A 72089-nucleotide genomic window follows, 5' to 3' on the forward strand; every position below is an offset into this window, starting at 1 on the left:
ACTATAATTTGGTAACTTTGATTTTTATTGAATTATATAGGCCAAAACTGATGTATCCATATTTTATGATATAGAACCATTGGATACTTTGTTCCCCATTGTTTCATGCTTTGAAATTAACTCCCGATTATTTCCTGAGATTGTTGAGGGGGATGAAGAGTAATGTACCTCTTAGGCTTCACATTGTTTTATAAGAGGAAGTTGACATGGTCTTCTTTTAAAGCCTAGAGATCTCCCTTTGACTGGCAGTGAAGTCCATCTATATTACTTTTTTTGTCACAGAGTAAAACTTTGGGACCTTTTCAGTCTAATGTTCATCAAAAGGTCCATCTAAAAAAATAGAAATTATATTTGTGGAGAATTACTTGAAGGGTGTGCCCTTCATCTGTTTTTCTTTTCTAACTTTTAGGTGGTTTAAATGTCTCTTTCTTGTGACTTTAAAAAATCATTTCATATAGCTGTCTTATTGGAACTTAGGATCTTCTGTTTGTCCTTCTGCACATTTCTTCTTAAAACTAAGTTAATTAATTATGAAATAATTTAGGTATATAGGACATGTCAGAGAATGAGAAAATCACTATTCCACCACACAGACATTTCTTAAATGCTAACATTTTGGGTCCTATTTTCTTCAAACCTTTTTTTTTTTTAATATTTTATTTATTTATTCTTGAGAGACACAAAGAGAGAGAGGCAGAGACATAGGCAGAGAGAGAAGCAGGCTCCATGCAGGGAGCCTGATGAGGGCCTTGATGCCAGGACTCCAGGATCATGCCTTGGGCTGATGGGAGGTGTTCAACTCCACAGCCACCCAGATGTCCCTGCTTCAAACCTTTATGCTTAGAGGGCTAAGCATCAGAAACGAAGTAGAAGCCCTCGTTTCTATTTCTTCTGAACCCATTCTTTGCCCTTTCTTTCCAGATGTAATGAACATCCTGAAGTTGGTTGTCTTCCTCCCAACCATGTTTTAAGTTTTTATATTTTTATCATAACAGTGTGTTTTATAAATATAGAGTGCATTTAGTGTGTTTTATTTTTTATGAAAAACTAATGTAGATATACTCTACTTTTTTGGGGAGTTTTTCACTCAACATTATATGCTCTAGATGAATTTATAGTTGACAAATTATCCAATTTTTAAGATTTTATTTATTTATTAGAGACAGAGAGAGAGAGAGAGAGAGAAAGAGAGAGGCAGAGACACAGAGGGAGAAGCAGGCTCCATGCAGGGAGCCCGAGGTGGGACTTGATCCCATGGCCCCAGAATCAGGCCCTGGGCTAAAGGCGGCGCTAAACCGCTAAACCACCAGGGCTGCCCTTATCCATTGTTTTTAATGTTATATAGGATTCCATGTATCACAAAACACATTTTTCATATTTTCTTGTGTTGATGGACTTTTAACTTTCAAAAGTTTTGATATCAAAAAAAATTTTTAATATCATGAGTGAAATCATAGAAATCGTTGTATACACCTACTTGTGTAAGAAATATCCTAAATTCTGTAAGGCTGTAAATCACTGGATCTGCAGTGTTCTTGTATGCCAGGTTATTTTAAAAGAGTTCCTTTGTTTTACTGTCATCAGCAGCCTATGAAAGTGTCTCTTCACATCCTTACAAATACTTACTTTTGCATACTTAAAAATGTTTACCAACCTAGTGGATGTACATGGGTATATATCCCCATAGCTTGAATTTGATGTCTCTGATTACTGTTATACCTGACTACCTTTATAGAAGTATTTTTCTTAATTTGTGAGAGTTCTTAGAGTTTTTTCAGTAGTAATAATTTGTAGGTGAGGAGTTGACATTTGTCTCTGAGTTTTTGGCTTATATTTAAATCAAGTTTGTGGTATGGTATACTGAAACTTTTCATTTTAACTGAATCAAGTAGGCAAAATAAAATGATTGTGAAAAACATGGATTTTGAATCAAGTCTTGGTTGCAGTTAAAGTCTAAGACCTTAGCCTACTTAACGTCTTTGGGCCTCATTTGTACAATGGAGATGACAATAATACCTACTTCATAGATAACTTAGTATAGCAGTACAGAGAAGGCACTTACTATATGTTAGATATTACAACTTCCAAAATATTTTTTTAATTTTTATTTAAATTCTAGTTAATTAACATACAGTGCAATATTGATTTCAGGAGTAGAATTCAATAATTCATCACTTACATACAACACCCATAGCTCATGATAGCAAATAACAGCCTTGATACCCATCACCCATCTAATGCATCTTCCACCCACCTCCCTCCATCAACCTTTAGTTTATTTTCTATTGTTTAGAGTTTCTTATTGTTTGTTACCCTTTCTTTCTTTTCCCCCCTCTCATATGTTCATTTGTTTTGTTTCTTAAATTCCACATGAGTGAAATAATACAGTATTTGTCTTTCTCTAGCTGACTTATTTCTCTTAGCAGAATACACTCTAGCTCCATCCACATCATTGCAAATGGTAAGATTTCATTCTTTTTGATGACTGAATAATATTCCACTGTCTGTGTTTGTGTGTGTGTGTGTGTGTGTACACACACCACATCTTCTTTTTTTATATAAATTTATTTTTTATTGGTGTTCAATTTCCCAACATATAGAATAACACCCAGTGCTCATCCCGTCAAGTGCCCACTTCAGTGCCCATCACCCAGTCACCCGCACCTCCTGCCCACCTCCCTTTCCACCACCCCTAGTTCGTTTCCCAGAGTTAGGAGTCTTTCATGTTCTGTTTCCCTTTCTGATATTTCCCACTCATTTTCTCTCCATTCCCCTTTATTCCCTCTCACTATTTTTTATATTCCCCAAATGAATGAAACCATATAATGTTTGTCCTTCTCTGATTGACTTATTTCACTCAGCATAATACCCTCCAGTTCCATCCACATCGAAGCAAATGGTGGGTATTTGTCGTTTCTAATGGCTGAGTAATATTCCGTTGTATACATAGACCACATCTTCTTTATCCATTCATCTTTCGATGGACTCCGAGGCTCCTTCCACAGTTTGGCTATTGCACGCCACATCTTCTTTATCCATTTCTCAGTTGATGGATCTTTGGGCTTTCTCCATAGTTTGACTATTGTTGATAATGCTGCTATAAACATCGAGGGACATGTACCCCTCCAAATCGGATTTTTTTGGTATTCTTTGGGTAAATAGTAGTGCAATTGCTGAGTCATAGGGTAGTTTTTTTTTTTTTAACTTTTTGAGGAATTTCCATACTGTTTTCCAGATTGAACTTACCAGTTTGCATTCCCACCAACAGTGCAAGAGGGTTCCCCTCTCTCTGCATCCTCGCCAACACCTGTTTCTTGTGTTGCTAATTTTAGCCTTTCTGACAAGTGTGAGGTGGTATCTCATTGTGGCTTTGATTTGTATTTCCCTTATGATGAGTGATGCTGAGCATCTTTTCATGTGCCTGTTAGTTATCCATCTCTATGTCCTGTTTGGCAAAATGTCTATTCATGTCTTCATGACAGTAAAAGAACTCAAGAATGCCTTAACTCTATTTTCCTCCTCTTATTTTTTCTATTATTTTTGTCGAGTGTATTAATATAATTTTCCCCTTACTTTTATTTATTATTTATTTTAAATTATGGCAAATATTTATATGTTCACTCATTCAGCAAATATTTATGTGTACATATAGACAAATCATAGACATCTGCTCTAAGTTTAAAAAGGGTGATCAGAATGAACAAACTACCTTAAATATATATATGTATATATATATGAATTTTAAATAGGTATATAGAAAGGGTTTTTTTACTTGCATTAGCAAAATAATGTGATAATCATACTGAAAACTTTTGTTTGTTCTGGGTCATTTTAATAACCTTGTAGAAAGTCACAGATTAATTTGACTTTAGTGTTCTTTTTGAGTCACACAAGACTCTTCTCTTACCTTTTAAATTAGTTAAGTGAATTCCGGAGCCTTTGCTACTAAGTGGCTTCAATATTTATCCAGATTGTGTTCCATTTCAATTATAATTGCTGTAATAAAGTATGGTCCTAGTTGCTGGGTTTTCTGGTGATTTTGTTATATATATGTTGAGAGTACAAGTAAGGAGCAAGCTCACCAGTAAGTTTTGGTTCTAGTTTTACTTAAAGTCAACCAAAGGAATTAAAAAGCTGTTTATTAATAAGTCTTTCTGTGCCTTATGCCTTGTATTTAAATTATCTAAATTAGTTACTATTATTCTTTATCTTACTATTATTATTCTTATGAGCAAATACTTAGATTTACTAACATTTTAAGAATTTATTTCTTTATCATTGCATACCACTTCTTCCTTCTGAGTTTAATTTTATTCTTACCAAATAGTTCTGTTGGGGAATATAGTGATAAAGTGGTTTATTTATACAATAGAATATTACTCAGCCAAGAGTAAAATTTTAAATAAAATATATAATTCTGTTAATCTTTAGTTATAATTTTAGAAAAAAAAGTAGTTTTAGCAATTTAAGGTAAAAAGGATTTGTACTTTCTTTCTTTCTTTCTTTCTTTTTAAAGATTTATTTATTTATTTGATTGAGCAAGGAAGCATTGATGGGGTAGGGGAGAGGGCAGAGAGAGAATCCTTAAGCTACTCCCCATTGAGTGGGGAGCCTGAAGTGAGGGTTGATCAGAGGACCCTGAGATCATGACCGGAGCTGAAATCAAGAGCCTGCCACCTAACCAGCTAGACCACCTTGGCACCCCAAGGATTTTTTTTTTCCTCAAGGATTTGTTCTTTAAAAAAAAAAAAAAAAGGATTTGTTCTTTAAAAAGAAAACTACACAAGAACAATAAAAACAAAACAAAAACAAAATAATATAAATTCAGATTGCATTCTCATGCTTGATCCTTTCCTGAAATTTTTATTTCTCTGCTTTTTATCATATTTTATTTTGGTTTATAGAACTGTCTCTAGATCTAAGTCAACAACTGACTGCGTTCTTTTTTAAAGAAAGAATTAGGGATCCCTGGGTGGCTCAGCGGTTTAGTGCCTGCTTTCAGCCCAGGGCGTGATCTTGGAGTCCTGGGATCAAGTCCCACGTTGGACTCCCTGCATGGAGCCTCCTTCTCCCTCTGCCTGTGTCTTTCCCTCTCTCTCTATGTCTCTCATGAATAAATAAATAAAATCTTTTTTTTTTTTAAAGAAGGAAGTAGATTTTCAGGCCATATTAAAGATGCTGTGCCCACCATGTTTCTCATCTCCTGTATCCATACCAGCAGTAGAATTCTAGTCAAGAGACTCTTGATCCTACAGATGGATTGAAACTCCCAGGAGCTCACACTTCTGCTCACCACTTGAAGTTTGATTTATCTCCATAATTCTAGGAACCAGGATTTCCTCCTTTTAAAGGTCTTTGTTTGTTTTAATATGATTATATTTTGTACAAAATTCTTATATAATGTGAGAAAATCTCATGTGTGTCAGTTTAGACATTCACATTGCCAGACAGCTATGACTAGTTTCTAATTAAGTAAGATGAATTTGATGGATGACTTTTTGTTTCAAGGTCTTCTAAAGGTATTTTTGCTTTCAATGTGGTGACAAAAGCAATGTTTTCTGCTTGGGCAAAACCACTGTGAGCTTTCTTAAGTACATAGTGTTAGTAGTAATTTTTTTTACAAAGATAAAACTGATGCACATGTAACTTTCAAATGGCTTTACAAAAACCTGTGAACTTGAGTCTTTGGTCATAATAAAATTGGTATGTTTCAGCTTTCATAAAGGCAACCTTAGAGAAGAACCTCTCAACAAAAGAAGCAGTTTGTCAAGGATGACAGCTGGCATTTTTCAGCCTCGAGTGCCAGGGTTGACTTAAATCAAGTCAACAGCCACGTCAGTGGTAGACTCTATGGTCTAAGTTTACTCACACAAGTTGTAAAGATATAAATGTTTTGAAAAAGCCACTCTTCTTTATCGTTTTGAGTAGTGATTCTCAAACTATTCTATTGAAGTATCTATATCATGCTTTACTTTAAAATGTAATGACCTCTGTCTTCTACTTCGTAGTTCTGTTTGTTTAAATGGTTTAATTATTTACTTGCTTTTCTATATCCCCTCAATTTTTTAATGTGATTATACTTATACATAGATGTGCTATAGCTATTTTGTGGCATCATATATTCCCTTGGCCCTTCCTTGTAGATACAAATTCTGTTTGAAAAGTACAAGTTTAAATAAGACTACTTTATGATTGGCTCAGCCATGCAATATTGAGTAAGATAAAAGTTTTAGAGATGACTGTGTTGTTCCTCATGTATTTTTAGAAGTTTAAAAGAATGTACATATTCTTTGAAGTTTAAGATCCTAGAAATCAGATCTACTCAAGTAAACATGTAGAGGGAGGGGGAAGCGGTCTATAATTGTTATGAAACACTTATCTTAAAATTTTTGAAAACCAAAGTACATTGGGTAGTCAAAGAAACATTGATAGTATTTATTACCCACTCTGTGCCAGGAATTGTTTTAAATATCTTGTATGAATGAACACACTTAACTATTCAAAACAAAGCTATTATATGTCATGCCCATATAACAAACGAATAATCTGAGGCAGAGGGAGGGTGAGTAATTTGCCTGAGATCACATGACTAGTAAGTGGCTCAGTTAGGATATGAACCTAGTTAGAGCCTAGGCTTCCAATGGTTAAGAATAAAACAAGAGTAGTTGAGTAGAGGTGAGACTTCTATGATATCTCCTAACTTCTGATTCAGTGCTCTTTAAAGGGTTTCCATTTCTTATGGATGTTAAATATATATGTTATTGATTGCTAAATTGAAGGATAAAATAATTTATATTCACAAATTTGGGATTTGAAAAGCATTCCTAGCAACTTAATCTTCAAGATGTTTGGTATGGCATTTTTAATAAGAATGGTGAGAATTTAACTGTCGTTCATTTCTTTAACTCTTAAACTGTTCGTTAATTGCTGTTAAGGCAAAGAAACTTAGGTTAAGTGATTATATTTTTCAGTTCTTTGTACTATTTCTTTTTAATATGACTGCTAAGTTTTCTAGATGCATTTGTTTTGTGGTATTTCATGGCCATTTTTCATCAGTTATAAACAGTTAATCAGTATTCTGTCAAATTCTGAAAGCGCTGCTTTTATAAATTTCTAATAGAAACTAATATAGAGCCATTCAGAGATGAGTATGCCGTGAGTTGGAATGAGAAATTTATGGTTTGCATTTCATTCAGTTGCAACATTGTGACTTAGTGTTTTGTGAGCTTTTTCTTCTGCATTAACAGTATTCTCAGAAACTATGATTTTTTTTTAGAAACTATAATTTTTTTGATAAAGTTCTAAGAGTAATCAATACAGTATTTCAGTCTACTTACCATTTTGTTCTTGGTGAACCTGTTAAATAAATTCATGGGTTATTTCTTAATGTTCAAGCTAATTTGCCACGTTTAATGTAAGAATGGTTGAAACTCACTGAGATTAAAATGGCATTGTCTAAGATAGTAAGTCTATGGAGATCTGCTTCCACAATTGTACGGTAATCACATACTAGCCTGCACACTAGTAAGAAATGTCATCGTTAATTGGGATCCTTGTACAATTGGTCAGGTTTTGGATATTCCTTCTCTTGAATAAGAGGGTATTTAGCTTTATTTATGATCCTGAAAATGCACCTTTCAATTCTCAATTGTAAACTGGCTACCACAAATGCTATGTTCATAAGTTCCTTAACCATTATGGTAACATTGATGTACCAAGAAAACTTATCATTGCCAAAACTGGACCACAGATCTAGAATCTATTTAAGTGAGAGCTCCAAACCATTTTATTTACTTTCAGAAAATAAAAACTTAGGATGTTGGCCTTGAGCTACATTGCTACAAATGCATTTTGGTTTAGATAATATGATTAATTTTTTGTACTTAAGAAGCAATTAAATTCTATCAATTTAACTATTAATTGTATAAGACATTATAATAAGATATTGATTAAGATTTAATATTGGCTAAACTATATATGATTATAGTGGTTGATTAAATTCTAGCATAGATATGACTGTATAAATAAGTATTTTAGATTTTTTTTGGAATAAGATTTTTTAGATTAAGACATTTTAAAAGTTAATCTTGATTTACTTCCACATCAACACGTTTATTTTAGAACTGGAGCATCTTCCATCACATCTTATTTTTTTTCCTATATATATATACATTTCAAAAGCTCTTAGGAAATTGAACAAATTGAAAGGAAATGCTATCCCATTTTATTTTCAAAATAGCAAAACATTTTGTAGAAGAGCTGATTTAAAGAGTTATGGGAGCAAACTATAAGTTTGAAAGTGCATTTGGTTTTTTATATTCATCAATCCACCAATACCACCTTCACCATATTTGATAATTCCTTTAGATAGAATAACATCAAGATGGCAGAACAAACTGATAATCTTGAGACATCATAGATGCTAGAATTCCCCATATATCCATAGTAAAAAAAATATCACTGTGGGAGCCTATTATTAAGAAGCAAGCACAAAAGTGAAAATTCATATGACCTGGTAGTTAGATTGACCACATAATTTATCATGTAAACCCAGAAACTTTTGAGAGTGAAATGGGGCATTATTGATACTATTGACCCTTGAACAAGACAGAGATTAAGGGTGCAGTTGATAATCCACATATAACTTTGACTCTCCCAAAACTTAACTATTAATAACCTACTGTTGACTGGAAGTCTTACCAATTATCTAAATAGTTAATACATATTTGGTATGTAAAATGTATTATATATTGTATTATTACAATAAACTAATCTAGAGAAAAGAAAACGTTATTAGGAAAATCATATGTAAAGAAAATATATTTATAGCCCTGTATTTACTGTATTTATATAAAAAAAATCCACATGTAAGTGGACCCATGCAGTTCAAGCCCATGTTGTTCAAGGGTCAGCTATAATTACACTAACACAGTAGGTATGAAGTAAGTCTGCCCTGGATATATATATATATATATTTAGCTTATCTTTTGCTTTCATGAATCACAACTCTTTGTCCTCTTATGTACTCTGTTTAGCACTCTGAATATAAGGTTTACTTAAGGCAGGTGCAAAATTCCAGAACAGCATTGTGTTATTCTTTTGGTCAACAGAGGCCAAAGTTATGATTGGACAGACCCCTTAGGATTGAGCCTAAGGCAGTATCCTAAGGGTATAAGTTACAGGCCTTGCTAGAGTTCATTTTTAGCTTGCCCATAAAGGGTGAAGGATGCTTTTAAACTAGTATATGTGAATCACCCAAGGATCTTGTCAAAATGCAGATTTTGATGTAGCAAGCTTAGAGCAGAGCCTGAGATTTTACATTTTTTTGATAAGCTCCCAGGTAATGTTTATGCTGTTGGACGCTGGACCCACTTTCAGTAGCAAAACTGTAAATTATTTCAGGCAATTCATACATCTAAATTACCTCTACTTTCACTAATGAATGCTAAAAAAATTAATTAAGAAATATTAAATGTTAATGGTACAAACAATGGAATATCACTCAAATGAACAAGCTATGTCACCAGTTTCACCAATAAAAACCCATTTTAGATATCCAATAATCAATAATCAAATTAATAAAACATTGGCTATCCATCAAAGACAGGAATTTTAGGAGGGCTGGGTAGCCATGTCAAGTTTGGCCCATTCTCATAGTATGCTGGATCTCTCTGCATTAAGACTGGATAATTTTGATTCACTTGTCAGTTGACCACTTTGCAAATATGCTTTCTTGGTGGGCACTAGGGTGTTGTCTTACCTTAAGTATTATGTATAAATTATATCACATCGCTTATGCTGAAGTTTTTCAAAGTATATTTTACATCATGACTCAATCTCTTTTGCATTTCATTTTTCCATAGTCAATGTATACTATTTGTGTAGTTTTCATAGTTGTGTGATCATCTGATGCTAGCATGAGGGAGAACACAAATACTAAGAGGTTGGCCTGAATGTTACATGGCACTGACTCACAAGATGAAGATAGGGGTGACCTCCCAAGACAGGTCTCCTAAATTAGTGACAAGAGTCTCTAAATGGTCATCTGAATTCCCCGTGATAGTAACGGGAGAAGCTTTTATGTCTTTTCAAAATGTACTCTGATCATATGGATCATATGGAGCCTAGCTCACATTTGTCTTTGACATGTTTGAGTTTTTAGGTCAGTCATTTAATGTTTTTGTTATTGCGTTTTCATTTGTTTGTTTTTAAAGATTTTATTTATTTATTCATAAGAGACACAGAGAGAGGCAGAGACATAGGCAGAGGGAGAAGCAGGCTCCCTGTAGGGAACCTGATGCGGTACTTGATCCCAGGACCCTGGGATCACTACCTGAACCAAAGGCAGACACTCAACCACTGAGCCACCCAGGTTTTCATTTGTAATATAACAAAGCCCTGTCACCACATTGCCAAGATGATCAAATGAGTTGATATGTGTTACATGTTTTGAAAAATTAAGGTGCAATAACAATGCATGAAGTTGCCAATTCACATTTAAAATAGTGTTGAACTCAAAAAATAGTATTCCACTGTTTATAAATCATCACATGTCACTTTTTATGGCCATAAACCCATGAAGATATTGACGGAAAACAAAACCAACTTCTCTCACCTCCTAATATCTTAAGAATTAGTCATATGTTATGGTTGGGAAGAGAAGCAAATATATCCGTGTAAATCATAAGGATATGTATAGATTTGTCTTGTTTAGTTCTTAAAACTGAGAATGCAGAGAATTTAGAATAATGAAGCTCAGATATTGCATTCCTAACATTAGAAAGTGTAACCATGAAATTGAGTTTCCTTTGTGTTCTAAAGAAGGAATCGTTATCTTCTTTCTTTTCTAAGGTTTGACCCTCCTGCCTGGACAAAGAGTACTTATGCCATATAAATGACCATTTGTTTTAGATTTAAGTAGATGGATATTTTCTTTTCTTTTTGCTTTATAACTAGGATCACAGACATTATGGAAAGTCTCTTTGAAGTTTTATGCTAAGTACTTTCTGCTAAAGCTCTCATTTTTCTCTCTTTATTCACTGCCTTTCCATTATGATAAATCACTGAAATCTCATAGGCTTATCCTTACAACAAAACTATCATTCCTTTCTTCCCTCTTTTTATTTTTCTTTTCCTTTTATGAAGTTTTGATGACTTAGATGACTTAGGCTATACATTCCACTTCTAAGAGTTATGTTATATAAATAGTAGTTTTTCATCTACTAAGCAAGGATTCCCCTTCCAAAGTATGTCACCTGTGAATCATATGGTAATCGTGAAATAACTGTTAAATACTAGTAAAATAAAAGTAAAAAGAATCAGGCCATATATCACTTACCTTAATCTCACCTTCCTACTTTGTCACTATATCCTTCACTTTCCTTACTTACCATAAAACAATGCTGCGCTGAATCTTTAACTCATTTATGCTATTCACTATACTAGACACAACTTAAAACATTTTCCCCCATGCAAATTACCCAGAGGTTAATATTACTCTGTATAAAATTGACAGTGGTTTTTATTTATACTTTTTCACATTTCTGGTCTTCAAAAGTGCATATATTTTATTCCACTGTTATTTGAATGAAGTTTTGCATCACTTTTTATTTCTTATGTATGATATCAACAATAAATAATGGATATGTACTGTGTACATCTCAAAAAGTTTTATAATTACTATAAAATTCCCCAAACAAGAAGTTGGTATTTGCAGTTTGATTCACAGTGTATTAAACAATGTTCGCAAAATCACTGTGAAATAGCCTGAAGTTGTTATTCCATTTTAAATAAAATTATATAAAACTCCCTTTATAAATTACTGAATAATAAGACATTAAAATATAAAGACTTGGGGATCCCTGGGTGGCGCAGTGGTTTAGCGCCTGCCTTTGGCCCAGGGCGGATCCTGGAGACACGGGATCGAATCCCACATCGGGCTCCCGGTGCATGGAGCCTGCTTCTCCCTCTGCCTATGTCTCTGCCTCTCTCTCTCTGTCTCTGTCTCTGTCTCTCTCTCTCTCTCTGTGACTATCATAAATAAAAATTAAAAAAATATATAAAGACTTAACTACTATTGCTGCAATTAATATTAATTTTCTAAGAAATCAACCTGTAATAATAGTTTACAAATGATCAAATTCTGAATTGGACCAAGGAGAAAATTATTTCTATGAATTGCATTCTGTCAAGTTGCTGATAAGCCAATTTTCCAAGATACAGATGTGACACAAGTGGAAACTTTGGCTTGTATATACTCTTTGTTGTCAGGAGTCCTGTTTTATTTATTTTTGTATCCCCAGCTGAAAGAAGACTTTCAGCTTCTTGAGCTGGATTACCAAATCACTGGTGGGACCATTAGCCCAGTCTAAGTATTTTGTGTAAGGAGAAATTTTAGTGAGGGATCAAGTTGGGGTGTGGGGAGAGTGTTTAGTCTAAAACATGTTGAGTTTTCTAGACCACACCTAAATCCATAGCTGATTATCTAAACACAAAACACTACTGCTAAGAACTCCAAAGGAACAAAATCAAACAATTCCAAGCCTCAGTTTTACTCTTAGGAAAGGAATGATGCGAGGACTGCAAGTGACTCAAAGTTGAGACAGAATATCCTAGGTGGCATCAAATGGAATGTGCAGTGTTACGATCAAATAGAAAAAGCGCTGTTCTCTCTGAATGATCAGGATGGGCTACATGAGTAAGATGCTCCTTGACGGGATCCCTGGGTGGCGCAGCGGTTTGGTACCTGCCTTTGGCCCAGGGCGCTGATCATGGAGACCCAGGATCGAGTCCCATGTCAGGGCTCCGGTGCATGGAGCCTGCTTCTCCCTCTCCCTCTGCCTGTGTCTCTGCCTCTCTCTCTCTATGTGTGACTTTCATAAATAAATAAATAAATAAAATTTAAAAAATAAAATTATATATAAAAAAAAGAAGATGCTCCTTGAGGTTCACCTTGGTAGAGCAGGAGTCTTTTAGTTAACAGAGATGGTGATGAAGGAAAGAAGTGTAGGAGACGAGAAATGGTTGTAATGGAGGGGGCATGGTCTATAGGTGGGGATCACGGAATATATTTACAGAGCATCTAGTCTCTCATTCTGACTACAATTTAAGGTTCAAAAAAAAAAAAACCCACTAGTGAATGATGAACTTGAAATAAAAATTGGGACCAGATGCAGAAGGGCTTTGACTGCTAGGTGTTGTAGTTTATTTAGTTGGCAACTACATTGGGAGTTGGAGCTTTACACTTAAGAATGGTTTTAAGGGTAAATTGATCATATCAGGGTTTCACTGGGGAGAATAGAAAACAACTGTGGGATTCCGAGTAGGAGCCTATTACAGAAGTTCATAAAGAGAAAATGAAAGCCATAAAGGGCAGTAGAAAAGAGGGACAGGGTGGATATAATTTATTATTTTTAAAACAAAAATGAAAGAAAGGAGGGAATCATGGATTGTTCTAAGAATTTGGGGTAGAAATTTGAGGGGCAGTCTGGATAGCTGTGTGGATCTGGGATGATCCCAGATGACTGTGTATTGGGGTAAATATATGATTCTGGGTAATTGGGAGGAAATAATTCTCTGAGAAGAAACAATTACCAAAAATAGCAAAGCCAGAAAAGAACAAGACTAAGAAAAAATAATTGTGAGTAATTCATTACCTCTGAATGGATTTGTTAAGATTGTGTGCATAGAGGGAAGACTAACAAAGGCATGGGTTTTTTCCGTTTATTTGTGACATGATTTAATTAGAATAAAGATTTGCAAGTTTCTTTCCAACTCTAGTGATCTGGAAGTCTAAGATTCTGGGAATATTAAAAACTTGTGGAGAGAATGGGGAGTGGGTAAATGGAGGTGTTGTATGTAAGGATGATTTGATTACATTTGTAAATAAAGTGCAGTGATCCACAAGGAGTAGAGATCCTACAGAAGCAAAAAGACAAGTGATAAGGATAGAGCAGGATTCCTTGAGAAGGAGGAAGGGATGAGAGCTAAAGTGGAGATGAAGACAGTCACTGTGGCAAGCTGCACAAGTCCGCAGCAGCCACGAGGAAGGGAAGGTGAATCAAGGTAGAGGAGGAACACAGAAGGGTCTTGAGGTAGTCTATGTGGTGGAGGAATCAAACTCCTCCCCCTGGGGAGCGAAAGGATATGGAGAGGGAACTGGAGGAGCCTGCAGAACATCTGCAAGTACTTGCTATCAGGAGCACAGCAGACAAGAGGAGACGCACTGAAATTGCCAAGCAGCTATGAAGCTGTACATGGCTTTGTGGCTCTTTGTCTGCATGAACTCTGTGTTATTTTCTTAGGCAGATAGTGATCATTCGGAAGGCTTTTAAAAATATGATTTTTCTGGTGAGTATAGGGATAAATGGATGTACCTTTTTCTATAGTCCTCTTCCAGGGAGATTAATTGAGGCTGTAGAACACCATGGCATGCAGGCTTGTCATGGGGAAAAGGCATCTGATATAATTTGGAAGGGAGATATTGTTTCTTCAATCCATTGCATTACATTTAGAGAAACAAATATTACATAAATTCTTAAAATTTTCCTCTCCACCATCAACTTAGCCCAAATTACCATAGTCAGCAGTACCTTAGTTTTGGATTGAGGGTAGTAGCATTTAGGGTGAGAAGCCCAAGGGCAAACCTCCTGTCCAATATTATGCAGGTTTAGAAAATCTCATGCGTTTGACATGCAATGCCTTAAAATATTAGCCATGCATGAAGGTCTTTTTTTTTTCAAAGAAAGAGATTATATAGATGATTTATATTTTTGTAAATTAGAAATTCACACCCAGGTAGAACATAATAATGGCAACACATATGTGTTTGGCCTTTTTCAAAGTGATTAAAGAGAATCTTCAAGAGGGCTGTTGGAAAAATCTTTTCTGTCAGTAGTTGTCTATAAACCTCTTTTACTCACAATCACAGTGGGAAACGGGAACAGGGTCAAGGGCACATACCATTTCTTCGTGCCAGCGAATCCCCAGTAATTGGACTTCAAAACGATGCTGAGTCCTTGTTCCTTGAAGACCAAACTGAGATTTGTGCAGCATTTAACAACAAAATACCATTCTCCAGCCAAAATCAAAATCTCAAAATGTAGACAATGTACAGCCTGGACCTACTCCACCTGCTTTTGAAAGCTGCCAAATGTTTACTTTCTTCTCATTTTGTCCTGTGTTGTGTTTTCACTCATAACACATATTTTGCACCAAAAATAATTTACTGGCTTAGTGGGAATAGAGTCATAAATGAGGAGAAAATGGAGAAACTGCTGGCTGGTGGAACAGCCCACGATTAATAAATTGTGCAACATGTGACTTGGCAGCTCTTTGATTCACCAGCAGAGTCCCCTCCCTTGTAAATTCTAGTTGGCTTTCCCATACATTATTATGTGGATTCCTTATAACCACTTCCCTTTCTGATTTTCCAGAGACAGAGTATAAAGTTTCCCTAAACGCCAATAAAATGTGAAATCTTATCCCCCTCTTTAGGCTGGCTTTGTGCAGTCATCTTCTAAAATAAGAACAGCAAATGTCTTAAACGTTGCTGTTTGCTATTTTTATGTTCATTCATTAGTTACAATTCTTTGTAATATCACAGTTTTCATTTCAATAAGTTTGTTAATTTGGGGGGATTAATATTGAGAGGAATCATGTATGTTTTCTTTGTTTCCTTTAAGAATAAAATTAATTTCACGTACCATTGTGAAGGTATATCCATGTCCTTAAATTAGTAAAGATTATACATTAATTTTTCCACCTAATCAAAATCTGTAGGTGAATGGACTTGAATTAACTACAGTAACTTCAACTCCTTCAACACATAATCTTGGTTTGCTAGTATATTCCTAAGACAACATAAATACACCGAGGCTTCAAATGTTGATTTTGTTTACATAATCAGAGACTATTTGTTCTTTATGGAGGCAATAAATGCAAGCATTGTTATTAACTGTGACACATTAAAAACAAGGATTCTTTACTGTACCACTCTGAGACATTTGTTGACAAGCTTTTAAGAGGAGGTTTTCATTTTGAGCAAAGGGGGAGTGGTGGAGGGATATAAATAGCTTTCATCGCGTGCAGTGTCTTCTGAGAATAATTTCTTTTTCTTTCTTTCTTCTTTTTTTTTTTTTTAAGTGGAACTTTGGCAAGGAAAAGCCTAAAATATATACATGGCATTACATCATTTGTATTAAATCATTTTGTGTTTTGAGTGCCTTCTAGATTCAGAGAGTAGAAATTAGTTGGAGTGAAAAGATAAGTCGTTCAATATGTCTAAAAGCCTCAGAATCCATGTTCTTGGTATCAGAAAAAGTTCATGGCATATTTATATCAGACCTGCAATGTACAAGCCTTGCATGTTTAAAAGTTGCCTTGAGAAGAAACTGGAGAAACGGGATTTGCAAAAGGAGTTTGGTACATTTGGGATGAAGGGAACGTGGCTTCACTTAGTTTTGACTCCTGTAGTTCCCCATCAAACTTAGCTAACACAGGTAAATTTTTGGAATTTGTGGTATGATTTTCTCTTTTGCATTTCTAAATATGTGCTTTAATCCTATACCTCAGCCCCCACAATGGCCACTGAACCCATATTTTCTGCCTCACCTTTCATTATCTTCTAAATGTCCTCCTCTTCAAACACAGCTATGATTTCTTCACTTGTATTTGCCTGATTACTTTCCTCATGATGTTCGAGGTCCTTTCCCGGCAAATGACACATGCATACGCTCTTAGTTTCTTCATAGCCTCACAAAACCCTTAGAATGTAAGAGTTAAGTCAAACCAAGACCACAGATATTTCCTTAAGATGCCACTATACACAAGGCATTGTGTTGGATGCTGCTGGGATCCATTCCCATAAGGAGATAACAGTATCTGGGGGAGTAAAACACATAAAAACACATACAAATTAAATTAAACATATGGGGCATTAAATAACAGATCAGTAGAATAAGAGAGAAGATATGATGAAGAAGTATAACCCGTGGCGCCACAGAAATCTGTACGAGTTACCCACATCGTCTGTGTCTCCTTAGGTCAGAGAATCAGAATCTTGGTTTTGTGTCAGAGAAGAATCGCTCCATTTCTTTCAAGGGTATCACTGAAATGTCAATTTAAAAAATTTATTCATTTAAGTTGAAAACAAAATCTAAGCACAAATGCAATTTATATCAATTTACACCTCAATTTCATGCATGTATACACACATAAAAACACAAGATGAACATTTACTAGAAGTTAATAAAGATTAAAAGCATGCACTTAAATTTCATGGTTCTTTGAATTTCTTTGCCTATGGTTCTTCAAAATTTTGCATTTTCCAACTTGATAATGTTGAAACAGATATAGTTGTTTTCTTGTCACTTAGTATAAATTAAAAACATGATTTTTTTTCTCAGTTTACCAGAATTCTCCTGGAAGAACTTGTTGCCACAAAAAATATGTTCTAGGAAACATGAGAAATTGTTTTCTATCTTTCCTGTCACACTGTCAGGACTTACTACTTTATGCTTAGTCCTACTTAAGAAATCACAAAGATATCCTGCTGGTAAGCAAGTTAACTGCTAAATAAGGCTCTAGGGTTAAAGGTTAACAAGCATGGCTTCAACAACAACTTTTTATAATAGACATGTACCACACCTATTAACCTAAACACCCTATTATATCTATCATATTGGGTTATATTTTATTTTGGTTTTCACCATTCCCACCTAGGAAAATTGTGGTTCCCCTTCTATTCCTGGGCCTATGTCACTGTTGCCCTTCTGAAATTAGTTCTATTGATGACATTCACGTCAGGTATTTAAAGTATTACTTAATTAAAACCAGTATAAAACAAGTTCTAAAGAGAGTTTAGTTTAAATAAGCTGAATTAATGCTGCTGTCTCTTTCTTTCTGTTGGCTTTCATGATTTACTTTAATTGGGGAAAATGAAACAGCATTTACCAAGAGGTTATTGTTTAAAAATATACATGGCAATCCATTTATTTCAACCAACCTAATGATTAATTAATGTAGATTAATTACTTAATTTTGCTGGATGGTGTCCTGTGGGGGTCAGTGATGACCACCCATCTCTATTCTGGCATTGTTGAGGCAGGGGAGTAAAGGCATCACAGGATACTGGTAAGTTTAAAGTCCTTCCACAGTCTTATTTACATACTGGGAAGAAAAATAATTCATTTTCTTATTTAAATAGCCTCACAGCTTTCAGTTTAAAAGAAGTGGGAAAAAAAAAGGTACATGGGAGTTCAAGAATACTCCCTCTCTCTATCACATTCCCAGGACACTACTGGAAGCCTATCAGACCTTAGTTGAAAAATCCCTGGTCTTTGCCAGTCTGTTATTTAGCAACTAAATCATTCTCTCCTTCTCCATTTGGTCTACTCACCTTGCAACCTAGAAGACATAAATAAATAAGTAAATAAATAAATAAACAAACAAACAAATAGAATGAAAAAAAATCTATGCTACATGTGCAAAATAAGTATGGGGGCATCTAAGTTCAGATTTTCATTGACTTAAGGCCATGCCAGGAAAGTAGCTAAGCGGTAATGTTTTCTAGGGTATCTCTGATTAAATGAGCTTTAAGTGGATTTGAGTAGCAAAATTTTATCAACTCGTGTAGTTAATTTACCAAAATCATTTAATGGCCCTTGATTTCCAAATTCATTAGCAAGTATTTTTCTCTGGAAAAAGGAGAAAGAAGATCTTATGTTTCCTTTTTTAGTGAACAAGCAAAAGAATAATCTTATAATTTTGGAAAGTTGGTGCCTAGAATAGGGACATCATGGGGTTTTCTTTATAATAGCTAAACTTTCTACATACTAGGAAAATGTGTATGATTTCCATTTTATTTATGAAAACTTATTTAAAAAACACAGATTTTAAGACAAACATCTTACATTCATGTATATACTCATTACAGTTTTCATCTTTTTTTTTTTAACTACTCTCTAAATGTCCAAGTTTCTCTAAACATTTACTAGGGCAAAGGAGAATCTTGAGTTATAATTGTAAAAAATGCATAATTTGAAAAAAACACAAAATTGCACAAACATATCAGTATAGTAAAAAATGTACTGCTGATAAGGTTTTCTTATCCAAATATTTGTAAAGTGTTTTGCCAGGACGACAACCATCACAACAAACCAATGGAACAAACTTTAATTTGGGGCCACAAGACTGTGTAAAGCAGGCTCGCTGATAATTACAAATTAGGCAAAATTGTGGTTAGCTTAATGAAAAGGCTCAAAAGTGTGCCAGGCCAATGGCAAAGGACCTAAATCTAAAGACAGACAAGCTTTTCTTGATTACAGTGATTACATCATGGTCATTAGAATTTAAAGTAACTAACCCAAACACAGACATCATATCTTCATTTGATAGCTGTAGTCTAGTAAATAGTGGGAAAGGATGTTATGTATGGATTAAGCTTGATGAAATGAAAACAGACATTCTTTTTGAACCTGTCTGGCAAGGAAAATGAAAACTTCAGAATCAGGCAGTAAAGTTAACTTTTAAAGCTCAGGCTCTTTGATTGGAAGGGGTCTGTGTAGTGTTTTTGGCTATTCTTTGTTTTATAGGGAAGCCACTGCAACAGCTAGCTGTGCATAACTCATTGTTGCATGCAATCTGTAGTCAAGTAAGATCTTTGAGATCTATTCTTTGGAACTTAAGTAGTATTTTCAAATTTTCAAAATATAATGACGTATTGGCATGGTTCAATATTTGTTTTCTCATCAGTTGTAATACAATTAAATCTCAAGTGTGAGTTTTGACTCTCCAAATGTGGTTCTTCCAGCATTTTATGCAGGGTCCTACTCTGCTCTGCATGTGGACAATTCATGCTGAGAAGACAAATGCTTTGCTCAGGGGAAAGGGATGCATTGGGTTACAGTTAGAGCTACATACATGAAAGCAAGTCCTTCGACCTCTGACTCTCAAACCCCCCTTCATAGCACTACCTGTGGGAACACTGCTTCTAACAGAAGAGCAGCTATTTAGTAAGATCAGGGGAGTGAGGAAAAGAAAAACAAGGCATAGAGCCTAAAAGAGTGTATTACCTATCTTACTGATAGAAGATTTTGGTTTAGATTAAGAAAATGCACCCCCCACTTTTAAAAATTTGACATTGAAAAAAATGAAGATGAAGAAGAAATAGACTTATATAACAACTACATTCTGTAATTTTGAGAAAAAAAATAAAACTGATAAGACAACCTGTGATCTGATCTTTAGTAGGACATTCGGTGTTAAGTAAAGAGAAGGAACACCCAAGTTAAAATCAACTTCATCACTATCATCAACAAAAAGCATTTATTGAGTGTCTGGATGCACTGAGCACCACTGAACCTACTATGTTTAAAGTACTTAAGAAAGGAAACTAAGTCTTAACATAAACACAGCTCAAGTAACTTGAATTGGTATCAGTTCCTTAAACTGCACCTAAAGAACCCATTAGGCTATTTAAAGAAAAACTGTATAGAGACTGCATGTGAAGCATGCATGTTTTATCACTCTGGTAAATAAATGGTTTCGTTTTCTACTTTACTGAAATTTCAAAATAGTCAAAGGGACTCACAACAGTTTCACAGCAATTCTAAGATAAGGTTTTATTATCACAAAGAACAAAACAGGATTAAACTAATCTTCCAAAATGCATTTTCTTGACTCACTTTGTCTTAAAATAAAAGTCGATCAAACTTGCAGAGTTTTATATTACCTGTTGTCCCTAGCATCTGCCACAGCCACTGCCAAGGAGTTCTCTCAGAGCCCGGAAAACACACATTCATAATGGCATTGCCCAGGAACTGTTAAGTCTGTTCAGATACCAAGAACCTGAAACCTTAGTCTGCTCAGATGGAAGCCAGGTTGGTGGCCATGTCAGTAAGAATGCATGAAAGCTTCAGTAAGCAGATATGCACATGTTCACCTTCTTTCAGGACACTGGCTCCCAAATGATTCTTATTTAACTGTTTTGGGCTAGGATCAAGCAGAAGCACTTTATAACTCTCCCTGGGTGAATCTAATGTTCACTGTGATATAGTTTAGGTTCTTTTGTTGATTTTTTGTCATTAAAGCAATGTTTCTTATACCAAAGTGACTATTGATTTTTCTATAACAGAGAGGAGAATGAATGTATGTCTAGGAGATGAATAATATGTTCACCTTCCTACATATCTACAGAATCTGATAATTCTTCTTTTGCCTGTTAATCCCTATAGCTCTGCCATGGAAGATGAGAGAGAAAAAGAGCTCTAAATTATATTGAGTTGGTCCCTTAAAAAGTGGTAAATTGCTGTATAGATAATAAAACCTGGCAACATTGTATGGATAATGGTCAAGTGGGGTTCCAACTCTAATGGACCCAAGTGGGGCTGCCAGGAGATGCATTTATCATACTGGAGAGAAAACAAATGCAAAGTCTGAAGACCCCAGAGAATTAAACACTGAGGACTTAGGAACCCAGAGCCTGGTAAGGATGTAGTGAGGTGAGGAAGCCATACTAAAAAGCAAGGAGTGTACTTAGGCACGTGAAGAATAACCTGGGAACAGAGGCTATGTTCTTGCCACTTAGAAATGATACCCATATTTCTTGTATGTACAGTATAAACATACAAAGCTAAACAATGAGTTCAGGAAAGTGTGTAAAAATATCTAACAGGGAGTCTGAAGCAGTAAAAGTCAACTCCAGTTCTATATCGTTGATCGTTTTACAATCTCATTGATCTGGTAAAGACAATAAAAATATCAGTGATTCATGTGCATCAATTCACTTTTCTAGAGACTTCACATATACCTCCACATTTAATTCCCATCATGCTAACAGATAAGAATTCTTTCTTTTTTTTTTTTTTTCAGATGAAGGAACTGGAAGTTCAGTGATATTAATGAACTTGTCCAAGGTACATACCTATTAATGATAGAGTTAGAGTTGAACTATCTGCTTGTATAGATGTTAGGCATTTTATCTCTTTTATTTAATTACTTTATACATTACTTTATTAAAATTTTTGTAGTCCAGAATAGAGATTTGGGTAATAAGTTATAAGGTTTTGATGCTTTTTATAACATTTGTGAAAACTTAGATTTGTTTTGGCTCATTTTTCATTTTTTTTGTGTGTTTTCATATGCTCATTTCCTTTTCTTTTAGTTTTGCAAACCTTGCTAGGTATATAAGAAGTGCCTATATTTGGCAATAAATTTTTAAAAATCTTAATGTCAGTAGTTTGTCATAAAGTTAGTAGCATTAAATACATAAGAACAGTATTTGCTTTTATTATGCAGTGAATATTTTTAAAAATTACTTAAAGTGGTAACATAGGGTCTCTAAGAGTCCATTATTCTGGCAAAATTTAATAATAGGATTTTAAATTTATTTTAATCAACATTCAAACACCAGTTAAATTACTTAGGTTTCATTTTATAAAGATGCAGAATTTAAAATATATAAGTATATATTTATATAAAAATATATATATTTTAACCATGGAAGTTGTCTGGATAGGAAATTACTGTAATGTTCCCAAATCCAGAACCTAACCTAGTAAGGTTAATAACTCACACTTTATTCAATCTTGCTTTTCTTTTAAATTTTCTAATGTGCTGATATTTGAATTGAAAGAAAATTGGGATCCCTGGGTGGCGCAGTGGTTTGGCGCCTGCCTTTGGCCCAGGGCGCGATCCTGGAGACCCGGGATCGAATCCCACGTCGGGCTCCCGGTGCATGGAGCCTGCTTCTCCCTCTGCCTGTGTCTCTGCCTCTCTCTCTCTCTCTCTGTGACTATCATAAATAAATAAAAATTAAAAAAAAAAAAGAAAGAAAATTAATGAAATCTTTGAAAAGTCACTTTTTTTGTGTTTAAAATAAATTTCTGCTATAGAAGGCAGCATTTATTCTCAGTCCACAAATCAGACTTTATTAATCTTTTCCTATTTACTGAATGCTTTTCTTTTTAAATTGAATGCTCTTGGATGCTCTTGAATGTTCAAGAGAAGGGCAATAAGACCCATTTCCTGGTCTCAAGAAAACATGCAAAAAAATATAAAGGGAATAATACAAGACAGCATTGAGTAAACCAGTATTTAAATATGTGGTATAAACTTTATTCTTAAGATATGTATGAAGCAGAAAGTAAGGCTTGGAGAAGGACTTACAAAGGACTTGGCATGTTAACTAATGCTCAGAGAAAGATTACTTAAAGGTGGCAACAGCTTTTCAGACATAAAGAAAGAATGGGAGTAAGAAACTTGTGATAGCTAGCAGGAGAGAAGTACTCTACAGGAGTGATGCTGCTGGAAACAGAAGGTAAGCCAAGGTTATGGAGAGTCTTTGTTTTCCAGCAATGTTTTATGCCTGGAACAATTGCTGACATTTTTTAGATAGGATCTAGTCTTAAAAATATTTGTTTAAAGAAGATCAAGTGCATAAAGTTTTGTGCAATGGCTTGTTGGACGGGGAACAGAGTATGTAGCAAACTTGAATGACAAGGGCCTGAAGAGGTAGTAGCATAGGGGTAGAGGCAATAGAAAGAGAATACACTACTTGGTATTTTTTGTTTTTGCAAAGGTATAATATTAAATATTATTCTGAGAAAAGGAGAAATATCACTTTTAATTGTTCTACTCAAATACAAGAATTTTTATTTTAGAGTATGCACTCCTAGTCTTGATTGCCATATGTATTTTGACATCGTGGTGTTTAAAGAGGAGTGTAATTTAAATATTTTCTTGAAATATTATTGCTATAAGATTATTGCTATTATTGCTATAAACCAAAAAGAAGGGCAGCCCGGGTGGCTCAGCAGTTTAGCGCCGCCTTCAGCCCAGGGCATGATCCTGGAGTCCCGGGATCTAGTCCCATGTTGGGCTGCCTGCATGGAGCCTGCTTCTCCCTCTGCCTGTGTCTTTGCCTCTCTCTCTGTGTGGGTCTCTCATTAATAAATAAAATCTTAAAAAAAGAAACAAACCAAAAAGAATTTTGTAGAAAAAACGGAAAATTGAATGCTTGAATACTAGTGTTGTCAATGATAAAAAAAAAATGTGACTCCAAAAATATTTGTAACTGGTACAAATTATAGAATGGGAGCTGATTAGTGAGTGAATATTAAATTCAATTTTCGACATACAGTAAATTGAAAAGTATCCCAAAGATAGTTGGACACATGAGACTAGAGATCTGGTCTAGAGATACAGATTGAGAACAGAGAAATAGTATGGCGTAGACTTCATGTTTATACAGATTCAAGTTTATTATGATTCTTTCTGTCTATTATCTGGATAACCTCAGGCAAGTTATCTAAGTCCTTGAGGGTTTTAGTTTTTTAAAAAAATAAAAACATATCTTTCAGGCTTTGAAACTAGTACTTTGTAGACACAATTAAAATGTTTATTCTGAAGAAATAACAGTTATAGAAAATTTTTTTTTCAGTTATAGAAAATTAATTGTGGCATGTCCATTGACATTTCACTCTAATTGGACATTTCTCTTGGCATAATAATTGGGAATACCATTATAAGCCAATATGAATTTTCTATTTTTTTAAATCAGGAATGCTCTATGTTGGGCAGATTGACTCAGTACATACAAAACCATCTACTAGTTTGGCATAAATCTGTTCTAAATTAGATAACTGAAGGAATAAAACAGATCATCATATATATTTTTGTGTTTTCCCTAAATTAATTTTCGTTCAGCACTATATAACCTTCCTGCCAATAGCCAATGCTAATGTAAAATCCCTATTTTTGCAAAGCTGTCTGAGAAATGAGTAATGAGAAATGGTGATTTCTGTGTAGCCGGAATATGCCTATCAGAAATGATACTTGATGAAATGTGAAAATGCTGATTAATGAGGAAGAGATTGTACAGGTCTGGGAATGCCAGATAACTTTGTACTCCAAGTTGCATCTGAAAGCAATGTTTAACAGGGAAAATGCTCTGCTGTAGCCTGTGAATAAAAGAACTTCAGTCTCTTGACTGCCCATCTGGCATTTTTCACCAGCACCAAATTCATTAGCAATGATTAGTCCTTTTCTCCAAACCCCTCACTCAAAATAAGTAAATAAAAGAAGAGTTTGGGCAGTAAAAGATCAAGGAACAGTATCTCTATTTTGAGATGTTCTTAAGTTATCCTGATTGGTCAAAACCTAAACAAGCATTAAAGAAAGAGCTACGTGATGAAAAGATGAATTCTCAGTAAACATCTCCAATGTTATATTCTATTTAAGGTAACAGAGAATTTAGATGCAGTAACTCACAGATATTGACAATTTCTCATGTGAATTTAGATTTAAAATGATGGAAAATTACTTTTCTATTTCTCGACTTCAACTACAGAGAAAAATATTTATAGCTTGTTTTATTGATATACTTATCTACAATAGTAACACTCAGGATATACATAATTTACTTTTTTAGCTTAGTTCTTTTTTGCGTATAATATTATACAGAAGATATGTTCAAGGTTACGTTATCATGTTGTTATAATATAACCATATTGTTTGATATTGTAAAGCCAATAAGATTCCTAAGGATTTTAGTAGTACCTTCTACATTTATACATCAGCAGAGTAAATTCTAGATTTAAGAATCCAGTTTTAATTCGAAGCTGGAGTGAGATAGAGACAGAGATGAAAATTTAAGAATAGATTTCCTCTAAGGAAATCCCTAAATCATTCACTTCTCAGAAATTGCTGTTTTAGAGAGTGCTTTGGAAGAACATGATATAATGTGGTATGCCTAGACTAAAACCAGAATTTACAAAAATGTTAGAAACCTTACCTCAATGTACTGATTAAATGCATATGAGTTGCATATTAGACATCAGTTATAAGGAATAGAGAGACATAGCAATCAAAATACTATGGTGCTATATAATAATTTTAATATTAGATTTAAATATATGCTAGTCAACAGTGCTGAGAAATAATATGTTGCTTTTTCAAATTCCACAGGATAGTTTCTTTTCCTAAATATCGTCTCATTCATCCACGGATAAATTCCTGTTATATTATTTGTTGCTGTCCTTAGACAGTTTTATAGTTTATCATTAGGATTGAATGTATTAGTAGAATTATAGTAATCACTAGTGTTTGGCTAAAAAAAAAATCACTTTTCCTATCCTCAGTATCTACCGTGTTTCTACCATTTAAACTTGGTGGTTCATTTCATAACATTACCTTATTTGCATTGGCTGCTAGAACACTGAGCTGAACCCATGTCCTACTTTTGAAAAGTTCAGTGGACTTAAAGCATTCTTTTCATATATTAACCTTTTTTCCTCCATGCCCTTATATTTCCTTTAGTTACATTATATATTTTTAGATACCCATTCTGTGGCAAGCTTTGTCCACATAACTGCATATTTAATATCAGGAACATATACTCTAAGAGTGTTTATAACTTTGGCCACATAAATAACATGCATTATAGGAAGCATGATGTAGAGAGCCATGGAGCATTTCTTTTCTTGGGTCTGATTTGTAAATGTGCCCCCAAATACAGTATTTGGAATATCGTTTAAATTTTTTTTTAGAAAAAATAAAGGTATCCAGTGAGAATGCTAATGTTTACTGAGCAGTATGCTAAGCAGTAAATATATACAATCTCATCTGTGCTTACATGATAACCTTATAAAAGTGGGTACTATTTTTATCCCTGTTTTACTGATGAGAAGAAGGAAGTCCCAAACCTTACTTAAGTAGCCAGGATGTTACATTGTAGGTGGTATGGACTGTAATTAGCAACCTTGAGCTTCACATTCTTGCAAAACAAAACAAACTACTTAGGAAACAAGTAATTGTCATGCATTTGGTGTAAAGCCATACTGTAGAAGGCCCACACATTTCTTGGTTAATTCTGCAACTGAGAGATTAATTTTCTGCCATTAAAAGTTGTCCCTCATCTTTTTCCAGTTCGCTAAACGCTACCTACCAAGGAATGTGTGCGTGTAGGAGGGGTAAGGGAGAAAGGATTTCAGAGAACGTTAATTCCTCACAGGACTAGGGGATGCTGAATACTGCTGAATATGATTTCTTTCTCCTGGGAATTAGTTCTTGAAAATTCCCGGGAACGGGTATATGGTACCAGAAACAAGACTTTAGCTGGAGATCATCATTCAGTTTTGATAAGTTAGGAGTTGGGCTTTCTGATTGGATGCAACTGGTTGGGGACACATGAAGTTTTCCTTTAGGAGGGCACATTCTCTTTCTGATGGCATTAGCAGATTGGGAATTTAAAAAAGTGTTGCTTTCAAAGAGGATCACCAAGAGCCTAGAATGAGAACTAGCAGAGTGAAATATTAGCAGTTAGTACATGGAAATATTTCTTTGATAAGTCCATTATTAATCATTGTGGTAGCAAAATTTGCTGAATATTTGTGATCAAGACGGTGTGGCTTCTTGTTTCAACTTTAAAGGTGCCTTTAACAGGAACTTAAATTTTCTGTCTTCATTGAAGGGCACATCTGTTGGTGAAAGTGCTAATAACCCAAGCAGGTCCATTTGAAGTCTGTTGACCCTCTGAGTCTCTTTCCTGGCTATTTTTATTTGTTTAAGGATTACAAATAGTCAGTTCATCTTTGAAATGGGAGCAAGTTTTATAAGTTTATCTATTAATGAAAACCAGAAGTCTCTGAACTATCCTACCACTTGGCCATTTAAGTGGCTTGTGATAAACTATAAATCCTTCTTTCATCAAATGTTCTACAGATACATTTTCCTGACGTCCACAGTGAGTTGATAGCTTATCTCTGCAGGGACTGTGATTTAGTTTTGCAGATGCAGCAGAAGAAAGAATTGCCAGTACTTAAAAAACAAAATAAAACTTGATTTCCATCTGGGCAGTTTGGATTCTCCATTCACATAACTGTAAAACAACTATGAATAAAAATGTTCTAGGGGCACCTGATTGGCTCGGTCAGTAGAGCATATGACTCTTGATCTCAGGGTCATGAGTTCAAGCCCCAGATTGGGCATGGAGCCTACTTAAAAGAACATAAAAAGGAGAAAAAAAATGTTCTAGCAAGAGATGTCTATTGAAGAACAGTATGGGATAAAGACTATTGGACTAGAAGTTAATAACCTTCATTAAATTGTTGTTCTTGTATAATTACAAAATAGCTTAACACTTTGATAAAGTCATTTAACTTCTCTGGGGCCATTCTTTTCATTTGTTAAACACAAATCTTGATATCTAAATTTTTCTCCTTACCTGAACTCAATGAATGTCATTTCCCCACCCAGCTTTGTCTGAGACCAGACATCCCTGTTGGTGTGAGTACTTGCCAAATTTGGTTCGGTTAGTGACACTAGATAAGACTAAAGTTTACAAAACTTCTATGGCTTTAGTTGTTTTGGCAACAGTTTTTATTATCACATCGATGTTTTATAAGTATTGATTGGGACAGAGGACACAACAGAATTTTTTCCATAAATGTTTTACAGACTGTAACCTATTTTTTTTTTTTTTATGACATCAGTTATTCGGCTGGAATTGAAGAAAACTGGTTTTATTTGAAAGGATCTATTTTCAAAACAAAACAAAACAAACAAAAGTACAAAAGGCTCAAAATAGATGTGTTAGAATATGAAATATCAGGATTTAAAAAGCTGACTTTTGGGGATCCCTGGGTGGCACAGCGGTTTGGCGCCTGCCTTTGGCCCAGGGCGCGATCCTGGAGACCCGGGACCGAATCCCACATCGGGCTCCCGGTGCATGGAGCCTGCTTCTCCCTCTGCCTGTGTCTCTGCCTCTCTCTCTCTCTCTCTCTGTGACTATCATAAAATTAAAAAAGAAAAAAAGTAAAAAGCTGACTTTTATCTGTCATGAACTTATTTATGAAGGAATTTACCATACATAGTTGGCTCAAATGTGGTTATCTGGGGGGAGCTTATGTTTTATTTCCACAAATGTGTTAATTAGCTACTTCAAATTTAAACTAAGGCTATTCTTGTTTAAGTAAAACAGTCAAAACAAAAACACAGAAGTGAGTTCAATGAGATTATTTTCAGAATTTATATGTATCATATTCAAAAGTTATAACTTAAATAACAAAGGCTATATAGATCTCAAAGCACATATAAATTCCATTTTTTAAATTTCTCCTCTCCCCTTCCTTCCCCATCCACCTCTGAAAAGTCAGCAGTTTCTAGACTATAACATTTGCTGAGACTAATTTCCAGCTCAAAGTTATTACATTATGTTTGCTATTGTTCTTCATTCTACCAAAACTCTACATTGATATTCAAGAACAATTCACCCAAACTTTGAAAAAAGTACCTTTTCTAGTTTTCTTAAATCTTACAGCTATTTTGAGTGCTATCCAAGAAAGAAAATAGATTACGAATGTTGATAACAGAGGGGGGAGGAGCAAGATGGCGGAAGAGCAGGGTCTCCAAATCACCCGTCTCCACCAAACTACCTAGAAAACCTTCAAATTATCCTGAAAATCTATGAATTCGGCCTGAGATTTAAAGAGAGACCAGCTGGAATGCTACAGTGAGAAGAGTTCGCGCTTCTATCAAGGTAGGAAGACGGGGAAAAAGAAGTAAAGAAACAAAGGCCTCCAAGGGGGAGGGGCCCCGCGAGGAGCCGGGCTGAGGCCGGGGGAGTGTCCCCAGGACAGGAGAGCCCCGTCCCGGAGGACGCAGGAGCTGCACCGACCTTCCCGGGCGGAAAGGGGCTCGCGGGGAGGTGGAGCAGGACCCAGGAGGGCGGGGAGGCCCGAGGGCTCCCGGGGACAGTAACAGCAACTGCGCGCCTAGGAGAGTGCGCCAAGCTCCCTAAGGGCTGCAGCGCGCACGGCGGGACCCGGAGCAGCTCGGGGGGCTCGGGCGGCGGCTCCGCGGAGGGGGCTGCGCGGCCACGGGAGCAGCTCGGAGGGGCTCGGGCAGAGGAGGAGGCTCCGTGCGGAGGGGGCTGCGCGGTTCCAGGAGCAGCTCGGAGGGGCTCGGGCGGCGGCTCCGCGGAGGGGGCTGCGCGGCCCGGGAGCGCGAATCCACCAGCGCAGGCCCCGGAGCACAGGGCGCCGGGACACAGCCCAGGATCCGGCCTCCCCGGGACAGGCAGAGGCCGGGAGGGCCCAGGACAGCGAGGACGCTCCTGCCCCAGCTGAGCAGATCAGCGGCCCCGCCCGGAGCCTCCAGGCCCTGCAGACGGAGTTCCTGCCGGAGCTGAATCCAGGTTTCCAGAGCTGCCCCGCCACTGGGGCTGTTCCTCCTGCGGCCTCACGGGGCAAACAACCCCCACTGAGCCCTGCACCAGGAAGGGGCACAGCAGCTCCGCCAACTGCTAACACCTGAAAATCTGCACAGCAGGCCCCTCCCCCAGAAGACCAGCTAGACGGACAACTTCCAGGAGAAGCCAAGGGACTTAAAGAACACAGAATCAGAAGATACTCCCCGGTGGTTCTTTTTTTGTTTGTTAGTTTTTGTTTTTGTTTTTGTTTTGTTTTGCTTTTTGATTTGTTTCCTTCCCCCATCCCCTTTTTTTTCTCCTTTCTTTTTCTTTCTCTTTTTCTTCTTTTTTTTTTTTTCGTTTTTGTTTTTTTCTTTTTCTTCCCTTTTTTTTTCTCTTTCTCTTTTCTTTCCTTCTTTCTCTCCTCTCTTTTTCTCTTTTTCCCAATACAACTTGCTTTTGGCCACTCTGCACTGAGCAAAATGACTAGAAGGAAAACCTCACCTCAAAAGAAAGAATCAGAAACAGTCCTCTCTCCCACAGAGTTACAAAATCTGGATTACAATTCAATGTCAGAAAGCCAATTCAGAAGCACTATTATACAGCTACTGGTGGCTCTAGAAAAAAGTATAAAGGACTCAAGAGACTTCATGACTGCAGAATTTAGAGCTAATCAGGCAGAAATTAAAAATCAATTGAATGAGATGCAATCCAAACTAGAAGTCCTAACGACGAGGGTTAACGAGGTGGAAGAACGCGTGAGTGACATAGAAGACAAGTTGATAGCAAAGAGGGAAACTGAGGAAAAAAGAGACAAACAATTAAAAGACCATGAAGATAGATTAAGGGAAATAAACGACAGCCTGAGGAAGAAAAACCTACGTTTAATTGGGGTTCCCGAGGGCGCCGAAAGGGACAGAGGGCCAGAATATGTATTTGAACAAATTCTAGCTGAAAACTTTCCTAATCTGGGAAGGGAAACAGGCATTCAGATCCAGGAAATAGAGAGATCCCCCCCTAAAATCAATAAAAACCGTTCAACACCTCGACATTTAATTGTGAAGCTTGCAAATTCCAAAGATAAGGAGAAGATCCTTAAAGCAGCAAGAGACAAGAAATCCCTGACTTTTATGGGGAGGAGCATTAGGGTAACAGCAGACCTCTCCACAGAGACCTGGCAGGCCAGAAAGGGCTGGCAGGATATATTCAGGGTCCTAAAGGAGAAGAACATGCAACCAAGAATACTTTATCCAGCAAGGCTCTCATTCAAAATGGAAGGAGAGATAAAGAGCTTCCAAGACAGGCAGCAACTAAAAGAATATGTGACCTCCAAACCAGCTCTGCAAGAAATTTTAAGGGGGACTCTTAAAATTCCCCTTTAAGAAGAAGTTCAGTGGAACAGTCCACAAAAACAAAGACTGAATAGATATCATGATGACACTAAACTCATATCTCTCAATAGTAACTCTGAATGTGAACGGGCTTAATGACCCCATCAAAAGGCGCAGGGTTTCAGACTGGATAAAAAAGCAGGACCCATCTATTTGCTGTCTACAAGAGACTCATTTTAGACAGAAGGACACCTACAGCCTGAAAATAAAAGGTTGGAGAACCATTTACCATTCGAATGGTCCTCAAAAGAAAGCAGGGGTAGCCATCCTTATATCAGATAAACTAAAATTTACCCCAAAGACTGTAGTGAGAGATGAAGAGGGACACTATATCATACTTAAAGGATCTATTCAACAAGAGGACTTAACAATCCTCAATATATATGCTCCGAATGTGGGAGCTGCCAAATATATAAATCAATTATTAACCAAAGTGAAGAAATACTTAGATAATAATACACTTATACTTGGTGACTTCAATCTAGCTCTTTCTATACTCGATAGGTCTTCTAAGCACAACATCTCCAAAGAAACGAGAGCTTTAAATGATACACTGGACCAGATGGATTTCACAGATATCTACAGAACTTTACATCCAAACTCAACTGAATACACATTCTTCTCAAGCGCACATGGAACTTTCTCCAGAATAGACCACATATTGGGTCACAAATCGGGTCTGAACCGATACCAAAAGATTGGGATTGTCCCCTGCATATTCTCGGACCATAATGCCTTGAAATTAGAACTAAATCACAACAAGAAGTTTGGAAGGACCTCAAACACATGGAGGTTAAGGACCATCCTGCTAAAAGATAAAAGGGTCAACCAGGAAATTAAGGAAGAATTAAAAAGATTCATGGAAACTAATGAGAATGAAGATACAACCGTTCAAAATCTTTGGGATGCAGCAAAAGCAGTCCTAAGGGGGAAATACATCGCAATACAAGCATCCATTCAAAAACTGGAAAGAACTCAAATACAAAAGCTAACCTTACACATAAAGGAGCTAGAGAAAAAACAGCAAATAGATCCTACACCCAAGAGAAGAAGGGAGTTAATAAAGATTCGAGCAGAACTCAACGAAATCGAGACCAGAAGAACTGTGGAACAGATCAACAGAACCAGGAGTTGGTTCTTTGAAAGAATTAATAAGATAGATAAACCATTAGCCAGCCTTATTAAAAAGAAGAGAGAGAAGACTCAAATTAATAAAATCATGAATGAGAAAGGAGAGATCACTACCAACACCAAGGAAATACAAACGATTTTAAAAACATATTATGAACAGCTATACGCCAATAAATTAGGCAATCTAGAAGAAATGGACGCATTCCTGGAAAGCCACAAACTACCAAAACTGGAACAGGAAGAAATAGAAAACCTGAACAGGCCAATAACCAGGGAGGAAATTGAAGCAGTCATCAAAAACCTCCCAAGACACAAGAGTCCAGGGCCAGATGGCTTCCCAGGAGAATTTTATCAAACGTTTAAAGAAGAAATCATACCTATTCTCCTAAAGCTGTTTAGAAAGATAGAAAGAGATGGAGTACTTCCAAATTCGTTCTATGAAGCCAGCATCACCTTAATTCCAAAGCCAGACAAAGACCCCGCCAAAAAGGAGAATTACAGACCAATATCCCTGATGAACATGGATGCAAAAATTCTCAACAAGATACTGGCCAATAGGATCCAACAGTACATTAAGAAAATTATTCACCATGACCAAGTAGGATTTATCCCTGGGACACAAGGCTGGTTCAACACCCGTAAAACAATCAATGTGATTCATCATATCAGCAAGAGAAAAACCAAGAACCATATGATCCTCTCATTGGATGCAGAGAAAGCATTTGACAAAATACAGCATCCATTCCTGATTAAAACTCTTCAGAGTGTAGGGATAGAGGGAACATTCCTCGACATCTTAAAAGCCATCTATGAAAAGCCCACAGCAAATATCATTCTCAATGGGGAAGCACTGGGAGCCTTTCCCCTAAGATCAGGAACAAGACAGGGATGTCCACTCTCACCACTGCTATTCAACATAGTACTGGAAGTCCTAGCCTCAGCAATCAGACAACAAAAAGACATTAAAGGCATTCAAATTGGCAAAGAAGAAGTCAAACTCTCTCTCTTCGCCGATGACATGATACTCTACATAGAAAACCCAAAAGTCTCCACCCCAAGATTGCTAGAACTCATACAGCAATTCGGTAGCGTGGCAGGATACAAAATCAATGCCCAGAAGTCAGTGGCATTTCTATACACTAACAATGAGACTGAAGAAAGAGAAATTAAGGAGTCAATCCCATTTACAATTGCACCCAAAAGCATAAGATACCTAGGAATAAACCTCACCAAAGATGTAAAGGATCTATACCCGAAAAACTATAGAACACTTCTGAAAGAAATTGAGGAAGACACAAAGAGATGGAAAAATATTCCATGCTCATGGATTGGCAGAATTAATATTGTGAAAATGTCAATGTTACCCAGGGCAATATACACGTTTAATGCAATCCCTATCAAAATACCATGGACTTTCTTCAGAGAGTTAGAACAAATTATTTTAAGATTTGTGTGGAATCAGAAAAGACCCCGAATAGCCAGGGGAATTTTAAAAAAGAAAACCATATCTGGGGGCATCACAATGCCAGATTTCAGGTTGTACTACAAAGCTGTGGTCATCAAGACAGTGTGGTACTGGCACAAAAACAGACACATAGATCAGTGGAACAGAATAGAGAATCCAGAAGTGGACCCTGAACTTTATGGGCAACTAATATTCGATAAAGGAGGAAAGACTATCCATTGGAAGAAAGACAGTCTCTTCAATAAATGGTGCTGGGAAAATTGGACATCCACATGCAGAAGAATGAAACTAGACCACTCTCTTTCACCATACACAAAGATAAACTCAAAATGGATGAAAGATCTAAATGTGAGACAAGATTCCATCAAAATCCTAGAGAAGAACACAGGCAACACCCTTTTTGAACTCGGCCATAGTAACTTCTTGCAAGATACATCCACAAAGGCAAAAGAAACAAAAGCAAAAATGAACTATTGGGACTTCATCAAGATAAGAAGCTTTTGCACAGCAAAGGATACAGTCAACAAAACTCAAAGACAACCTACAGAATGGGAGAAGATATTTGCAAATGACATATCAGATAAAGGGCTAGTTTCCAAGATCTATAAAGAACTTATTAAACTCAACACCAAAGAAACAAACAATCCAATCATGAAATGGGCAAAAGACATGAACAGAAATCTCACAGAGGAAGACATAGACATGGCCAACATGCATATGAGAAAATGCTCTGCATCACTTGCCATCAGGGAAATACAAATCAAAACTACAATGAGATACCACCTCACACCAGTGAGAATGGGGAAAATTAACAAGGCAGGAAACAACCAATGTTGGAGAGGATGCGGAGAAAAGGGAACCCTCTTACACTGTTGGTGGGAATGTGAACTGGTGCAGCCACTCTGGAAAACTGTGTGGAGGTTCCTCAAACAGTTAAAAATATACCTGCCCTACGACCCAGCAATTGCACTGTTGGGGATTTACCCCAAAGATACAAATGCAGTGAAACGCCGGGACACCTGCACCCCGATGTTTCTAGCAGCAATGGCCACTATAGCCAAACTGTGGAAGGAGCCTCGGTGTCCAACGAAAGATGAATGGATAAAGAAGATGTGGTTTATGTATACAATGGAATATTACTCAGCTATTAGAAATGACAAATACCCACCATTTGCTTCAACGTGGATGGAACTGGAGGGTATTATGCTGAGTGAAGTAAGTCAGTCGGAGAAGGACAAACATTATATGTTCTCATTCATTTGGGGAATATAAATAATAGTGAAAGGGAATATAAGGGAAGGGAGAAGAAATGTGTGGGAAATATCAGAAAGGGAGACAGAACGTAAAGACTGCTAACTCTGGGAAACGAACTAGGGGTGGTAGAAGGGGAGGAGGGCGGGGGGTGGGAGTGAATGGGTGACGGGCACTGGGTATTATTCTGTATGTTAGTAAATTGAACACCAATAAAAAAAAAAAAAAAAACGAATGTTGATAACATAGGAAGAAAATATTATTATCACAGCTTGAAATCTGTTAAACAGGGACTTTCTTTAGGGAAAAACAGAACATTAAGGTTCAACAGAAATTTAATTACAAGGAGATTTTCCACTTGTCAGAAATATTTGCATTAATGTCGGTAATAACCACAATAAAAAGACTATTGTCTGGTGCTGCAAGAAAAGGAAAAGATGAAAGAGATCCTTGTAATCCCTGTTATACAGATACACTAATGGGTCACTGATAACTTAGATTTTCTTTTGGGTGACCCTAAACAAAATATTAGGTAAAAATCTATGGCAATGCTCATTTGTTAGTGTCATGTTGATTGTCAGTATTTTACTAGGAAACGTCAAGGATACTATTTGTCCTTCTGGTCTGGTATGGAAGTAGGTCACTAAGTGTATAACATTTATGGAAAAATGTGAGAACTATAGAAAATCTTTTATCTTTTATTAATTTTTCCTTTGTTTTATACCTTTAAGTTCAGAGCATTGATTATAGGAGGAGTTTCATGAACACTGTAAGAGAAATCCAGAGATTAAATTTACTTGGAGTCTGAATCTTAATGCCATAAGAGTCAGAGTCCATACAAAATCCCCTGGCAAATCAGACAGTGATTTCAAATGTTCTGGTTTTAGATCCTCTTGCTGTAGAGAACAGCAAAAGATGCTAATGAAATGAATTTCTGATAAGGAAACAAGAGCGGTCTTATGAATTAAATTTTGATATCCATCTAACATCTGTTGGAAAGACAGGAACACTTTACCAAATAACTCTTATTATGTGTGAAACTCTTTACATATAGCAATTCTTTTTTCCACACAACACTTGGTTGATGCATATATAATTATACTCTTTTCAGAGACTCCAGAGAAGCAAATTGCATTTCCTAAGGCCATTCAGCTAGAAAATGGTGGAACCATGATTGAGATATAGGTCTGCGGAGGTTGTAACCCACTCACACTGGTTTTAACCACATCATTTTTCTACAGCTTTGGTGGGAAATCCTCTGATAATAGAGAACACTCTTATCCAGTGCTTACCAGCTATGGATCATGGGTCCCTGGGTTACATTCAAGTTAGCATAAGGCATGCTTGAGTCCAAATATTCATAAAGCATTATCTGTAGACAGTAAAGATGTCACATACTACTATTTATTAAATGTAAATATAGGCTTTGTGAATAAAAAATGTAGTTCAATTATTAATCACCACAGATTCTTAGGAGTTTTATTATTATCGTTTTTCTAGCGAATACTTACAACAAAAAATATTCTTGTTGAGTATCAACTATATGCCCAATGCTATTTCTAGTCACTGAGAAGATAGCATTAAAGAAAATGAACAAAGATCCCCACTTTTGAGGAGTTAAAATTCTAGTGTTACATGTACTGCATTACAATGTATCTGTAGCACAACCAGAATTATTTCCTAAAATAATATTAGCCTTAACTGAAGATATTGCCTTTGTATACTTATCACTGGAGTTGGGCTGGAAAATGATTCAGACTAGTATCTTGTATTTTCCGATAGAAGAGATTTTGGAACAGGATTGGACAAACTGTCAATCAGGATCATCCATATACAATCCCTATACTCCAGGCTATTGTCAGAGACTATAACCCTTATCACAACTTGGTTTTTGAAAAGTGATATTCAAAAAGATTGCCTGAAGGATTTTAGTTCATCTAGTGTGCTAAATAGCATTCAAATTTACCCCTGGATAAAATGAGACAAACAGAAACTGTGTGCATAGATCGTGTGGTTTTGGCAATCCTTTGAAACCACGCTTATGATATTGTGCTTTGGCGTGAATTTCCTGCGAACATGGTAGGGCAGCCACAGTAAGAAAAACAGCTCTGTTGTGATGTAGTGATATTACTGAGGATGATGTTTCTAAAGTTCCTCAGTCTTCCCTGTAAGAGGAACTGTGGGAGAATTTTGTGTGGACTTCAGTGTAGGAAAATGTGTGTTTCTCTGTGATAGCTGATATGTTTTTTATCTTACTCATGATGATAATATAACTGATCATATTTCTCACTTCAGTTTGTCTGATAGAGGATTTGGAACTGAATTTATGGTCCACCTTTAATTCCTTTGCAGAAATGTACATATAGTTTCTGAGTTCTTACTCTCTGACTTTTTCATAATATATGAGCCTCATTTTGTCTATTCCCTGGTTTCCCTAATTTAAAATTTTATTTTACCATTTGGAGTTTTCTAAGCAACTGCAAGTACTTTTGGAACAAGGCAGGCTATATATTCATTAATGAAATAAATAAAATAATAAGTGCTAGAAGAGATTTAAAGATGTCAAGTACTCTAAACCCTTCTGCCTTAAAATCACATCAAATGTAAACTAACAGTGTAAGGTGACTGCCTGTTATTTTCTTTAAAGCTCTTCAAAACTGGCTTTAGAAAATTCACTTTTGAACCATCTTCAGATTCCTACCCCTGTCCTTATGGTTTGCTGTTCTTAAGGCTTCTCATGTCAGTAGAGGGTGATTCGAAGAAAACAGTTTACCTGAAACATGAAGTGAAGCAACTAGAGATAGAGTTGCATGATATATTTGTGACATCTTATTTGAATTCCACCAATGCATCTTTAAGAACCTCATATTTTTGTAACTAATTCTCAGAATCTTTACCATGGGCAACAGATTGGATAGAACATTTCGACAGCTATGATTCTTTGTGCGTCATGTTATTTTTTCTTTTCTTTTAGGTTACTTTGAAAAGTCATTTAATTTCAGTCTCCTATAGAATAGAACTCCTATGAATAGGAATATTTGCTTATATAGCAAAACAGATTAAAAAATCCCTCAGTATATGTTTCTAAGATCCAGCTTCATTAAGAATATAGAGCTATCTTTATTCTCTAGTCATGCTAGTCTATCTTTATTTTTAAAAATAAGAATGTCACTCATACACAACTGTCAGTTTTATTGGTTTATTAACTGTAGAACTTTTGAAAGTAACTGATGCTCACAGGAGGTTCCTGTTTGAATTCACTGGACTGATGCTGGTAGATCTCTTAAGAGGAATTTAGATGAGGAGATGTACAGCCCTCACAGGTCATATTAAGCTTACTTTCCCCACATATGACTGCAGTTCTTTTCATAGAGCACAATTCATACTCCTCCATGGTCCCAAGGAGATTGTACATGTAAACAGGAATTTTCTCTTGCGGGGTGAGAGAGGAGTCGAGCAGGATGTGAACCAGGCTAATAAAATGTGAATTTATAGGTGTTCTGCTTCTGAGCCCACTCTGTGTCTGTTAGGACCAGCCCATCCTAATCCTTCCTCACTGCAGAGAAGGGCTGTTTTGTTTTTTTTTTTTCTTTTTTCTTTCTTTCTGTTTTCTGCCCTCTCCCCTTTCCTCCTTCCCTCCCTCTCCCCCTTCCTCCTTCAGTCCCTCTCTCTCTCTCTCTCAGTCTGTCTCTCCCTCCCTCCTTCCCTCCCTCTCTATTTCTTTTCTTTTAATACATAATGAATTTGAGAGTGTGTTCTGAAGATAGTACAAGCATTGCAGACATCACAGCAAACCGATGCAATCACATCAGGGCTCAGGTGAATTAGGAGGAGCCAAAGCCCAAGTTGAACAGTTTCTCAGAGCTTGCTAACATTTGTCCATGTACTTGAAAAGAGGATATACCATTTCTTTACATTTTTTTTCCTCTGAATGTTTTAGTTAATTTTGAACCGATTCGTTGTCTTGATAATTATCTGCATATTTATTTTGAAACATAAATATTGATCTAAATAAAACATTCAGAAGTATTTGAACAGCAGGTAATTTCTGAGGCCCATATGGTTACCACATTAGGACACGTTTTATTTATCACTTAAACAGGCAAACAAACATGCCTCACAGCATTTCTATTAGAGTCACAAATAATAAACCGTGTAGTTTTACAAGATATCTAACACTTTTTTCAAAGTGAAAAGCTTTACAGAGTTAATGTTAGATATTCCTGTTGAGTGATTTTTAAAATGCATAAAAATGTAAGTGGTCTAAAATTGAAGTTAACCTCTTTTGACAATTCTATAATATCTACCATTATAGACTCAAAACAGGGCAAAAATTCCATATGAAAACTTGGCTAGTTTGGTCTTAAAAAAATTTAGGATAAAAAGCCATACAGGATGCTCCCACATAGTATTTCGTAAAAATATGATTTGATCTGATGATCATAGTCTGGAACATATTTTTCTTGGTATTTGGCTTTTTTCCCCCCTCATGCCTGAAATAAATTTTCTGGAGTCTGTGTCTTTGCTGCATACTATGTATTCAGAACAAAAATATCTTTCTTCTCTAGGGAGTGACTGAAGCAAATGCTTCTTTACATGGGATATTTTACTGCCTGCACTTTTTCAGGTGCTTTTGCTTAGCAATGTTACCTATTACATTTTTATTTCTTCTTATTTTTCTAAATGTACTAAAATCCTCTTTCTTGTCTTGTCTATTATTAACTTTCTTAAGTCCAGTTCAACCTGCTACTGATACAACTCTTAAATATATCTAGAATACTGCCACTTAACCCCTATGGTCTTGCTTTGCTTTTTATTTCTGTCTACTCTCTGTTGCTTTTCTTTGTGCAGGCTCTTTGGAAATACTTAACAAATATATGTGGAAGGAACAAATAAATATGTCTGTTGCATTTACCAGACTGCCTTGTGTTGTAGTTAAATTTTGTACATATAAGCTATTAAGATCTTTGAGGGCTGCAATGTTAGGATATACTCTTTTTCCCTACACATCCATATGTACATGTGTGCATGTGGTGTGCACGTATGTGCGCACATGTGTGCACATGTGCACACATCACATGCACAACCATACACAAACAACACTTAGCTCAGAATATTGCCACCATATGTGGTAGATGTTGAAACATTTATATTGAATATGTAAGTTAAGTTAGGGTAGTGATAAACCAAAACATGGAATATAATGATACTACATCTTAAATATGGTACTGTTCTTCATTCATTTATTGAACAAATATTTATTGAGTCCTATTATATGCCACACACTGTGCTGTGCATATAGGCAGGTATTTTGAAGAGTTTTGCTAGAAAGGAAAAGAGAGAAATGGGGCAAGTTTCCATAGGGAGTATTTAGGTCTAGGAATATTTTCTGTTGCCCTTTTTTATTTTATAACACAGTAAGTATTATTACAGTCTATATATGTGCATGTGTGCTGTGAGGAGAACAATGTATTCCACAATGAATAACATCTGTTCTCTGCCCCTGAGATAAGAATGAGAAGTTGTGATGGAGTCTCTCTCTGTCTCTGTCTCTCTGTCTCTGTCTCTGTCTCTCTCCCCAATGTAGATTAGTTCAGGATTCTTGAGATGGCTTTAGATCTGGTGGAATAATTTAATATTGGGAGAGGGTCTTAACAATTTTTAACTCCCTACATCTCATTCTCTATTCTGCGTGAAAAGCCTATTAATCTGTTTGTAGAGTATTCATTCATTTCATAAGTACTTTATAAAAAGCCATTCTATTCATTAGACATTGTTCTGGGTGGAGAGAAGTGAAGGGACGTGTCATCTGCCTTCTTGATATTTGTACTTTGTACTTGGTTGATTCTTCTGATTTTACATTGTGTATCTGTGGCACCCTGGTCTAAATAGTACAGGTTGAAATAGCAGATTTAAAATACGATCCTATTTCTATGGGATTAATTAAGTTTCTATTTTTATAAATGCATTATAATGAACAAAGTTTCTTTGTTATATTTCAGAGCCTGCCAAGAGATTTTGGAGCATAGTTTAATTTTATTGAGAAAAATATTTTTAATTACTGATAACTTCTATGATTATTATCTCCACTAGTAATAAGTAAAACCTTTAAGATTGTTTTTAAATGTGATATAAGATTGTGAAATACTCTCTCCAAAATAGGATCTAGGAAAAATAAAAACAGTTTCACTCTGGTGAACATCCAAGTCTAGGACACACACTCATCTCTTATTATCTGGGATAAATATCTGTGTCATAATCCCAACTAACCACTATATTTGCTATGTGACTTGTCAGGCAAAAATTATTAACTGTGTATTGTGTGTTTGATTGGTATTTTTGTTGTCTTTTCTGCCTTAGCTTTAACAAAAGATTTTTTTAAACTTGAAAACTGAACCACTTGCAGTCCTTTGGGGGAAAAAGTGAAAGGGAATTTTACGTGAATCTGTTCCACAATGATATACGCCCAGCATGGGGTGGAATATGAAGAAGGGAAAAGGTTGAAGAAACCGAACAACTTTATTGAGCCTCCTGTGTGGTGTCGTTACAGTAGGACGTTATTATTTCCCTTGGAGTGGACCCCCAGAGGAGCAGATTCCAACTTAGTCAAATGTCAGTATAAAAACACAATCACTTGATTCAAAGCACAGGCTTCCTAGGACGATCTGTCAACTTGGATTGTTCACCCTTCTGTTTTCTTCCATTGATACAAAGGACTAACATTTATTTATAGTTATATGAGACATTACAATTTTTCTTCATAATTAATTATGTGGTTTATTTGCTTGATTTCTGCAAACAAAGCTGATGAGAAAAATCCCAATGTAATATTTCCCATGTGTCTTAAGTTTATATTTTCACATCCACAAGTATTATCTAGTTTATTAAAATAGCTGTTAACTTACAAACGATCTGCAATTTAAAGAAAGTATGATCTCTTCCTGGATATGGGGGATCACTAATATTTATTGAAGACCTACCATGTATAGTGTATTGTTCTAGGTGTTATAGGGGAGACAGTGACACTTTCCGTATCAGTGGAAATGATGGGATCATGGAATTATAATTAAATTGGAGAAAAGAAACATGCACATACAGAAGTTACAGAATGAAAGAAAGAATGCTTCTTTGGAGGAAAGTTTTCGGGTTAATGGCTTATAAGCCACTTATTTCCCCCCACATTCTCATTTAAAATGGTAAAGTCCCCCCTTTTTTTAAGTTAAAATAACCTAATAACAAGAAAACATTGCAGTAACTTTTCAAGGGAACTTACCTAAGAAGAAGTATTTTAACCAGGAAGATGTGAGACATTTTAGTAATACAAAGTTCACCTTGGGAAGAAAAATGTTAACCTTTAAAATTATTTTGTAATATTTTCATACAATTTTAATTCTGAAGGAGTTGACCCACTATTAATCCAAGTCTTTTAAAAGTGTGTAATGCCAGAGAAGAAAATTTTAGACACAACAGCACATTTTTTTCTCACAAAGTTATGAACCAGTAAAGAAAATTATGATACAAAAACACTTTCTAATTTTATTTACAGCATTTTCCTGCCATACAGGACTTGCATAATTATAGCTGGGGGGATGGCTTAGCCTGATGTCTTTAGTACCTAGACTCCATGGAACCAGAGTTCTGAATCCTGCCAGACTGAACTCTACTCTTAATCCCTTTGAGGCAGATAAATTGAGTTCCACACAGTTTAGTTTGTGATATCCCATTGGTTCTACAGTGTATTAGTGATTTCATGGTTGTTGTAAAGACCATAGATCCACCCTGGTGTCCTTGGCCTGAACCTCTGTGTTTAAAAACAGGGGAATACTAAGATCTCCAGTTAGTTGCAGGGTGATGTTGCACTTGTGTTGAAGATATATTAAAATTCAGTGACAGGATAAAACCATGATGGCATTGGCATTAGTTGGGTTTCCTCATTTGATCATGGAAAAAAATGTTGGTTGGTTCACTTACAGTAGATTGGAGGGATGGGGGAGGATCCGAGGGTTTCAGTGTCAACAGCTTCAAGTCCTTTCCTGACAAGTTCTTGGAAGTTATGGGTACTTCACCTTTTGGAAGAAGAGGGAGGGGAGAAGAGGAAACATAAGTAAGCATCTATTTAATTTTTTCCTCAGTTTTGATCCTCTTTCTACCTGTCAGCCAACTTGCAGGCATACCCATACAGCTAAGTCCATATTCCCCGTATCCGGTCCACCATGCCAGCTTCTTCCCCAGTTCTGAAGCAGGTCTTGTTAAGTATCGTACTCTAAGGATTTATATTATATTGATCTTAGGCTTAGAAAAGGGTGAGATTAGGTTGGAAAATCAGAATTCAGGAAGCTCAATTTGTTTTCTGTTTCCCGAGGTATATGGATAAAGCTTAATGTTATGTGAGGTCCTATCTAATCACAAGAATTTCCTTTATTTTTTTTAAAGATTTTATTTATTTATTCATAGACACACACACACACACAGAGAGAGAGAGAGAGAGAGAGAGAGAGAAAGAGAGAGAGAGAGACGCAGAGGCACAGGCAGAGGGAGAAGCAGGCTCCATGCAGGGAGCCCGACGTGGGACTCGATCCACGGTCCCCAGGATCAAACCTCGGGCTGCAGGCGGCGCTAAACTGCTGAGCCACCCGGGCTGCCCAAATTTCCTTTATTCTAATTAAACCTCCCAACCTCTAGTAGCATCTCACATAAAATTACACATTGAGATATATATGAGAGAGCACATACAATCACTATCCATCCTTAGATATCTGGCTTTAATCTATGTATTAAGGGGATCCTTTCTTTGGTTATTGTGTTTTGATTCATGTGCTATTTTAAAGCCATGCAAGAATCCCATGAAACTTAATTCAGTATCCTTTACATTTCCTTCTCCAGGATGAAAATGAAGCAAGCATGGTTTCCACTTTCCGCTTTGATTCCCAAACCCAACATTAACATAGGACCATTCCTTTTTAAACAAGATGATAACATAAACCGAAGCAATCATGTGCTGCTTCCTCATCTTTAATTGGTTGTATTATACACATTACACTAACATATAGTGATTTTCTAAACTCCTTAGAACTCCATATTACAACACATCCACCAAAATTAATATTAGCTGTTTCCTGCCAATTCACCCCCTGTGTTCTAGCCAAGCATATTTATAATTAGATAGCTATTGCTTCACACTCAGGTTTCATTCCAAATTGTCTTTATAGGTGATTTGACCCAGTTTTCACCTTAATGACTACTCTGTTAACTTCTCTCCTTGCACCCATGGGTACACCTTCAAACCTTATGCTTTCATTCCGCACATTCCACTCCAGGGAACTGTCCTACCTTTGACAGTCAAATCTTTTTCTTTCAAATTCAATCCATAACAAATTGAATCCATAAAAAACCTTAACAGCTTCCCACTATGAGCAATGTCACAATGTCCTTTAATGAATACTTATTTTATTGTCTTAATTATGTTAATTAATCACTTTAATCAAGTGATCTATCTTAGACTTTTTAATTTCTCCTTTAGTTCCTAATACAAGGTATTATATGCAAGATTACATACATTTCTATATATCACATTATATATCTTTCATGTTGTGTGTTCATAAAATTAGTAGGAAAATATTTAATGTTTTTCTTGTTCTTTTATTTGCAAACTCAAGCAAATGACACTTTTGAACTCGTTCTGTGTCTTTCTTTAACTTGAAAAGTCATTTCTTTAAGAAAAGAAGATGTAAACTTAAAATCCTAGGTCAATATAAATATTTTCTGTTTCTTAGGGTTAATTTGAGAAAATATTTACTTTTTGCCCCAAGAATCTATGATCTCCTTGTAGTTTTTTGGGGTATCATTTTAAATAAAGCAGATATTTTAAAATGGCCAATCATCTCAAAGTATTTAGTTTTGAAGAATGGAAATGTTTTAAAATAATTAATTTGCTAAACTTAATAGTTAATATTAATAATATAATTAATATAACAAAATGTTCTTAGCTTTAAGAATATTATAGAGAGGGACACCTGGGTGGCTCAGCAGTTTAGCGCCTACCTTTGGCCCAGGGCATGATTCTGGAGTCCTGGGATCGAGTCCCACGTCGGGCTCCCTGCCTGGAGCCGGCTTTTCCCTCTGCCTATGTCTCTGCCCCTCTCTCTGTGTGTCTCTCATGAATAAATAAATAAGATCTAAAAAAAAAAAAAAAAAAAAGGAATATTATTGGGAAGTTCAAGATTAAATGTATATGTATTCTGAACCCAATATTTCTAGAATTAGGCAGGCGTAAAAATCACTTATACAAAGTGATTAAGTATATTTCATATAATTATTTAAAAAGAGGATTTGTGTTCATTTTAGAAATTGGCTAAGCAGTTGAATGATTCTCTGTGTATGTGTAAAATAAGGGGCCATATTTGGGGCACCTGGGTGGTTCAGTGGTTGAGCGTCTGCCTTTGACTCAGGTCGTGATCCCGGGGTCCTGAGATAGAGTCCTGCATAAGCCTCCCTGCCTGCAGGGAACCTGCTTCTCCCTCTGCCTATGTCTCTGCCTCTCTCTGTGTGTGTCTCTCATGAATAAATAAAAATAAAATCTTTACATAAAAGGCCATCTTTGGATAAAAATAAATATTTAAGAGAAGGAAAAAAGCAGAGATACTAGAATACTCTTAAAGACTCTGTAGCTCCAAGTAGTCTTTGGAAACTTGTTTTAGACACATTAAGCTAGTCCCATCTTATTTGTCAGATAAATCTTCCCCTTCAAATGAAGCTTAGCAGGAAATTTGATGTTTAAAAAATATTATCTGATTCTGAATATTTTTTGTAGTGTATTTACACATGGAACAGAATGACTATATCTGAAGAGGGTTTTAATAGTTTAGGTTTCTATTAATGTGAGATTATATCCATAATGACTGAGGAATCTCATTACCATGCTTTGTATATACTCTAAAAAGTGGATAACAAAGCAGAAAATTCTCCATCCTAGGAACAGTTTTTTATTTCATCCATTTTTTTCATTACATATACTAATTTACATATTTCCAGGAAAAACTAGCACTCCAGCTCCTTCTCGGTGAGACATTCAGACTGTTTAATAGAGTAGCAAGAACACATCTTGTTTTCTGCAAGAAGACAAATTACCATGCTTGTTTTTGGCTTTTGGGGATTTTTTTTTTTTTGTAATTAATTGCTCTGCTGTCTGGATCAAACAATGTCTATGTCAGATATTTGAATTCCATAGATTACATTCATGGTATCTGTAAGAGGGACATTAATGATTTGATATATCAAAATCTGTTATTTAGACAGAGCCTACTGTCCTATTATTCTGAATGAATTACCTGGGAAATTTATTTAAGAACAACTCTATCTGCCCTTAGTGTGAGAGACCTTTCATTCAGCTCATTACCAGGCAGCAGTTTAGGGAGACATCATTCAAGATGATGATAATGGTTTGAATTATTTTGGGCCCCCAAATAATAAGGTATCTCCTGCAAGTGACCGAAATTTATAGCTGTGGCTTGCATAGTAGCTTAGCAGTTCACATATGGCTTATGTCAGTGGCAGAAACAACATTATTTTCTAAATCACATTGATTTGTTATGTGGTATTGAAAGATCTTAAACAGAATCAAGGTCTATAAATTGCAGAATGGAGTCCTCAAAACTTCTTATCTGTGTTTCAGTTCTGTCAAAATGAGCCCAAGAGCCAAGCATTCTATGTACACAATGCTACTAGTCAAAGAATAAGAACTGAGACCATTCAATTTCCTCTTTTTTTGGCAAAACGCCAGACTGACATTTTCCTTTCTGTTAGTTTTGGCAAGGGAGAAAGAGAGAGGAAACTTTACTGCTCAGTTACTGATGGTTTTTCTATTTTGTTTTTATTAAAAATGTTGAAACATGGACCCTTTGTCAAAATTATTTTATTATTGAAGGGTGGGTGGGGTGAATGAACTGGCAACTGCTCAGAAAACCATTAACAGTACTGATAATGGACAATCTTATTTTGGTTCCCCAACACAGAAGTGCTTAATTGCAATAAATTATGCTGCAGTCTGGTGACTGATGTGCATGTTTAATGAATTGGTACAGACTTGGAGGTTAATCTGCTGGGAGGTAACAAACTTAGCCCATCTGATATTGCAATAAAAACTATGATCTTTTAAAGTTACATGATGATATATTTTGGGCACGGAACTAAAAGAATGAGTTTTCATTGGCTGTGGATTTGTTGGGTCTCTAAGACTAAAACATTGAAAAATCAACATCCCAAATGGTGACATTTGAATTAAGTACAAAACCTAAGTACATCAGCAGTGGAATGCAACCTGCCCAGACTGAGACTGGTGGCCATCAAAGAACTTATGGAAGATGCAGTGTGTTCTCAGAAAACAATTGCTCTTAAGCCAAGCCATCTTTACCTATGCGATGGATTATATTTTTAGCTCTCAAGTTATTTATATAACAAGAAAACAAATACTCTTTCTACATAATTCTGTGATAAATACCCGTGGAATTTGGAAAGAAATACTTCTTTAGGAATCACAGGGAGAAAATGATCTTACAAACTTAAACATGAAACTGAGAACCAATTAGAAAAACACTGATAATGAATATGCTCCTGGTTATGGGGTCACTACCATGGTGAGTGGAGAAAAAAAAAATTCAGTAAAACGAAGCAACAAAACCCTTCAGTATGTGAAAAAATTTGCAGATGGGGAAGCAGGAGAGACAATTACTTCTGTATTTTCTAACCAAGCGCTTAAATTGCCAGTTGAAAATGTGATATTTAGATCTGGCAGAAAGTGAGATGCGTTGATTCATAGCAAGCACTTTCATACTTTAATGTGAGAAGTGTTTTTTTTTTTCCTCATCTTGAAGTCAGTATCCTGACTTTGAGGAGATCAGACTAAAATATCTGGAAGCCACATCCTCTAGCCGTGTTGCCACCAAAAGAAAAAAAGAAAGAATCAACTAATTAAAAGGGTTAATCTGCTTAGAATTCCTATCTGGAGTTTCTTGTAGAGTCCTTTGCAGATGATTTAGTGAATAATTGCTGAGAATTAAAGGTCCTTGAGAAAAGTTAAAATATGAAGTACTATGTTTCCAAAAGAAGATAAGAACTGCTCTTCCAGATAAATTAATCAAGAGGCCTGTTTTGATAACAATTACTAAGTGACTATAATAGGTTGTAAAGAATAGAATTATAATGAGCGGATTTGCCTAATTGGAGACATTGTGCAGACTCTTGTCAGATAAATGTCTTCATTTATTTTTATTAAGTGTTTTTTTTTTTTCTGAACATACCTATGGATTCTTTACAAAGCTGTGCAGATGAAAACCTACAACGAAATGAAGGAAACAAATAATGCAATACTTGCTAAAGACCAGTGTTACCAAATCCTAAGCTGTCAGAGTTCTCTTTTTTCTGAACCCTCACATTGATGACACTGTGCTCATTTTCTATAATTTTCAGAGATTAAAGAACATCCTTATATGTTTGCCAGTTTCACTGATATGCTTAGCGCACGCTCTCTCTCTTTCTTTTAAAGATTTACTTATTTCTTTGAGAGAGAGGGAGAGTATGAGCTGGAAGGGCAGAGGGGGAAGGAGAGGGAGAGAGAACCTCAAGCAGACTCCATGCTGAGCACGGAGGCTGATGCAGGGCTTGATCTCATGACCCTGAGGTCATGACCTGAGCTGAAACCAAGAGTCAAATGCTTCACCAGCTATGCCATCCAGGCACCCTGGCTTAGCTTTCCTTTTGACGACAGAATATTAGAGGCTGTTTTGTTCAGATTTTACTCATGCAATCATTACTTAGTCCAATAAATCTTTAATATAAATATATGCAAGTGCTATTTTTCTAGTCTTACCACAGAAAAAAATAAGGTGTAATATAAAATTTTGTCCAACTGCTTCCTATCTTGCTTTAATGAGTTGAGTGAATAATAAATTCCCTAACTTAACTTTTCACATGCATTGGCTAAACTTGAGGAGAATTTGGTGATAGACACCCTAGCAAAAGGATTTGGCAAAATAGATGAAGCTATAAGTCCAAATTTCCTTCTTTGAAGAATGAACATTTGTAGCCATGTCATTCTTTTGTGAGAGAGGAATTTGCAAGGAAGGAGAAGAATGACAGGGGCTCCCTTTTATGTAATGATGCAGGGCCAAATAAGATGTTGCTACCATAGCTCACTCTACCAATCAGTAATATTTTCCTGGAAATCACCAAAGTGTCTTCTCATTTTGCACTGAGTCTACTGAAAAAAAATTATTTTTAAGATTTTATTTATTTATTCATGAGAAACACACACACACACACACACACACACACACACAGAGACACACACAGAGAGAGAGAGAGGCAGAGACATAGGCAAAGGGAGAAGTAGGCTCCATGCAGGGACCCCGACACAGGACTTGATCCTAGGTCTCCAGGATCATGCCCTGGGCTGAAGATGGCGATAAACCACCCGGGCTGCCCTACTCAAAAAATTTTGCTCTCAAAATGTACTTTTCAATTTGTGTAAATAGATGCCCAGTATAAATTTAACATGTTAGATTTGATGACAAATTATATACAACAGTTTTTAAGAGAAAGGGTTTTTTTAAGGGAGAGTTTTTTGTTTATTTTTTAACATCAAATCAAGATGTTTAACCTATGTAACAGGTAATATTGGTCAAAAAGTTGAACTAGGATTATATTGGTTAAAAAATAGCCTGAAGAAAGCCATGGAGCATATAGGGAAACCTGGAAGTAGTCAAGAGACATATTCAACACATTGAACTGAATTTGATATTTGCAGATCCTAAAGATTCTATCCAAATTATACTTTCATCTTCGCCACCATAATATTTTGACTAGCTCTCTAAGGAGCATGTTGTTGACCTGTACAGACTTGAACGGATCATCCTTACATAGTTTAATGTTTCTTTACTGATTAGAGAATATCATGTTCCCTGAAAGCAGAAGATGAATGACAGTGTATAAAATCATATTCTGAAATAGGTTGAAACCAAGGTTCCCACCTTCAATAACTGAAACAGAACCGCATGGAAATGGAAGATCTTATGGAGAGAACTTGAACAGGCTATCTTTACATATGTATATAGGGATTTCTTAAATTATTTGTGATGAGAGGAGAGAGTTGTTTTTGCTTCTTGAAGGAATGTACTAAATAAGGATGGTGATGAAAAGGGAAGGATGAAATATTGCTTGGAAACTGTCAAGATGATGATAGAATGATGGAGTAAGGAGGGTCATCGCAGTGTGCAAGAAGAGAAGAAAGAAAGTAAATACTATGGTAATGAATTCTTTCCCTTTCCTGGTGATATTCCTAAAGGTAGAAATAAATAAAAGAAGAAAATCTTGTTAAAAAACAATTTGGCCTAATTGTTTTTTATTTTTTGGAAAGCAATATTTGTTCAGAAATGCATGCTTATAGCTTACAATCTTACACTTAAATGTTACTTTTCAAATGTTGAGTACTAATTTAGATTAACCTACAGTATTTAAGGAACTTGAGATAAGTAGCTAATATTATTAATCTTTATGTTTTCCTGTTGTAGTAGAGTTATGAACATGCACTTTTGAAGGACACATAACCCCCATTTTGTAGTAGGAAAACTAGATTTAAAGAAGTGATATTTTCAAAGACACATAAAAAGTAACATCTGTTAAAATTAAAACCAAATCTTTTGATTCTCGTATCAGCGCACTTTCCGATATACTGCGCTGTAGGTGAATAGATAAATTGGTCCCATATTACTAGTGAAAAATTTAAGATTCAGTGATGTCCAAAGCCATAATGTCAGCAGCAGAAGTAAGGATATCAATCACTCAAGCCACCAGATTCTTACTTACATGCTTCTAAATACACATACACACAACCTCTCATGAAAGATTTGGTATAAATGTTAAAGGAATTGTATGTATTATTCTATACTTGAAAAAATTATCCGAGTATATCAGAATTTGTTTATGGGATGGAGAAGCAAATGGATTTGGGTGCAAATCCATTTTCAACCATTGACAGGTGTGACCTTGGGCAGTCTCTATAATTTAGTTTGCCTGGCTATGAACTTGGAATACTAATAGTACTTATTTCTCCTGGAGTGAAAAATTAAGGAGATGGTGGGTTCATTTAAATGCTGAACCTAAAAAAGTCTCAAAGAATGTTCACTATTATTAGCAACCTGAAAATGTTCATCTATGATATAATCATCTATCAATTATTTTATATTCCCATCAATTCACAGCAATACATGGTATACCAAATAGTCCTGAATTTAGAAATCTTTTTTAATGTATTTTAATTTTTAATGGTAGTAAAATACACACAACTTAAAATTTACCATCTTAATTTCTGAGTGTACACTCAGTTGTGTTACGTGCATTCACATTGTGGCATACTGATAGCCACCATTCGTCTCTAGAACTCTTCATTTTGCAAAACTAAAACTCTGCGTCTATTAAACGATAACTCTCCATTTCCCCCCACTTCTTTAGCCCCAGAGAGCCACCATCCTACTTTCTGTTTCTATGAATTGGACTACTGTAGATATCTCATATAGTAGAATCATAGAATATATCTCTTTTTGTTACTGTATACTTAGTATAATGTCCTCAAGTTTTATTTATGTTATAGCATGTGTTAGAATTTCCTACTTTTTAAACTCAGAATAATATTCCTTATTATTCAATACTGTTAGAATTTCCTACTTTTTAAACTCAGAATAATATTCCTTATTATTCAATATATATATGGTTTAAATATATAAAATTTCATTTATCCAGTGGTGTACTCTTGGGTGTTTTTTTACCTTTTGGCTACTGTAATGTTGCTATGAATCTTCTTGTACAAATACCTCCTTGAGATCCTCATTACAGTTCTTTTGGGTACATACCCAGAAGTGGAATTGCTAGATAAGGATAATTCTATGTTTAATTTTTTGAGAAACCACTGTATTGTTTTTCCATAGAAGCTGAACCATTTTACATTCCCAGCAAAATGCACAAGGGTTTCAGTTTCTCAACATCCTCATTATTTGTTATTATTTTTTTTAACAGTAGACATCCAAATGAGTGTGAGGTGGTTGAAATTTTTTTAATATAAAGTATTTTGAGGAACTGTTGACATTTGTTATAGAATGTGACTATTCCACACACTGGGAGCTGTGAATGTGAGTTTGCAAAAGTCACAGCAAATCATTGCAGAGATAATTCTTAATGACTCACTGGCATTTGAATGATAACTGTGGAATGAAATCACAAACTGATAAGTAAAATTATTATCTAAAATTGTTAGGTTTATACTAGTTACCCTGAATTCTAATTATTACTAAAAACTATCTAATAATTATAGTGATAAAGCCCAATTAGTGTTGAGGAAATAATGATGCTTAAGTTTGTTTGTTTTATAGATACTAATATTAGGATGGCTTCTTAAGATTTTCACCATTTAATTTCTCCCTTATGAATGTGTTGCACAGAGACTAAAATATTCTACCCAGCACTGAAATACCAGAGTGGAAGATTTTTTTCCTACTTATTATAAATGTAAAACTGCAGTTTTAAAAAATCAAAACCAAGTATTTCATTCTTTTGCTATTTATAGTTATATGTATCTAACTATAAAGCCTGAGCACTAAACATTTCAGAAATAAGCATTTTATTGGGGTGTCTAGGTGGCTCAGTCAGTGAAGCATCTGACTCTTGATTTCAGCTCAAATCATTATCTCAGGGTCATGACATCAGGGTTGTGAGATCAAACCCCATGTTGGGCTCTACACTGAGCATGGAGTCTGCTTAAAATTCTCTCTTTCTCCCTCTGCCCAACCCCCTACCCCCACCCCACACCACACTCTCTCAAACAACAATGAGAACAACAACCCTAAAAAATAATAAAAGAGAATTATTCATTTTATTATTGAATGAAGGTTAAAACAGAAACATATTTATGAGTGTCTGTTTTACCTAATTTTAGGGAACAACAATGATTAATAAGTTATACTATGGAATTTCATGAGGTAGTATCTATTTCCTCAATAGGACTAATGAATGAGTAAACCATTAATCCTTCCAGTGTGTTTATGCTCTCTTTAAACAAATAGACACAAAGGATAAAATATATTAAAGAACTGAAAGTTCAAAATTATGAATGAAATCACAGAATAAATAAATTAGTTATGTTCATGGATAGTAAAACTAAATATTGTCAAGACATCAGTTCTTCTCAAATTTATCTATAGGTTTAATGCAAAATCTGAGCAAGTTAATTTATGGATCCCAATAAGCTGATTCTCAAGTGTACATGGAGAGGCAAAAGCCAACAAAATATTGAAGAAGAACAAAGTTGGAGGACTAATGCTGCCTACCTTCAAAACTTAGTATAAAACTACAGTAATCAAGATGGTGTGCTATTGGCAAAAGAATAGAAAAACAGATCAATGGAACAGAATAGAGAGCCCAGAAATAGACGTCTGTAAATATAGCCAACTGACCTTTGACAAAAGAGCAAAGGCAGTACAGTGGAACAAAGATAGTTCTTTTCAAAAAAGGTGCTGGAACAACTAAACACTCACTTGCAAAAAAATTAATCCACACACATACTTGGTACCCCTCACAGTAATTAATTCAAAATGGATCACAGACTTAAATATAAAGTACAAAACTCTAAAACTCGTAGAAGATAACAGCGGAAAATCTAGGTGGTCTTGAATATGACAGTGACTGTTTAGATATAGCAACAGAGGCAAGATCAATGAAAAAAATAATTGATAAGCTGTATTTCATTAATATCAACAACTTCTGCTCATGAAAGGCAATGTCAAGAGAATGAGAAGACAAGAGAAAATATCTTTTCTGGGAGAAAATACTTGCAAAAGATACATCTAATAAAAGACTGTTTTCCAAAATAGACACAGAACTCTTAAAAAAAAAAAAAGGTATAAAAACTAGCCATCAAAGTTAATTTTGTTTTCCCTCAAACTTATCTGGTGATTTGTTGGCATATCTCCAATTGTATTTTTAAGCCAATTAAATAGATGGTTTTAGCCAGGGCTCATTGTAACACAGAAAACTTATGAATTTTTTTTCTATTTGTTGTGATGTTCGAATGTGAAAGAAATATATTTTACCGTAAATTTGGGCTTATTAAAGATAGTTTGAAAGCCTTTTTTCTTATACATTTTATATTTGGAAATAAATGATGAGTTTATACCTTGACTACGATTTATAAAAACAATTTGAAGGTTAGTAATGCCAAAAATAATACTTTCTTCCTTTTTGCCTATTTGGAAATATCAGGAAAAAAGATTTGGGGGAGTCTTTTCTTTTTCTACACAGAAGAAGAAAAATGGGCATAGGCTTTAGTTTCAGACTATGTGTACAATATATTCGGGCGAGATTGTTTAGTTATGGGCAGAGAGAAACTGTGTATGTTTGATTTGTTTAAAATTGAATCTGTACCCACTTTATTTATATATGAGTATTCACATTGTTTCTATTGGTATTAAAATGTATGCATTTTATTTCAACTCAAAATTATCAAAATAGATAATTTCTCTATAGCCTGTCAGGAGGTTGGGAGAGTTATCTTTGAGTGAAGACTTAGATTTTCTAGGGATTTTTTTTCCCTCTTTTGTTACATTAAATGGAGCTGACAACTGCCACAAAAGAAAGTATTGTTCAGAAAGCTACAGCTGGGATTGTTGATGATATTATGAGGCCTTCAGCAGGCTGACTTGAAAAAAAGAAAGGCTGTTAAGGCTCCTACCCCAGATGGAATTTAGAGGCTCCCAGTGAGGAGAAAATTGAGAGTTCACTAAAACCATGTCTGTATTGAAAATGATACCTTTAGATATAGATAAGGAAAAAAATCTTGATTTTGTACATAATCACAGAGAATAATTTTAATGAAAATAGGTCATTTTTCTTAAAGAAGTCTTAGAGAATGTTTCCATGTGATCTCATTAATTTTGCTAGAAATAGTACCATATTCCAATGAATTATTCCGTGAACAATCTTACTAATAATTTTGATTACTAATTATGTTGAAATCTGAGTGAAGAATAGAAAAAAAGGACATATAGGCACAGTTGCTTTCAGATTTTATTTATTTATTTATTTCAGATTTTAGAAGTAGGAGAAAGTAGAGGAAGAAATTTACTCAGAAACAAATTAATGTTGGATTGCCCAGACCATAAATACAGTAATGTATTTCTACTATTCTAGTTTATATGTATGTATGTATATATATATATATATACACATATATATACATATATATAGATTTTAAACTGTCATATTTATAGGTAATAATAATTATAAATATGACATTTTATTTTATTTTTTAAAGATTTTATTTATTTATTCATGAGAGACACACAGAGAGAGAGAGAGAGAGAGAGAGGCAGAGACACAGGCAGAGGGAGAAGCAGGCCCCTTGCAGGGATCTCAACGTGGGACCTGATCCTGGGACTCCAGGATCACACCCTGGGCCGAAGGCAGATGCTTAACTGCTGAGTCACCCAGGTGTCCCAATAATGACATTTTAAAATATAATATTTTAAATAAGTCAGAGAAAACCTGGTATTGTTTGCTCTTAATTCTTTTACGTGAGATTCTTTTATGTGAGAACAAGAAATTTCACATCTGAAATTTCCTCTTATGTAATTAAAAGGACAATGGATTGGGACACAGAATAACTAAAATCTTGAACTGTTTTCACTTGAACAAGGAATTTATGTCTTTCATGCTTTTGTTTATTCATCTTAAAAAGGAGTTTGTAGGACTAGGTCATATGTAAGGACTCTGGACAATAATCCAGATCCTTATATCCTCCCAAACATAAATGAGGTGGCTTCTGATGTTTGACTGTATTTACCTGATGATAATCATTTCGGTACCCTTTCCCTGATTACATTAATTAGTTTCCCTTTGTAAAATTTTTTTTTCTATTTTAATAACAAACTCTTAGAATTAATAGGTTGTGTATATTAATATTTATTATAAAATTTGCATATAATATGTGCTCAAAATTGAAGCAATAGGTAAGAATTATTAATTAGACATCTACTACTTACCATGTAATATGTATTAAGTACTTACAACATGTGAGCATTTAAATGAATGCTATGGGGGAACACAGATGTTTACGACCCAGTTTATCATCTCAGGAAGAGAAAATAATATGACTTAATAATTTACCATGTGTAATTTTATGTAGTATTTTATAAATTTATGATAACTTTTGGTTTGCAGAAGTTCAAGAAGCATTTTGAGTAGATCACTGTATGTTATTTATAGAGGAGGAAGCTAAAGTATTTAAATAGCTTACTAAAGGTCACATGGTTCAAGAATTGCAAAACTAGAACACAGCCCTAACATACTTTCTGAACTCAAAGCATGTGTGCTTTTCCATAGTGAAATAACATTTATTGAGAAAATCAGTGTGAGACAGTTCATGATTTATACCATAATGACATCAAAATCAACGTGAAATAGAAGTGCAGAGAGGAAAGAAGACGATTTCTGATGTGAGAGATTAGGAAAACTTCATGGAGGAAGGATCTTTTTTTGGGGTCATGAAGAATGGTTAACTTCTGAGAGGGAGAGATGAAGAAGGGAATTCTAGGCACTAGACTCATCGAAATAATGGAGGCAGAGAGTGTTTAAAGAATGGTGAGAAGCTCAGTTGCTGAAACTGAGAGATGTTGAGGAATTAATTAGACAGCATAGCAAGTGAGGTTGCAGTCATATCTTTGAGATGCCCCTAGGCTTATGCCCTACTTTATCTAAAAGAGAGTTAAACACTGGAAATTTTCATCCTTTCAAAGATTAAACCGGTCCTTATGTTCAGGACAGTGTTAAATGGATAAAACTTAAGAGGCAGGGGAGGCTGGCGAGGAGGTCAAGAAAGAGGAGATAAGTACCGAAACTAGGCAATGCCAAAGAAGCACTTCTCTCCTCTGGATGACTCCCAATTCACAGATTTGTGGTGCTGCCTTTCCTCTTTCACTCCTTCTTTATCAATTTTCAGTAGACCATCAAAACACTCTTAAAATTTAAATTTGATTATGCCATTCCTTTGCTTAAAACTCTCCAGTGGCTTTCCTTGGCACTTAGAATACAATCCTAACTTCTTGTTTTCAAGTTTTTATTTAAATCCCAGTTAGTTAACATACAGTTAACTAGTACTAATATTAGTATTGGTTTTGGGTGTATATATAGTGATTCAACATTTCCATGTAACACCTGGTGCTCATCACAAGTGCACTTCTTAATCCCCATCACCTATTTAACCCATCCTCCCACCTACTTCCCATCTGGTAGCCATCAGTTTATTTTCTATAGTTAAGGGTCGGCTTCTTGGTTTACCTTTCTCTTTCTTTCTTTTCTTTTCTTTTCTTTCTTTCTTTCTTTCTTTCTTTCTTTCTTTCTTTCTTTCTTTCTTTCTTTCTTTTTCTTTCTTTCTTTCTTTCTTTTCTCTTTCGTTCTTTCTTTCTCTTTATTTCTTTCTTCTTTCATTTCCTTTCTCTTTCTTTCTTTCTTTCTTTCTCTCTCTCTCTCTCTCTCTTTCTTTCTTTCTTTCTTTCTTTCTTTCTTTCTTTCTTTCTTTCTTTCTTTCTTTCTTTCTTTCTTCTTTCTTTTCTTTTTTTACCCTATGTTTTGTTTCTTAAATTCTACTTATGAGTGAAATCATATGACATTTGTCTTTCTCTGACTGACTTACTTTGCTTAGCATAATACTCTAGTTCTATCCATGTCATTGCAAATGGCAAGATTTCATTCTTTTTGATGGTTAGGTAATATTCCATTATAATACACACACACACACACACACACACACACACACACACACCCCACATCTTCTTTTTCTTCCTCTCAGATCTAGGGTCAGGGTTAGGGTTAGGGCCATGGTGAGGGTATGTGCCTGGTGTCCTGCAGTTCAGAGACCTCTCCAGAGGGGGTGAGGTTATGGTTAGGTTTAGGGTTAGTGTTAGGGGGTAAAGGTTAAGGGTTAGGGTTAGGTCTAGTGTTATGGTTAGGTTTAGGGCATGTGCCTAGCATCCTGCAGTTCATAGACTTCTCCAGAGCACAAAACCCCAGACTCTTGCTGGGGTGAGAATAGATATGGCAGCCATCTCACCAAGTGTTACAAAAACTATGTATCTCATGCTACACTCACCCTGGCTCACTTCTTTTCAGCCAACAAGTCTTTCTGTTTGTTGATCCTTCTGTTTTATTTAGGATTTTCGTAAATGAGTTTTGGATATTTTGTAAATGCTTTGTTGCTTCTTGGTATTTGTCCCCCTTTCTTGCAATGTTCTCCTCTTATATATATTAAGATCTCAGCCCACATATCACTTTCTTAGGAAGATATTTACTGTTTAAATCCTGTTGTTATTTTTTTTTAAATACTAGTCTCCTGTTTGTTTTCCTTCATATCATATCACGTTTGTCATTGTTTTATTTATTCATTTATTTACATTATGGGTCTTCTCCTTAGAAATTGCAGGCAGGCCATGTTGATAGCCCACAAAGAAAGGCACTGAATTTATAGCAAAGCTGAAAGAGAATTATAGAGCTAAGAAAACACAGTGAACACATGTTTTTCATTTTGTTAAAACAATAGCAAATACTACTTTTTAAAAATTACATATTTTCTTTGTGATTGTTTATACTCTGTCCATTCTGTTTTTCTGTGAACTACTGTGACATGAAATACATATGAGTTAGCAGAAAGAGTATGCTTCTCCCAGAAATGTGCATGGAGCATTGAAGAGTATGTTCCCAACATTTAACAATTCTGCAGAACTAAGTTAGGGATTGCTTCTCTCGTATAAGACACAAACACAGCTATTTTGTTTTACTTTTATTTTTGTGCAACAAAAATGATTCTAATACCTTTGTACTAAAAGTTCTGAATGGAGTAAAGTTTCCTCAGATGCCAGCAAGGCTTCAACCTATTTCCTTTCCTTTGTCAATGATAATATTCTTCATTGTTGAGCTCTTTTGGAGTATCTTTCCGACAAGATTTTCTTTGCAACCACACACACACACACACACACACACACTCAAGTGTTTATGAGACCTGTGCACTTGACTCCAATTGGCAATAGGGTCATAAGCAGATACTACACAGATCTTAACTGTAGTTGACTGTTACAGCCACATTATGTCATAATTAAATTTATTCTTGATTTTTCTCTAATACATGGTAGTCGATGTAGAAGTCTCAAGTTTTATGTGCTAGGTCATTGTTGGTAATCACTTTTATAAAGTCTGTAATATTATTTTCCAGCTAATATTTTAAAATCTTTCTATATATATTGATCAAGGGATAATCATATATATTTGCCTTGTGAATAACATTTGTTAGCTATTATTAACATTAAATTTATCTTCATCATTCTCTTAGACTCTAGAGTGACCTTCTCAGGAATTAAATTCACTAAACCCAACTCTCAACATTCCCTTTGTGTTTTATTTCCTTCATAATTATTATGGGACCAAGAAAGGCACATTGAACTATCTCATGTTTTTTAGGGCATTGTAGAAGCAATCTAGTCCATGCCTCTTCACGAATTTAACTTGTTGCCCAGAACAGATTTTTACTATGAGGAGTATCCTATGTGTTGGTATTCATAATTAGAAAATCTTGACTCCTTTGGGGACAGAAATGATAATAAGATATCATAAAACATTATCTTGTTTTTTTTTTAATTTAATGACACAGTGACCTTGATTGACTAGAAATTTATTCAAAATTATAAAAATAGAGGGGAAAAAACCCATTAGTGTTATCAGATTTCAGCTTAGATCCAAGACTGGCTTGACCAATATAATAAAGTTCTTACTGTCTTCAGAACATCAGAGAACTTACTATCCGTGCTTTGGTCTTTGAAGTCACCATGACACCATTGCCTCTGATAAAAGAGTTTATTTATAACTTGCTCAGCTTATGTCCTTTCCCACTGAATCAGCAGGCTTTCTAAGGTTTGGGGATATAATTTCAAGGACTGTTAAACCTCTGTCAAAGTTTGGTTGGCCCCCTGAGGGGCCCTGTGTTTCAACATTCTCTTTGCTAAGACAAGACTTCTCAAGAAAGCGCTCAGAAAACTGACAGCTTCAAGTACCAGAGGTTTTGTAACTTGAAGTGGCATTTAATCTGAAAAATAACATTAGCAAATCAGCATATAATTGGCTTTCTATTTCCTTTTCCCACCCCTCATTATTTTTTCTTTTTGGTTGGCTAAGATGCAAGTCAAAATTATACTTGATACAGCAATTTCCTAATCTCTTCAAAAGGATGTTCCTATGCACACAATTAAGTAGATGGAATGTCATTTCTTCAGAAAGTAGAAAAATGTATATTTTAATAGGGACTGTTTATATTTCTAATGTACCTTTTTCATTGTCTCTTTTATAATTCATATATCCACTGAAGTTTAAGGGGACTCTGCCAACAACTAAACTCTGTGAACAAATTTGTCAAAATATGTAAAAAAGGAAAATCCTCATACAAGCATTTCACTTCTGTATTTAATTGCTCTTGGGTCCCCTCATCACTTTTCAAGTTTGCTCTGCTTCTCAGCTCTTGTGTTCTATACTATCTTCACATTTCAGATTTATCAAGCTAATGGGTCAATGGGAAATATCCCAGGACCTTCTATGAGATATGGATCCTCCTGACACCTTCTTAAATTATCATTTTCCATAATATGACTTCTAGCATCCTTTTTTAATACCCTTTGTCTCATTTTTTCCACAGAGCAAGGTTTTATTAAATAGCATTTAGGTTAATAACCTGTCCTTTCCTTGAATTTGTTTCACAATGCTTTGGTTAACATTCAGTACTGTCTGCATAAAATACATGCACACAGTAGCATTTCTATAGTATTCTCTGTATGATAGTGTTTCATTCCAATATGACAGCACTGTTCTGCTCCCCTTATTGCTGAGATCAAATAAAGCTAGGGGGGATATTAGCATTGCTTAAGGTGACTTATGTTGATGAGAGAATAGGAACTGGACACTGGACTCTGATTCTCTTCTGCAGCTTAGTTCTGACAGCCTTGCTTCTTTACCACAAGTGGTATTTTCTTCAGGAGTAACAATCAGACTGTGTTGATTCACATCTTATTGATAAGGTCCACAAGGACCTATTGACATCTACATGAATACAAACTAAGCTTAGGTTCTACTCTTTGTGCTGTGTTCTGCTGTTAGTTTCATAGGCTTTAGAATGTAATCCAAGTTCTCTATTTAATACATTATAACTTTAAGTAAGTTTCTCAACCTCTCCAAGACTCAGTTTTCTCAAATGTTAATGGAGATCATAATAACTTCATTATAGGGCTATCGTTAATTTTTGTAAGATATTTCATATAAAGTGGTCAACACCCAATGAATGGTGGTGGCTATTACTGCTAATACTAAGTAATAGTTATAAATCTTGCTCTTCATCACATTGAAATTTGATTGGTAAAATAAGAATTATCTATAACATAAGAATTACCAATTATTGGGATCCCTGGGTGGCGCAGCGGTTTGGCGCCTGCCTTTGGCCCAGGGCGCGATCCTGGAGACCCCGGATCGAATCCCACGTCAGGCTCCCGGTGCATGGAGCCTGCTTCTCCCTCTGCCTATGTCTCTGCCTCTCTCTCTCTCTCTATGTGACTATAATAAATAAATAAAATTAAAAAAAAAAGAATTACCAATTATTAAAAATTTACTGTCTTACTTGATATTGGGATAAGCATTGCACAAATACCTAATTTAGTTGTAATAATAAATCCATAAGAAGACATTTTGTACCATCCATTTTTTGGATGATGAAACTGATGCTTCAAGAGGCTAAATTTCTTGCTCAAAGTATCCAATGTAAAGCAGAGCCAGGATTAAAACCTAGGCCTTTGATCCCAACGACCATGCTCTTCCCTCTTTCTGATATGAATGCTAGGTGACATAGTACAAAAGGTTTAACAGATGTTGAAAGAATTTGGAAGAAATGATTGTTGTCGGTTTGAAAAGCTCACAGAAGAGTTAAGCTTTCAACTGAATCTTGAAGGCAACGAAGCAGTGGGTATCCCACAATGAGAGGAAAGATTCTTGTTTTCCTTGCATACTTTCTTAACAATAAGATATTCAAATTTAAATATATTCATTTAGAGATTACACTTACTAAATAAATCACAAATGCCTAGATCTGAAAATAAAAAAGAGATCGATCTTACTTGGTCAGGCTAGCAACCACCAAAAATATCTGGCAATTTCTGTGTTCTGCTTCATTACTTAAAGGTATTAGGAATTCTTCAGTCAAAAAGAAAAACTTGAGACCGGGCTCGTCCGCTGAGGGTGGAGACGTGGGAGCCGAGGCCACCTGCAACGTTCTGCGAAGCTGGTGGGACACCATGGCAGACAGCTGGGATCCAGTCAGCGACCAGATGAAGCTCTGGAAGGAGCAGCAGGCCGCACAGAAACCTGACGTCCTGACCACTGGGGCTGGCAATCCAATAGAGACAAACTTATGTTATGACGGCAGGGCCTCGTGGGCCCCTTCTTGTTCAGGATGTGGCTTTCACTGATGAAATGGCTCACTGTGACCGGGAGAGAATCTCTGAGAGAGTTGTGCAGGCTAAAGGAGCAGGGGCTTTTGGCTACTTCGAGGTCACGCATGACATTACTAAATACTCCAAAGCAAAGGTATTTGAGCATATTGGAAAGAGGACTCCCATTGAGGTTCGATTCTCCACTGTTGCTGGAGAGTCAGGCCCGGCTGACACAATTCATGACCCTCGTGGGTTTGCAGTGAAATTTTACACAGAGGATGGTAATTGGGATCTAGTTGGAAATAACACCCCCATTTTCTTCATCAGAGATGCCATATTGTTTCCATCCTTTATCCATATCAAAAGAGAAACCCTCAAACACACCTGAAGGATCCGGACATGGTCTGGGACTTCTGGAGCCTGCACCCTGAGTCTCTGCACAAGGTTTCCTTCTTGTTCAGTGATCGAGGGATTCCAGATGGACACAGGCACATGAATGGATATGGATCGCATACTTTTAAGCTGGTTAATGTGGCAGAAGAGGCAGTTTATTGCAAATTCCATTATAAGACAGACCAGAGCATCAAAAACTTTTCTGTGGAAGATGAAGACTTTCTCATGAAGATCAGACTACAGCCTCCAAGATCTTTTCAATGCCATTGCCACAGTCAACTACCCCTCCTGGACATTTTATATCTAAGTCATGACTTTCAGTCAGGCAGATACCTTTCCATTCAATCCATTTGATCTTACCAAGATTTGGCCTCACCAAGACTACCCTCTCATCCCAGTTGGTAAACTGGTCTTAAACCGGAATCCAGTTAATTACTTTACTGAGGTTGAACAGCCTACATTTGACCCAAGCAACATGCCACCTGGCATTGAGCCCAGCCCTGGCAAAATGCTTCAGGGCCGTCTTTTTGACTGTCCTGTCACCGCCACCACCTAGAACCCAATTATCTTCAGATACCTGCGAACTGTCCTTTCTGTGCTGGGGTGACCAACTACCAGCATGATGGCCCCATGTGCAAGCTCGACAATCAGGGTAGTGCTCCAAATTACTACCCCAATAGCTTTAGTGCTCCTGAACAACAGTGTTGTGTCCTAGAGCATAGCAACCAATGTTCTCTGGATGTGCAGCGTTTCAACAGTGCCAATGAAGATAATGTCACTCAGGTGTGGATGTTCTATTTGAAGATACTTGGTGAAGAGGAAACACCTGTGCAAGAACATTGCTGGCCATCTGAAGGATACACAACTTTTCATGAAGAAGAAAGCAGTCAAGAAATTCAGTGATGACCACCCTGACTACCGGGCCTGCATTCAGGCTTTTTTGGACAAATACAATGATGAGAAACCTAAGATGCGATTCACATCTTTATGCAGCATGAGTCTCACCTGGCTGCCAGGGAGAAAGCCAATCTATGAGAGTCGTGCCCTAAGTTGCTCTCCACCTGTGAAGCAAAGCATGGTGTTTGCACACATACCCACTCTTTGCTGGATAGAAGATTCTCCTGTGCTAGGTACATTTTATGTCTTTAAAATGATAATCCAGGTTTCTATCGCAAATAATGTTGCAGTGGCTTCTAATGCTATTTCCCTAGGGAGAAGTAAGGGTAGGGCTTAACAATGATGTAAAAGAAAATGTATTTGTTTTTGGTGCTGGGTTGGATTATTCACTTAAAATGACTAGAATGAAAGTTTCTGGCAGAAATAGGATTTTATTTGATAAGATAAAGTCTTGGTGAAATTAGTATGTTTGCATATATCATCTCATGGTCTTATTATATAAAAATATGGCTGTAATTATATAAGAAGAAAAGATAATCTACCCAGAAATTTTAATTTTTCTCAGTTCCATATAGGAAAAACACATTTAATGCATTGATATCTCTTGAAAATAACTTCAGTGACATCATGCCTTAATGCTTATTCCTGCCTGAAATTGATCAGGTTTTTTTAAAACTTGGATTTACATTCATGCTAACGTAGCATTGATTTTACAACAGACTGATTTGTAATTGCTACATTTTTAGAATAAAATAATCTGTACATAAAAAACAAAAAGAAAAACTCATGAGGGCAATGGATAATATGGTCCTTTTATATTAATTATTTAAGGTGAAAATATGGGGAAAAGTTTTAATTTTCCTGTGCCTTTCTCCTGTTAATTTTAAGATTTCCCTAATGCACGGTATTGGACTTCTCTATTGACTTCCTGTACTCTCATTTTTTTTTTCTGGGAAGTCTTCTGTAAATAGAGTTTATATTTTGCTATCTATTTGCCAAATAGTATATATTTCCTTGTATTTTAACCTTGTATCCTATAACCTTGATGTAATTGCTTAATAGTTCCTTTCCAGGAACTATTTATTATAGATTTTTTTAGATTTCTACCTAAATCAAAGTTTTTTTTTTCTTCCCTTTTATTATCTAAAACTTCCAGTACAGTGTTGAAAAGCAATGGTGAGAGGGGATATCCTTGTCTTGTTCCTGATCTTAGCAGAAAATCTGTGAGTTTTTCACCATTAAGTATGATTTTCTTATAGATAGGCTTTATCGAGTTGAAGACTTGCCCCTCTATTTCTTGGTTGCCGAAAGTTTTTATCATGAATGTATATAGGATCTTGTCATATGTTTTCTCTGCATCTATTGATATGGTCATGTGATTTTTCTTTTTTAACCTATTGATGTGATGGATTATATTAATTGATTTTTGAACATTGAACCAAGCTTGTATACCTGAGATAAATCATACTTGGTTATGGCATATGATTTTTTAATGCATTCTTGGGTTTGATTTAACAGTATTTTTTTGAGGATTTTTTGAATCTATGTATATGAGATATATTGGTCTGTAGCTTTCTTTCCTTGTGGTGTTTTTTTTCCCTTTGAATTTAGGTTAATACTGGTCTTGCAAAATGAGTTAAGAGGTATTCTCTCTGATTCTACCTTCTGGAAGAGATTGTAGAGAACTGTTATAATTTCTTCCTCACATGTGTAATAAAATTTTCCAGTGTACTCATCTGTGCCTATTGCTTTTTATTTTGGAAAGTTGTTTGTTTATTCAACTTCTTTAATAGATATGGTCCTATTTGGATTGTCTATTACCTCTTATGTGAATTTGAGCATCATGTGTTTCAAAGAATTGGTCTGTTTCATGTAGGTTATCAGATTTGAGGGCATAAAGTTGTTCATAATAGTCTTTTATTTTTCTTTTGTTGTCCATGGGATTTGCAGTGTTGTCACCTCTTTCATTTCGGATACGAGCTAGTTATGTCTTTTATTCTTAGCTAACTTGACTAAAGACTTATCGATTGTGTTGGTTTTTTCAAAGAACTGGCTTTGGGTTTGTTGATATTCTCTAATGGTTTTCTATCTCTATTTCATTGATTTCTGCTCTAATTTTTTTTATTATTTCTTTTCTTCTGCCTACTTTGGATTTAATTTGTATTTCTTTTTCTAGTCTTCTAAGAACCTTAGATTGTTGATTTTAAATTCTTCTTTTTAAATATATGCATTCAATGCCATCTCTAAACACTGCTTTTGATAATATCCCACAAATTTTGATAAGCTGTATTTTTTCTCACTTAGTTGAGAGTATATATATTTTAAAATTTCTCTTGAGATTTATTGCTTGGCTTATATGAGGTATGTTTTTTAATCTTCAAGTATTAGAGGATTTTCCAGTAATCTTTCTTTTGTTGACTTCTAGTTTAATTCCACTGTGGTCCGAAAAAAGATAATAATATATTATTTCTATTATTTTGAAGTTGTTAAGTGGTATTTTATGGTTCAAGATGTTGTCTATCTTGTGATCTTGAGATGAATGTGTATTTTGCTCTTGTTGAATGAAGTAGTCAATCAATGTCAATTATATCCCTTCAATTAATGGTGCTGTTGATGTCAACTGTGGCCTTCCTGATGTTCCACTTGCTGTATCTGTCCATTTCAGATAAAAGGTTGTTAAAGTCTTCAAGTATAACAGCATATCCATTTGTTTATCCTTACAGATATATCAGGCTTTGCCTTACATAGTTTGGTGCTCTGTTGTTAGGTGCATACACATTAAGAATTGTTATGTATTCTTGGAGTATCTATCCCTTTATTAAATAGTGCCCCTCTTTATCCCTGATAAATTTCTTTATCTGAAGTCTGCTCTGTCTATAATTAATACAGTTATTTCTGCTTTTTTTGTTAATGTTACTGTGGTATATCTTTCTCTATCCCTTTACTTTTAATCTGTATGCGTTTTTATGTTTCAAGTGGGTTTCTTGTAGATTATGTATTTTTGAGGCTTGTTTTTTGAAAGAGATGGTCTCTGTCTTTTAATGGTGTATTTAGATCATTGATGTTTAAGTTTAAGGTAATTATTGGTATAGCTAGATTAATATCTATTGTGTTTGTTACTATTTTCTAGTTGTTGCCCTTGTCTTTTGTTCCTATTTTCACACTTTTTCTACTTTTTTTGTGATTTTTATTGAGCATTTTGTATGATTTCATTAAATCTTTTTTAAAAAATTATTTGTTTATTTTAGGGAGAGAGAGAGAGTGAGTGAGTAGCACATGAGTGGGGGTGGGGGTAGAGAGGGAGGGAAAGGGACAAGCATATGAGCTGAGCATGGAGCCCAACTGGGGCTCCATCTTATGACCCTGAGATCATGACTTGAGCTGAAATCAAAAGTCAGATGCCTAATCGACTGAGCCACCAAGGCACCTCATCATTTAATTTTTCTTACTTTATCAATTATACTTGCTTTTTTTTTTTCGGAGCTTGCAGCATATATTTATGGCTAATCCAAGTCCACTTTCAAATAATGGGTAGCACAAGTACCTTGTAACAACAAATTATTCCTAATTTTCCCTTTCACCTCTTGTATCATTATTGTCTTTCATTTTACTTATGTGTAAGCATATATGTACACACAAATATATTATTGCTATTATTATTTTGAGCCAACTATTATCTGTTAGGTCAATTAAGGATAAGAAAATAAAATTTTACCTTTACTTATTCTCTGATGCTCTTCCTTTCTTTGTTTAGATCCAAGTTTCTAACCTATGTCATTTTTTTCTCAAGAATTTTTTAAAATATTTTTTGCAGAGCAGGTCTACTAGCAACAAATGCTCTTAATTTTGTTTGGAAGGTAAACTTTTTACTCATCCCTAATTTTACATCTATCTATCTATCTATCTATCTATCTATCTATCTATCTATCACTTTCTCACCTTCACACGCTGCTCTGTCAGACTGTATCTCTTCCTTAATTCAAAAAACCATTATGAAACTTTCACAAAATCCTCTCTGATTCCTCCCTCTTTATGCTGTTTATACAGTTATTCTAGTGATTCTTAAGGAATGGGCCATGAATGTGTTATATGTCCAAATTCTTTTGTCCTGTGTATTTTAAATAAGTTTTTCTGTCTCTCTCCTTTGACTTCTAGGCTTTCATTTCATCATGATGTCCCAAAATATATGGGATAATGTTCATTCTCACTTTATGATTGCTTAAATGCTGTTAATCTATGATTACTCTCAAATAGTGTGGTCACCATCTATTTATGAGATGCCTTTAAATCATATGCCCTTGGGCTCTAGGCTCAAATAGAAAAATACAAAAAACTCTGTTACTTTTTTTTTTTTATACTGGCATAGGAATGTCTACAATTTTCATTTTGAAAAGATGATAACGTGTCATCATAGCAGTCCTGCTTGATTGTTACGGTAAAAAACTCCCAATATGCACTTAAACCAATAACAATTTAGGTAACGAAAGTTTGTAAATCAGTTTATATTTTGATCAGGAAAAAAGTCAGGAGTTTATATTTTGATCAGGAAAAAAGTCAAAAGTTTGTTAAAAATTAAATGTCTTCAGAATGTTAAATGGAATAGTTCTATTGAGGCCTGGGCTGGTTTCTGATTTTATACAGGGCCTATGAATTTTGAACCTGATTTTTTTAGGTCATCCAATTGACATGTCCCTTGATGACTTTGAAGAATGCTTGAAAAAAAATGCATACATAGATCTGCCAGATTTCCAGTTCTGAAACACCTTTTGTAATAAGTCATGTCATAGTATTTTTGTTACAGTACATAATTTGCCCAATATGTTTCAAAATTAGAGATCTTAAATTTTATGAATCTCTTGATACTCTTTTCTTACTATTTTGTTGGCTGAAACAGAAATCCTTTCAAACATAGGTAGGAATAAAATGAACCTGCCCAATCATAATCATTTCTACTTATGGCCAAATGACAATTACTAGAAAGGAAAATAATTTAACAAGGAAAAGTGATATAGAGGAGGATCAATGGGGATTTAATTCTTGTTATAGACAATCCAAAAATCTCTTAATTTTTTTTCTTTTACACATGTTATTGCTTGCACTCATTTCTATTTAGCAACTATACTTTTGTTCCAAAAATATTCAAGAAAAAGGAATTAATTTGTTCATGAGTTATTGTTACTAATATGGATCAGGCACTTGCAAGACACCACAATTATAGAAGTGAATAAACCAGACATCATAACCTTCATGATGGACCATATTAGAGTAAATGAAAGAGAAAAAAGAAGTCCGTGTGAAGAGTTTAAATTTTGATTATAAGAGAAAACAATATATATATATATGTATGATCTCAACACTTTTAGATTAAAAATTATATTAAACAGTAAAATACATATGGAAATAAGTAGTAGGTTTTATATTTATCTGTTGGTCTTCCACTTTATCATTCCTTCTCCATTCTAGTCATATTTCTTGACTGTGAACAGGCTCTTACCTGTTCATTCATTTATCCATAGACTGTATATTTATTTTTTACTAACTTTTAAGAAGATACTGATAGTAATTTTTCTAGTGAGTGCAGATTTAATAGAAGAGACCACTAACATATGCCAGAATATACCATCATTTAAGAGGCTATATTTGCTATATGCTAAGTGTTTAGGCATCCAACAGTTGGAATTCATGATTGTTTTGAATTAAGGCCCCAGATTTCTAATTGGTATGACGTGTGCACTATAATCATTTAGTATTTTACAGCTTTGCTGCACGTGATACCTTATAAAATGTCATCCTCACTGTGCTGAAGTACTTTCCCATAGTACACTTTTCTGTATGTTACTAGTTACCATGAGCCAAATGAACCCTAGTTGTCTGCTTCACTCTGGCTGATAGGATGCTAATTTATAGACATCTAAATGAGGTTTTCCTGGACTGGCTAGTCCCTAGCCAACCACCTTATGGTCACAGATGCTTGAGTAGGCCCCTATAGAACATGAGAGGCAGCTCAAACCAACCTACAGCATTTGAGCTAAAAAATATTTTTAAAAATGTTTTTGATTTAAGCCATGAAATTTGAGGTAGTTTGTTATCCAGGAATAACTAACTGATACAAAACAAATGAACATAGAGAAGAAAGAGCTATAGATTGGGATAATTTTATTTGCAATTTTTTTTTTGGCAAAATAGAAGTTAAATCCCTTACGTTCAGTGAATATAAAGAATATTTCCCAGACCAAAACATAGAGTACCAGCTGAAATTCCAACTGTGATGAAAGTAATTAGTTGAAGGGAATCTGGTGCAAAATAGGTATAGAGCCTTAGTGAGTCTAAATAAGCTTGACTATTATGTAATTTAACGTATTGACTTGAGCCATACAATCACATTTTTATTTTTATTTATTTATTTTTAAAGATTTATTTATTTATTCATGAGAGACACAGAGAGAGGCAGAGACATAGGCAGAGGGAGAAGCAGGCTCCTTGCAAGGAGCCTGATGTGGGACTCGATCCCAAGACTCCAGGATCATGCCCTGAGCTGAAAACAGAGTCCCAACTACTGAGCCACCCAGGTGTCTCTCTCTCTCTCTTTTTTTTTTAAAGATTTTATTTATTCATGAGACAATTATATTTTTAAAGCAAGTACATAATTCAATTTTAAAGATCTCTAGATATTTGTCTATTATAATAAATATTTTTAATTCCTAATTTTATTGAATAGCATATTGAGTAACATAGAATATGACATAATTTATTCAATTAGACTATCCTGTGAAATACTATTATGCTTTTACCACTTATATGGTACTATCCCATAGTATCTTATATGTTGGCCATTTACCTGACTTTTGTTTCTTTTTAGTTTTTATATTTTACATCTAAAATCCTTGTATACATGTAGACTGTGTTTTTAACAGTATGTGCCATTGACCATCTGTGCCAGAAACAACTGGAGTGTTTGTTTGAAATGCAGATGTTTGGAACCACCCCAGAGCTTCTTAAAGAGTCTTCAAGGATGTGGTTGGAAACTTCCTTCCCTAGAAAATTTCCATAGAAACACTAATGTTTGAGAATCTTTACTATAGACCTGGCATAGTACAAGGTGCTGAAAAATATTTTTAAAATGAATGACAAACAGGAATATGTGTGCTAAGTTGAAACTCTTATTTTGATATATAAAATTTGTCTATAGAATTCACATAGCAAATAGTTTATGCCAGTATCCTTAAGCAAAGATTTTCAGACAGACGAAGTGTTGTTTAATATCCATTTGCCATATTGGAATAACACAAGTTACTCATCAGGCTGGGTCTGGTGTAACTAGCAAAGAAAAAAACACTTTTTACCTTAATTTGGCAGAAGCTTCTTTGACTTTCAGAGTCAAAATAAAAATGAGGAAAGCAGAAGGTTCTGGCTGAATGAGAAGAATTTTTGAAGAGATTTGTAAAGTCTCTAAACTAATGTCTGTATGGCAGATGTATGTACAGGCTCTATATAAAATTGAAATTCAAAGAAGAGTTAAACCTAATTTTGCATACTTCCATCTTAATTTTTTAAAAAAGATGATGAAAAAAGTTCTTAAGGCCGACGTCATCATTATGTTAATACCTTGAGGGAGTAATTGGAAACAGCAATAAATAAACTCTGAATCAATGTTAGCTTTAAAAATGTGGTGGTGGAGATAATTTAAAGAACATGTGAAGAACATAATTAAAATATAGTCATGTGTGGTCTGGAAGAAATAAAATGCTAAAGAGTTCAGGCATTTCTACGGATGAGTCCTTGACTTTACAAATATTTCTTGATTCTATCTTAACATGGGAGCA

At 35.4% G+C, this 72089-nt stretch overlaps 1 long non-coding RNA gene and 1 pseudogene across 1 annotated transcript; one reads left to right on the top strand and one right to left on the bottom strand.

Annotated features, from left to right (window-relative positions):
* Positions 1-14906: 14906 nt before the first annotated feature.
* On the bottom strand, positions 14907-38269 carry LOC112670864 (uncharacterized). Its single transcript, XR_003143252.3, has 4 exons — positions 38199-38269; positions 17024-17107; positions 16612-16881; positions 14907-15036 (listed from the first exon to the last, which is right to left on the bottom strand). It is a non-coding gene; the product is annotated as an uncharacterized LOC112670864 (long non-coding RNA).
* Positions 38270-62838: 24569 nt separating this feature from the next.
* Positions 62839-64404, top strand: LOC112670865 (catalase-like; annotated as a pseudogene).
* Positions 64405-72089: the final 7685 nt, after the last annotated feature.

The sequence above is a fragment of the Canis lupus genome, chromosome 14 (assembly GCF_003254725.2).
Source record: "Canis lupus dingo isolate Sandy chromosome 14, ASM325472v2, whole genome shotgun sequence".
Lineage (NCBI taxonomy): Eukaryota > Metazoa > Chordata > Mammalia > Carnivora > Canidae > Canis > Canis lupus.